General features: G+C 36.8%; 2 protein-coding genes across 2 annotated transcripts; one reads left to right on the forward strand and one right to left on the reverse strand.

Moving 5' to 3' along the window:
• Nucleotides 1-31,143: 31,143 nt before the first annotated feature.
• On the forward strand, nt 31,144-36,628 carry LOC141676937 (lysine-specific demethylase JMJ32). The gene is made up of 4 exons (XM_074482650.1): nt 31,144-31,862; nt 33,896-34,071; nt 35,588-35,658; nt 35,734-36,628. The coding sequence occupies exons 1-4, from the start codon at nt 31,194-31,196 to the stop codon at nt 35,955-35,957; spliced, it is 1,140 nt and encodes a 379-aa protein (XP_074338751.1). The 5' UTR covers nt 31,144-31,193; the 3' UTR covers nt 35,958-36,628.
• A 64-nt stretch (nt 36,629-36,692) lies between these two features.
• LOC141676936 (protein root UVB sensitive 1, chloroplastic) lies at nt 36,693-42,865 on the reverse strand. Its single transcript, XM_074482649.1, has 7 exons — nt 42,090-42,865; nt 41,720-41,995; nt 40,814-40,870; nt 40,550-40,748; nt 39,138-39,253; nt 38,141-38,317; nt 36,693-37,566 (listed from the first exon to the last, which is right to left on the reverse strand). The coding sequence occupies exons 1-7, from the start codon at nt 42,663-42,665 to the stop codon at nt 37,282-37,284; spliced, it is 1,686 nt and encodes a 561-aa protein (XP_074338750.1). The 5' UTR covers nt 42,666-42,865; the 3' UTR covers nt 36,693-37,281.
• Between the last annotated feature and the right edge of the window lie 29,224 nt (nt 42,866-72,089).

The raw sequence follows: 72,089 nt of genomic DNA on the forward strand, positions 1-72,089 counted from the left end.
CAAGTCAAAAAACGTAGTTCTGATTGGTGGGGGTGAGACCCCTTATATAGGTGTTGGGAGTCCTTGAATTGGACTTGGTATAGGAGACTTGGTGGGCAAGTCTCATAATTAGAATGGACTTTGGAGTCCTAGGTAGTAGGAAACTGATTCCTTATCCTTTTAGGTCCCCTTGAGGCTAATCTCCAAGGATTTATATCCTTATCGGGACTCTTTTCAACATCTGATTTGTCCCTTATTAATTAATTACGAATTTAATTAATAATCAGGGCTTTTGGGCCTTTTTTATTCCATCAGGCCGGATCTGGTCCATCAGGCTTTAACCTTTCTGGTCTGAGTATCATATATCTTTTTATTGGGCCTAGCAGCCCACAGTTTGTACAATTAATGCAGTATTTAATTATACAATCATAATTTATCTATCCCTATCACTAATTTTGCTGACTGGCTTCGAAACTTGAGAATTGTTCTCAGGGTGGAGAAGCTGGAATATGTGCTTGACTCACCTAAGCCTACTGAACCTGCTAACGATGCACATAATGATGAACATGTTCTGTATCGTAAGTGGATAGATGATGCAAATGTTGCTCAATGTATTATGCTAGCTTCCATGAACATTGAGCTACAGAAGCAGCATGAGCATATGGATGCTCACACTATCCTTATGCATCTACAAGAGTTGTATGATGTGGCAGGGAGGACAGCTCGATATGAGATATCGAAGGAGCTGTTCGGTTGTAGGATGTCTGAGGGATCATCCGTGAATGACCATGTACTTAAGATGATCAATTTGATTGAACGTCTTGGACAACTTGGTTTTTCCATGGATGGGGAGCTGAGCCAAGACTTGGTCTTGCAATCACTTCCGGGTTCGTTTTCGCAGTTTGTTATGAACTTTCACATGAATAAGCTGGATGTCAGCCTGGCTGAACTCCACAACATGTTGAAGACTGCGGAATCGAATTTTTTTCCCTAAAAAGAGTTTTGTTCTTCTAATTGGTGAAGGTTCCAATCCTAAGAAAAGGAAGAGGAACCCTTCCAAGAAGAAGAAAGTATGTGAAAAAAAGCCGGTTCCACCAAAAGCTGAAGACCCCAAGAGCAAAGTTGTTTGCTTTCACTGTAATAAGGTGGGGCACTGGAAGAGGAACTGCAAGGTTTACCTTGTAGAGTTGAAGAAGAAGAAGGGAAGTGAGACTACCGCTTCTGATTCAGGTATGTAAGCGGACTTAAGTGAATAAATTTCTGACTCTTTAAACCTCCAGTATAACTTATCAACTTGCTCTTATGTAGATAATGGAATAGCTAAAATTCCTTCCTGATCCCTTTCATTAAAAACATCATAAACTACTTCCATATCCCATTCCATCTTATCCATACACATCTACGAATTAACAGTATTACCTGTAGAGCAACAGTGTCAGACGTGATGTAAGGGTTTTCCGCTGTTAATAACCAAGGCTGGTCTAGAATTTGAATACTTTTCCCGTTACCCACTGAAAGAGATATGTCCTAAGTCCAATCATGTATGAGGATTTAGGAATAACATTTATGTAATCTGTTTTGATTTCATTGATATTAATAAAAGACTTGTTTTGTTTTTATTACGGGCTCTATCTATTTAAGTGTTTAAATAAGATATACCATAGTTTAAAGTAAAGCTTTTTATGGATTATGATGAGATCATAATAGTGAGACCTAAAAGATGATAACTCTAAACTTAAATAGTTCCTGGTCATAGGATTACTAACTGGTAATTAATAATCCATAAAGATCGGTACATACTATGCTTGCTTCATTTTGAAGGATGTCTGTTCTCATAGATATTTGTGTGGTGACACTATAGCTAGTATGTAGGTGCTTATTATAGAATAAGTTCACTGAACATGACTCGCACAGCTGAACAACTGATGGAGTTCACTCACGTGTCAGCAGTTGTTCACATAGTGATAGTTGTACAAGTATCCTTAGACTTGAGGTCATCATAGTCATCTTGTGTACACTGAACTATGCTTTGGTTTAGTTCTTAGTCTCCAGGGACAATTATTAGGGCTCTACTGGGTATAGGAATTTGTACACGAAGATAGTGTATGATCAATAAAGGATCTACCCCTTCCAGTGAAGGAAGAGAATGTTCAAAGCTGATCCACTTATGCTAGTTCAGGAATCTCTGGCCAGAGTGAATGAAATTAGAAAGGAGTTTCTAATTTACATAGAACTGAGCATAGTGAATGGGAAAGCAAATGATTAAATTAGATAGTCTTGACACAAGATCCATGCCTTGTATTTAATTAGGACATTGGAGGGTAGAAGGTATTGATTGTACGGTAACTATTCACTGACAGGTTCTTGGTATTCTAAGCAGTGAATTCATATTATCCGGATAGTCGCGATATGTTGAGAAGCATCATTCACGATGTAGAATAAATATAATTAATCAGTTAATTATATTTAGTGAATTTTAATATTCATATAAATAATTAATAAAAGTTTATTATTATTTATTTCTACTACCGGCATAATATTGAACCTACAGGGTCACACCATAAAAGAATATTTTCTTTGATGAAATAATGAGAGAGAGAATTATTTTCTAAATAGTTAAGAAAAGAAATAATGATTAAAATAGTTTTAATTATTATTAAAGCATTTTATGAAGATAAAATATGGGGGTTAATATATATAAAGATATATTATAAAACCTTAAGAGAGCCCTATAAATAGAATGAGATGGATGGCTCATTCATATAAAAAAAACACACAATTTTGGTTTTGTGAAAATCCTAGCCTCCATCTTCTTCTTCTTCTCTCTCTCTCCCAAAAACTCCATTTTTATAAAAGCTTAGTTTTATAAAAAGGTTCATCGAAGAGGATCGTTCTTGGTGGATACCGGTAGAGTGCTTCATACACTGAGGAGCAACTGCTAGCACTCCAATTTTATAAAGATTCGATTCACAAGGTATGGTTTCGATTCCTCAGTTTTTCCCTTTTATACGTTTTCTATATGTGCGGTACATGGTTTTTACGGAATAAATTGTTATTTCATGCTTCCGTTCATCCGTAAATTCCATCACCCACCCTCCACCAAACACCATCTCTAAGCAACTGTTGGGCCTCCATTAGACTTCGCCAAATAAAACTAGGATTATGACCTAGTACAGCGTGAAGTACATCAGTCTTGTCAAAATACCTAGCTTTGTATAGTCTTGATACTAAGCTCTGGGTATTCGTAGCCAACCTCCGCAATTGTTTACCCACCATAGCAATATTAAAGTCCCTAAAATTTCTATGGTGGGTAAACAATTGCGGAGGTTGAAAAGTGTGGTGTCCGATACGCAAAGTGCTTTTATTCTGGATCGGCTTATTTCCGATAATGTTATGGTTGCGTGTGAAGTAAACCTTTCATTATCAGAAATAAGCCGATCCAGAATAAAAGCACTTTGCGTATCGGACACCACACTGTTAAGTAAACCTTTCATTTTATTGGCCATTACCTAAGTAACAATCTTCATCAAGACATTGCATAGAGCTATTGGTATAAGCTCCCCTAACATTGTAGGGTTTGTCTTTTTTGGAATTAGAATGATATTGGTGTCATTTAATCCCAACGGCATCTCCCCTGTATCAAAGATGTTTTTAACTAACTTACAGATGTCCTCCCAAACAATATGCCAGTGTTTTTGAAAGAACGCCTGTGTCATTCCATCTGGCCCTGGTGCTTTATTCTGGGTGCATTTGAAACAAGGCCAGTTTTACTTCATCTCGGGTCAATTCTAAATTCAAAAATCTATTTTGTTCTTTAGAAACTGATTGAAGGACACACTCTATCACATCCTCGAGCTCCACCTATCCTGCTGTAAATAGGTCACTGTAAAACGACTCAATGAGAGCCTGTAAACCACTTTGCCAATCAAACCATTTCCCAGAATCATCTTTGAGCTTAATAATGTGATTCGTTCTTCTTCTTTTGTTGCAGGCTGCATGAAAGTATTTCGTGTTTTTATCCCCGGCACTCAGCCACAGTTGCTTTGAATGTTAGTGCCAAAATATCTCCTTCTGATCCAGAATTAGAAACAATTGATGCTTAGTATCCTTATATTCCTTTACTGACTGATCATCTCTTTTCCTTCTAAGATCCTTTAGCTTTTGGTGAAAATCTCGGATTCTTCTGTTAAAACAACTCGTAATTTCCTTACCCCAGACACTTAGCGAGTCCGCACAGAGTTGAATCTTTTGCTGAACATCTGCAAAAGCACTAGACTCTCAGTTATCTCGAATAATGGTACTGCATAAAGGCTCTGTCAACCATGCGCTTTCAAAATAGAACCGAAACTTCCTCGTACCTGAATCCCTATTGGTAGTATCGAGAAAAAATAGCACTATGGTCAGACGGCGATCCCTCCAAATTATACAGCTTTTCATAAGAAAATAACTTCAACCAGCTGCTAGACGCCAGTGCTCGATCCAACAGAATCTCCACCCAATTATCTATACCCCTGCTTCTTTCCCACGTAAACTGGTGACCACGAAGCTCTATATCTTGTAACCCAGCTTCCTCCAGAGTGTCATTGAACCCATCTAATAGCCATTAAGGGTATAACATTCCTCCTTTCTTATCCTCCTGCACCGAAATGTTCTTCATGTCTCCAATAATATACCATGACAAGTTAGCATCTCTAGAAAAATTCCTCAACAGCTCCCACGTTCTTCTCCGCTGACTTCTATTAGGCTCTCCATAGAAGCCCGTAAGCCGCCATGTCTGCATATCCGACATTGAAATGACTACATCAATGTGATTGTTCGACATACTCAACAAACTAACTTGATTTTGATCTTTCCAGAGTAAGGTTAATCCACCACTACGCCCCTGGGCTTCCACCGCTAGCATGCCTTAAAAACCAATACGAATTCTCACAGGATCCATCTTCTTCGCATTCCTTAACGTCTCACACATAAACACTAAACTAGGCCGTTGTTGACATATAACGTATTGAAGGAACTGAAGTTTCCAAGGCGGCCCCATGCCTTGCAGTTCCAGCTTAAAATTTTCACGGCATCCGGCTAGCTTGCTTAGCAAACTTAGCTAGTTGAGAGTTGTTTGACATTGTACAATCCATTTCAGAAAGCCCAACATCCTTCGGTTTATTTCTTAAAGTTAAGTCCGACATATTTCCAAGAACCTTGGTGTATCCATTATATCATAATTATCCGGTCCACCTCGCATCCTCTTCCTATCAGTAAATAAAAGCCCAGTCATTTCATCATTATCCGGCCCATCTTTGATATTTAAAATCGCATCTCCCCCCTTATCCTCTAAATTTGAATCTTCCCTCCTACCTTCCATATTTCTTGTTACTAAAATTAAGGGATTTGTGCTATCCCCGTGATTTCGCATTACTTGCCTTACTATATTTCCTAAAATTATGCAGTTATCCCCATTCACGCAACGACCTCCCCTTGATTTCAGGCATGGGTTATACCATCCCTTACGCGCCTCCCACTCTGTGTCATCTTCTTCCCGTAGGTAACGGCTTCTCACCGGACCACCAGCCTTCCTAAGCGTAGCTCGAAAACAACCGCCCCACTCCCTACTACCCTCCTCGCTCGTTCTATAGAGGAATTTTCTGCAATATCTCTCTGTGTGAGTTAGCATTCCACAAGTAAAACAAAACTCACCTAGTCGTTCGTACTTACATGACACCATCACCTCCACTCCATTCTTCTTTGTTATTTTCTTTTTACGCTTGAGAGGCTTTCTGATATCCAATCTAACTCTGTGCATAAATTCTATCCACAGACTTCAGTTGTTCTTACTATCATATTCAAGGAATTCACCAAAAAAGTCTCCCAAAAGCTTTCCCACAGTATCTGACATGAACCCAGATTGTGACGCCCTCAATCTCGGGGTTAGGAAATGAGGACTCACACCCCTCTAGTCTAATAATTAAATATGCATAAAACCCGATTAACTACTAACAGGATCAACAGGATAAAGTATGAGACAAGATTACAACTACCAATCATAAAATATAACTTACAAACCCAAAATATTATTAAATAAACAATATCGATTCCGGCTGGGAACCGATAGATAACCCATTGTATCTTTAAACTTTTCCTTCTAGGCGCGTGCTCACTCAAAAATACCACTACCTTCTCTGGCAACCGGAAGCCCTCAACACGGTAGGGACCACCAGGTACGCTCTTACGAGCAGTGCGCCTAAGCCTGGCCATCTTCTTGCTTAACTGCCATGGTTAGACTAAAACAAAACATATGAGTATAAAACTCAGCAAGCAACTATATAGCAGTTCTACAATATCAATTCTCAATATGTTTTACCAAACTCAGGGCATTCTACTTTATTTGATCAAGGTGGCAGATTTCCAGCTTTGGGTTAAGGAAAGGTTTTTGAAGGAACAATATGGAGCTTTTAAGGAACAAGACTCAATGTAAGTCGAAAGCCGACATTCATCACAAATCAATAAAGGATCAGAATAGATCTTTCAATAGAGGAAAGCAACAGTATTTCAATATATGGAATCAATCATATGATCAACAGATTTAAGAATCAGGGTTCTCGAGCTTTAAGCTTCACATTAACATAATCAACTCTTTTCAAAGCAATATAAACCCTTTTCATTTTCAAAAATCAATTTACTGAACAGAAAGTTTCGGTTCCCCTTTCTAAATAATCATTTAGAACCCTTGATCGGATCACTTTATCTTTCCATTTCATATTAATACGGGTGATCAACCCGTACCGACCTCCATCTGGTCTTTAAGGTACCAATCGGCATAATTTCAGCCTTAAGTTGAACTAGCCCCTCTAGCCTCTTACCATGACTGGACTAGTCCCACTAGCCTCTTACGTTCCAATCCAATCCATCAGGAATTCATTTGGAAAACCTTGCATTGGAAAAACAAATAGGTTTTCTAAAATTCATTTTATCATTACCAAGCATTTGAAATCATTCGGACTCTTTCAAGTCAAAACTCATTCTTAATTCGGATTTTAAGGAAACAAAGTTCAGGGAGTGATTCAAAGATAAACAAGGAACAATTCATAAGGATTTTGTATCAAGGATAACAAGGCACTTAAATTATAGGGATCAACATCTGTTTAGGGATCAATAGGGTGATCAGGAGAACAGGGTATCATTAAACAGGGTTAACAAGGATAATCAGAGGGTTCAATATAATCCATGGCTTAATAAATAATTTGATCAGAAAGAACAGATTATCAAAGAGTTGAATCATTAAGCTTATCAATAACTGTTTATCAAGAACAAAGGCAGGGTATCTCAAATCAATATCAAGGTTTCATAATTAAACAGTTCAATACTCTACATGGTATGAACAACATTCTCTTTATAACCATTTACACAAGTAATCAGAGTTACTTGCCTGAATTTACTTTCCTGAAGGTTGAACTACTGCCACCTAGTATATCCTTTCCTTTCCTAGCCTGAATGCCCTCACGCTCCGAATCAAGAGAAAAAAAGAAGAACCGAGGGATAGAGTAGCCGAGAGAGAGAAAGAGAGAGTGAGAAAGAAAGAGAGAGGAGAGATTGATGTGCTCGGGAAAAAGAAAGAAAAAGGAGGGAGAGAATGAGTTTTATACTCAATCAAAATCAAGGGAATTTTAGTACATTACTAATTCCCCTCTTATTCTTATTTGTTTCTTCCTTTTTACTCAAATATAACAAGAATTAAATATAAAATATATCTCTCTCGGGAAGTCGAGAATTATTGAAAATGACAATTTTAATACGTAGGCCTCGAAATTAGCTTTCCAACCATTACTCATAATAAGATTTTGAGCGTACGGTTGATTTTATATGAATTTCGCAATCTCGCCTTAATAATAACATTTTCCACATTAAATCAATTTAAAAATGCAAAGACCACCAAATAGATCCACTCATCATTTTTAAATAGTCTCTAGGACCTCTATGAAGATAACAAAACAAATTCCATGTTTTTATCTTACTCGGATGATCTTATAAAAATGCGCGAAGGTTAATTAAACCTTTATTTAAATAACATAATCCCTTCTAAATTCATAAAATTGTCACAGAACACATAGTCATGCATACAGACAACAATCTCACATATATAATCACATAACGACTCAGGTCTGATCATAGAATTTATCCTTCTTTAATCTTTATCCTTTTCTACGCGTACCGGGTTACGCTCAGCCTGACGGCCCGACGCTCAGCGTTTCGATTACGCTTCTCATTATCTTTTCCAATCAACACGTCACTTAGGACGAAATACTTTATTTACTCATTCAATCACATATAATTCACATTTTATATTCTTTAATTCCTTATTAGGACGGGTTCCGTTCTACCTGACGGCCCGACACCACAGCTTAACTTCTAAGCTGACTCTTTAAATTGGAACGTTTTTAGTTACGCTCCTATACTCTAAGATACAGTAATGACAATTAATCAACACTTAATCACATAATTATAATCACATCACATAACACACTTTATTGACTTGATTACGTCGCAAAATTCTCAGTCGTCACAATCTACCCTCCTTAAAAGGATTCTGTCCCCAGAATCTAATCTAAGCAAATAGATGGGGATACTTTTCTTTCATTTCGCTTTCTAATTCCCAAGTTGATTCTTCGACTAATCGATTTCTCCATAACACTCTAACTAGAGGTACAACTTTATTTCTAAGCGTCCTTTCTTTTCAATCCAAAATTCGAACTGGTTGTTCCACATAGGGCAAATCTGGTTGGATTTCCACTGGTTCCAACTCGATCACATGGCTCGCATCAGCATTATACTTCTTCAGAAGAGATACATGAAATACATTGTGCAGATGTTGCATTTGCGGAGGTAGCGCCAATTCATATGCCACTTTCCCAACTTGACGCAATACTTCAAATGGTCCAATGTACCTAGGACTCAACTTTCCTTTCTTTCCGAATCGGGTTAAACCTTTCCAAGGAGATATCTTTAATAAGACTTTGTCTCCAGTTTCAAATTACACATCCTTACGTTCTTGATTTGCGTACTTTGCCTGTCGATCTTAAGCTGTAATTAATCTCGTTTGAATCATTTTGACCTTTTCCTTCATTTGTTGAACTAGCTCTGGGCCAATTAATCTGCGCTCACCAACTTCGTCCCAATAAGTAGGGGACCTACACTTTCTTCCATACAACGCTTCATAAGGCGGCATGCTAATACTCGCATGATAACTGTTGTTGTAGGAAAACTCAATTAAGGGCAAATGATCGTCCCAATTTCCTTTGAAATCTATTGCACAGGTTCGCAACATATCTTCAATCGTCTGAATTGTTCTTTCACTTTGTCCGTCTATCTGCGGATGATATGCCGTACTCATTTTCAACTTCGTTCCCAAATGATCATGGAATTGTCGCCAAAATCTCGAATTAAACCTTGGATCTCTATCAGATACGATAGATACGGGAACTCCATGGCGCATCACAATCTCATCCAAATACAATTTGACAAACTTTTCCAATGAAAACCTTTCGTTCATCGGCAAGAAATGTGCTGACTTTGTCAACCGATCGATTACCACCCAAATCGCATCATGATTTGACTTGGTTTTAGGTAATCCTACCACGAAATCCATCACTATATGCTCCCATTTCCATTCGGGTATGTCCAGTGGCTGAAGCAATCCGCTTGGCCTTTGATGTTCCGCTTTGACTCTTTGGCACGTGTAACATTTACTTATCCATTCCGCAATTTCCTTTTTCATGTTTGGCCACCAATAACTTTCTTTTAAATCCTGGTACATCTTCGTACTTTCAGGGTGAATTGAAAATCTCGAGTTATGCGCTTCTTGCAAAATCTCGTGCTTTAGTTCCACGACATTAGGTATCCAAATACGTGAGTTAACACGGTATATCCCTTTTCCATCCTTTTGAGCTTTAATTTCTTCTCCCGTCAACTTATCATTTTCATGATTCATCACTTGCTCTTGACAGCATCGAATCTTTTCCAAAATCTCGGGTTGAAACAATATTGCATATATAGCTTCACCTCCACATTCTGAAGTCTGCACCTCTATTTCCATCTTTTCAAAGTCCTTGATCAATACTTCTGATGACGTTAACATATTCAACCTTTCTTTTCGACTTCAAGCATCAGCTACCACGTTTGCCTTTCCAGGATGATAGTTTATCGCACAATCATAATCTTTGATCAATTCCAACCACCTTCTTTGTCGCATATTCAATTCTTTCTGAGTAAAGATATACTTTAAACTTTTATGATCTGTATAAATCTCGCACTTTCCCCGTACAAATAATGCCTCCAAATCTTAAGGGCAAACACAATTGCTGCCAATTCCAAATCGTGCGTTGGATACTTTTGCTCGTGCGGCTTGAGTTGCCTTGACGCGTATACTATTACCTTCCCGTGTTGCATTAACACACATCCAAGTCCTTTATATGAAGCATCACTGAATATCACAAATTCCCCTTTTTCATCTGGTAATACCAACACTGGGGCGGTTACCAACCTCTTCTTTAACTCTTGAAAACTTTCCTCGCACTTTTCTGTCCAAACAAACTTCTCGTTGTTTCTCGTCAACTTTGTCAACGGAACGGCAATCTTAGAGAAATCTTGCACAAATCTCCTGTAATATCCGGCTAATCCCAGAAAACTTCTAACTTCCGTAGGAGTCTTGGGTCTTTCCCAATTCATTACAGCTTCTATCTTGGCTGGGTCCACTTTGATTCCTTCTTTATTAACTACATGACCAAGAAATTGCACTTCATTTAGCCAAAATTCACACTTTGAAAACTTAGCATACAGCTTCTCTTTTCGCAGAATTTCCAAGGAAATCCTCAAATGCTCCTTATGATCTTCTTCCGTCTTGGAGTAAATCAGTATATCGTCGATAAATACAATAACGAACTTATCCAAATACTGCTTGAACACTCTGTTCATAAGATTCATAAATGCGGCTGGCGCATTCGTCAAGCCAAACACCATTACCAAAAACTCATAGTGTCCATATCTTATTCGGAACGCTATCTTGGGTATATCTTCCGCTTTAATCTTTAATTGATGATACCCAGATCTTAAATCAATCTTTGAGAAACACGAAGCTCCTTTTAACTGGTTAAACAAGTCATCGATCCGCGGTAGAGGGTACTTATTCTTGATCGTCAACTTATTCAGTTCGCGGTAATCAATACACAACCTCATACTTCCATCCTTTTTCTTTACAAATAATACCGGTGCACCCCACGGGGATACACTCGGTCGGATCACTCCTTTGTCCAACAATTCTTGCAACTGAGCTGCCAATTCCTTCATCTCAACCAGCGCCATGCGATAGGGAGCTTTTGACACTGGTTCTGTTCCATGAGCCAAATCAATCGTAAACTCGATCTCTCTGTCTGGAGGTAGTCCAGGCAATTCATCGAGGAACACGTCCGGAAAATCTCTTACTACCGGAATATCCTCGATCTTCACAGATTCTTTCTCCACATCCACGACATGAGCCAAATAAACTTCGCATCCTTGACGTATTAACCTTCTTGCATCAATTGACGTTAGAAATTTCTTCTCTTGCCTCTTTCCTTTGAATATCACTTCTTCACCATCCTTGGTTCTTAATTTCACCTTCTTACTTTTACATTCTATTTGCGCTTCATGGTTTGACAACCAATCCATTCCTAGTATAACCTCAAATTCTCCTAACTTAAAGGGAATTAAGTCAGCAGAAAAGTGCCGACCTTCTATAGTCACATCACAATCAGGACAAATCTTGCTAGCAATAACTTTCTCTTGATTTGCTACCTCTATAATCAAATTAGGTTCTAGAGGGTACGCAACGCAATTTAACTTAGCAAGAACACTTTCAGAGATAAAAGATCTAGTTGCTCCAGAATCCATCAGAACTTTTACTTCTACTGAGTTAATAACAAGCATACCTGCTACCACGTCCACATCTTGCACCGCATCTTTCATCGACATGTTAAAGGTCCTAGCTCTGGGTTGAGCTGATGGTGCTGGCGGTCCAGCAATCCGGAGAATATTAGCCTTCTGAACAGGCTCCTTGCAATTTCTGGCTATGTGGCCCATCTTTCCACACTTGAAACAAGCTGAATCAGGCTTCCTTGCTCCACTTGGGCATTCTGAAGAGTAATGCCCCTTCTGGTTGTACTTGAAACACGTTATATCCAGCTTATTACACCTTCCCGGGTGTCTCTTTCCATAATTCCTGCATTCTTGCATCTGGGGTCTGTTGTCCTTCCCCAATTGACCAGCTTTTTGGAAATAGTTCTTCTGAGCTCCATTACCGGGTTTAAACTTCTGGAACTTTTGGTTCTAACCTCCACCATTCTTTCCAAACTTCCCTCTGAACTTTGAGCTTCCTTGCTCTTGCTCAAAGCTTTCAAACTTCCTCTTTCTTCCTTCATTTTCTCTTCTTGCAGCTTCCCGCTCACCTTCCACTATCATTGCTTTTTGAACCAAAGCAGCATAATTCTTGATTTCCAACATTGCTATTTGACTCCTAATCCACGGCTTAAGTCCCTGTTGGAACCTCTTAGCCTTCTTCGCCTCTGTATTCACGTACTCAGGTACGAATCTAGACAATTCTGAAAACTTCACCTCATATTCTGTTACTGACATATCCTCTTGTCTGAGGTCCAGAAATTTCATTTCCAACTGATCTTGCATATAGCTTGGCAAATACTTCTCCAGAAACATCTCGGTGAACTTCTCCCAAGATAATTCTTTACCTTCCAACAACGCCTTTGAAGACTCCCACCAAAAACTTGCTTCATCTTTCAGGTAATAACTTGCATACTGAGCTTTCTTATCGTCCTTAACTTCTGCTAACTCAAAAGCTTTTTCCATTTCTCTTAACCAAGACTGAGCTTTAATCGGGTCTGGAAAACCTAAGAACTCTGGGAAATGAATAGATTGAAAGTGCTTAAAGTTTCCACTTTAGGGGCCGCAGGTTGTTGCAAAAGCTGAGCAAGTCTGCTCATCATGGTGGTTTATGGGTTTACTTCTGGGTCTTGGGTGGGAATTTCTTCTTCTTGGTGATCCGGTGAGTTGGCCATTTCTTACAAACCTGATTGAGCAATTATTTAGAAATATGATAGCATGGCATAATAATAGTTTCTATAAAATCTCTTTTGTGGGTTTTAAGTTTTACCCAATTTGCACATGCAATCCTATTACTACATAATTCTCATATCAGTGTTGTTTTATCATGGCATAAAACAGGGTTTTATGATCTTTAAACATGGTTATACGAAAACATGGTTGTGTAGAAACATAATATTGAGAACGGTTTATGAGATATTTAAGGTGCACAAAGGAAAGCAAGACAATAGATTTATTTAAACAAGGGTACATAAAGACAATTCTAGATATCATAGGTTCTGAATCAAGGTACAATAAATAGCAGGGTTAAACAGAGGAAAAACTGGAAAACATCCCCCTATCTACCCCTAACTTCCAACTACTACTACTACACAGATCTGAAATACAACAAGATAAATGAAAAGGGATCCCGGCATCTGACCAAGTATCCCAAAGCCTACCGGCGCTGAAAAACAACAATCTACGGGCTCAACCAACAGTCCCGTCTAATCGTCTAGAATCTCTCTCAACACAACCAACATCCAGCGAATGATATTATGCAGTCTCTGGGCCTCAGCATCAGGGTCACTAGTGGATAGTCCCTCATCCAATCTTCTCCTGGCAACCTACTCCACCAACTGAATCCTAGCTATCTACTCCTCCATCACTACTGAAGTCCTCTTCCTAGAGTCTCGAATCAACCTATCCACCAAAGCTCTTAACTCAGGAATACGGGAGTACACAAAGTCTCGATCTTGGGCTAACTTTCCACCAACACTGACAGGTACAGTCTTAGGCATCTCAGACTCTGGCTCAGGGGCAGGGGTCTCTGAATCTGGCCTCAGGGGTGAAATCTGCATAGGGATCTCACTACTCTCAGAAGGGTCCTCCTCTGGGTCTGAACTAACATACACAGGCTCCTCTAGAGAGGGTGGAATGGGGTCCACAGGGGTACCAGTCAAACTAATCTCTGAGTCTGAGTCACTACCACTACTAGGATCCTGAGAGAAAACACAAAACAGCAACCAAGAAACAATGTTAGGGTTAAATAAAGCTTCCAGCTAACTCACACCCTAACTCTAGTTTCTACTTCACCAATAAACACTTTCCTTAGACTATACCTAATAGTCTAACTCAACTCTATATGAGTCAAACTCTCTCGCGATATAGATATATTCCCAAAATACTCCTTTTTTAATCCTAACTTGTCTCAGGGACTAGATCCTGTAGCTCTGATACCAACTTGTGACGCCCTCAATCTCGGGGTTAGAAAATGAGGACTCACACACCTCTAGTCTAATAATTAAATATGCATAAACCCCGATTAACTACTAACAGGATCAACAGGATAAAGTATGAGACAAGATTACAACTACCAATCATAAAATATAACTTACAAATCTAAAATATTATTAAATAAACAATATCGATTCCGGCTGGGAACCGACAAATAACCCATCGTATCTTTAAACTTTTCCTTCTAGGCGCGTGCTCACTCAAAAATACCACTACCTGCTCTGGCAACCGGAAGCCCTCAACACGGTAGGGGCCACCAGGTACGCTCTTACGAGCAGTGCGCCTAAGCCTGGCCATCTTCTTGCTTAACTGCCATGGTTAGATTAAAACAAAACATATGAGTATAAAACTCAGCAAGCAACTATATAGCAGTTCTACAATATCAATTCTCAATATGCTTTACCAAACTCAGGGCATTCTACTTTATTTGATCTAGGTGGCAGATTTCCAGCTTTTGGGTTAAGGAAAGGTTTTTGAAGGAACAATATGGAGCTTTTAAGGAACAAGACTCAATGTAAGTTGAAAGCCGACATTCATCACAAATCAACAAAGGATCAGAATAGATCTTTCAATAGAGGAAGGCAACAGTATTTCAATATATGGAATCAATCATATGATCAACAGATTTAAGAATCAGGGTTCTCGAGCTTTAACCTTCACATTAACATAATCAACTCTTTTCAAAGCAATATAAACCCTTTTCATTTTCAAAAATCAATTTACTGAACAGAAAGTTTAAGTTCCCCTTTTTAAATAATCATTTAGAACCCTTGATCGGATCACTTTATCTTTCCATTTCATATTAATACGGGTGATCAACCCGTATCGACCTCAATCCGGTCTTTAAGGTACCAATCGATATAATTTCAGCCTTAAGTTGGACTAGCCCCTCTAGCCTCTTACCATGACTGGACTAGTCCCACTAGCCTCTTACGTCCCAATCCAATCCATCAGGAATTCATTTGGAAAACCTTGCGTTGGAAAAACAAATAGGTTTTCTAAAATTCATTTTATCATTACCAAGCATTTGAAATTATTCGGACTCTTTCAAGTCGAAACTCATTCTTAATTCGGATTTTAAGGAAACAAAGTTCAGGGAGTGATTCAAAGATAAACAAGGAACAATTCACAAGGATTTTGTATCAAGGATAACAAGGCACTTAAGTTAGAGGGATCAACATCTGTTTAGGGATCAATAGGGTGATCAGGAGAACAGGGTATCATTAAACAGGGTTAACAAGGATAATCAGAGGGTTCAATATAATCCATGGCTTAATAAATAACTTGATCAGAAAGAACAGATTATCAAAGGGTTGAATCATTAAGCTTATCAATAACTGTTTATCAAGAACAAAGGCAAGGTATCTCAAATCAATATCAAGGTTTCATAATTAAACAGTTCAATACTCTACATGGTATGAACAACATTCTCTTTATAACCATTTACACAAGTAATCAGAGTTACTTGCCTGAATTTGCTTTCCTGAAGGTTGAACTACTGCCACCTAGTATATCCTTTCCTTTCCTAGCCTGAATGCCCTCACGCTCCGAATCAAGAGAAAAGAAGAAGAACCGAGAGAGAGAGAGTAGCCGAGAGAGAGAAAAAGAGAGTGAGAAAGAAAGAGAGAGGAGAGATTGATGTGCTCGGGAAAAAGAAAGAAAAAGGGGGGAGAGAATGAGTTTTATACTCAATCAAAATCAAGGGCATTTTAGTACATTACTAATTCCCCTTTTATTCTTATTTGTTCCTTCCTTTTTACTCAAATGTAACAAGAATTAAATATAAAATATATCTCTCTCGAGAAGTCGAGAATTATTGAAAATGATAATTTTAATACGTAGGCCTCGAAATTAGCCTTCCAACCATTACTCATAATAAGATTTTGAGCGTATGGTTAATTTTATATGAATTTCGCAATCTCGCCTTAATAATAACATTTTCCACATAAAATCAATTTAAAATGCAAAGACCACCAAATAGATCCACTCATCATTTTTAAAAAGTCTCTAGGACCTCTATGAAGATAATAAAATAAATCCCATGTTTTTATCTTACTCGGATGATTTTATAAAAATGCGCGAAGGTTAATTAAACCTTTATTTAAATCACATAATCCCTTCTAAATTCATAAAATTGTCACAGAACACAGTCATGCATACAGACAACAATCTCACATATATAATCACATAACGACTCAGGTCTGATCATATAATTTATCCTTCTTTAATCTTTATCCTTTTCTACGTGTACCGGGTCATGCTCAGCCTGACGGCCCGACGCTCAGCGTTTCGATTACGCTTCTCATTATCTTTTCCAATCAACACGTCACTTAGGACGAAATACTTTATTTACTCATTCAATCACACATAATTCACATTTTATATTCTTTAATTCCTTATTAGGACGGGTTCCGTTCTACTTGACGGCCCGACACCACAACTTAACTTCTAAGCTGACTCTTTAAATTGGATCATTTTTATTTACGCTCCTATACTCTAACATACAGTAACGAAAATTAATCAACACTTAATCACATAATTATAATCACATCACGTAACACACTTTATTGACTTGATTACGTCACAAAATTCTCAGTCCTCACACAGATGGAAGATCAAAAAGTTGCAGCTAAATATTCACATGCCACGGAGGGACATTCAGAGGTTCTTCACCATTTAGAATTTCCACCATCATAATCATTGCGTTGTCAAAAGACCACGGACCCCTTCAGGACCCAATTCTTATCTTCCTTATGATAGAATTAAAACAAAAAAAATCCCTATCTCCAACTCCTTAATGTTTACACTCGTCGCCGACTTCCAAACATCTACCATCTTTGTTTTCATGACATTGACGTTAATGTTTTTCCCCGTCAAAAATCTACCCACCACATATAATTCATATTTATTGCGCTCAACCTCGCCTTCCCCTTCAAGTACAAACGCCGAATTCTCCTTTTCTTCAATTTCTAACCCAGCAAACTGATCATTCAAATCAATATCACGAGCCATAAGAAAATTAAACTCTCACGACCATATACCTCTCACAAAGATTGGAGAAAAAAGAAGCTAACAAATTATTTATAATTGAATATAATTCTGAATAAAGTTCTAAATTTCTATAAACTCTTTAGAAAACCGATATTTGTTATTCCCAAGGAACTAACAATGAGATTTATAGAAAGGGGGTTGAATGTAAATCTCAAAACTTTTTCAAGTTTTGAGCAGTTTCAAAAGCTAAGTGTATGATGAACATATGTGTGTGAATTACTTTGAGCAGGTGCTGACAGATGTATATTCAAGACACAAATGTAAAGAACACAAAGGCTTTAAAAACTTTTCTGGTGGATTTGTTGTTCCACCAGAGATGTGTATTTCAGAAAATCTGTGATACAAAAAATTGTTCACAACAGCTTCCTAGTACAAACTAGATGATTTTCTCTCTATGTTTTTCTAAATAGCTCTGGAAAATTAACATCTAATTACTAGCTGCAACTTGGTTTATATATCACCAAGTTTACAAGTGAAGACAAAGATAAAATACAATTATAAAATAGTTCTTCACATGTTTCTTCTTCATTTCTCTATCCAATGCAATCTAAGATAATCTGTGAATCTTTGAAAATTTCCTTGTTTGCACCAGAATGGAAATGCTACTTTTTCTTGATTCCTTCAAGAGGCTACCACATTCCAATTGTCTCTGTCAACCCATGTGCCTCTGTCAGCTTATGAATTGTCACTATCAACTGCTATGGAACTGAGCATCCGTTGAAGCTTTCATCCGTTGATGGCTTTATCCGTTGATGCTTTAGTGACATCCGTTGATGCTTTAACAGTTAAAGCTTTATCCGTTGATGCACTCATCCGTTGATGGATGTTATCCGTTGAAGCTTTAGAGACATCCGTTGAAGCTTTGTTTCTCATCCGTTGAAGGCCTTTAATCTATCAGTTGATACTACTTCATTTATACAAAATTACAAGGCATGAAATATTTACAATTAGCCCTCCTATTTGCATATCCACTAGTAGTCAACATGACTTATAATTTCCCACAACTTCTAAAAATTATAACTCAAATACAGAGACTGAAATGTGCTACAATACTAAACTCATTTCTAAGTAAAGCTACTCCATCAACGGATAGCCAAGATGGTCTTATCCGTTGAGGCTACAAACACTAGATTTCTACTGAAGTGTTTTGTTTAACTTATCATCAAACTAATACATATATTCCTAACAATCTCCCCCTATTTATGTCTACTAGAATTATAGGCATAAATTCAGGGTTAACTTGATGATAACAAAACACTTAACAAATATATGAGTTGAAACCAAGTAGAAATTCAAAAGTGCTGCAAAAGTGTATGTACTCAGATAGAATTGAAGATTTGCAGTGTTTCCAAAGGTGCTCCTTTAATCTGAGCAAATCATATTCTTTCCTTTGTTCCCTTGTTTTCTTCCCTAGACTCCTATCATTTTCCTCTACTTGGAGTTGGAGTTGTCTGTAGAATCCAGCTTCATCTTCTTCACTGATATCCAACTTAGATTGCATGTCCTTGAGAGTTTCATTACTGGCAATTTTAAGCTGGTCTTCAAGTCTGAAAAATCTTCTGACTCCTTTATTGTCTCTGAACTCTATCAACCAATGAGGTGATTTTTGAATTGTAATTCCATGCTCAGGGATGAGTAATGTTCTAGGCAAGGAATTTGACTCCCACCAAGTTTTCCTTATGTTGGAAATCTTATTGAGAATCTCAGTTTTGGCAGTCCTGGTAAAGCCAGTATCCCTTTTGATAGCTGAGTAGACTCTAATTAAGGTAGAATAGCCCTCACTTAGAATTCTTTGAAGAGGCCAAGTCCTTTCCACACTTCCTTTATACTTGAACACTAGCCTTTCTGGAAGCTGTCTATAGGCATTTATTCCTCTTACTTCCTCCAGGTCATCCAGGAAGAGTTTAATATATGTATGTTCTTTTATGTCACAAATGTGAACATAATCATCCTTTGAGGCTTGTGGCTTAGGCTTAGGTTTATGTTTCTGAGTGAATTAACTTGAGGTTAGAGGAGGTGTTGATTTGGATTTTCTTTTCAGTTTCTTTGATGGTGGAGAGGTAGTTAAGAAGGTAGGCAATTTGATGGTGTCCCAATCAATAGGTTCCTCTTTAGGGATGATTGTTTCACCATGGATATTTATACAGGGATCAGCCACAACAGGTTCAGGAATAGAAGGTAGTGGTTTAGATTTTGATTGGGTTTCCTAAGTGTCATCTCCACTCATCCTTTTTGCATTGGCCTTCTTTCTGTTCCCTTTCTGCCATTCCTTTATTTCCTCACTTCTTTCCTCCATATTCTCACCAACCATATTCCCCATATCCACATTTATGCTTTCAGTCTTGTCTCCTTCACTCTTGTCTTCAATCTTCTTCTTTTCTTCAATTTGATTTGACTTTAGCTATTTTTCAAGCTTTGCTTGTGCTCTTTTGTCAGCCTTCAGCTTTTTAGCTTCTTCCTTTAGCCTCATGGTCTCTTCTCTCTTGGTTATTGAGAATTTGGGATGTCCTTACATCACACAGATGCTCTTTCCTTCTCTATAGATGATAGTCATATTCATTCTTTCCACTACATCCTTGGTTTCTTTGTGCTTTATGATGTTACCACCCAAAACTTTGTCTTCATCAGGCTTTGGAAGAGGAAAATCCACTTCTTTTAGTTGTGCAAAGCTTAGAGGGTTCTTTATAGAGTCCTTGTTGAATCTAGTGGTTGGCTTCAGTACCATGGGCTTCAGGTTCCTTAAAGAAGTTTCTCCAACCTTATTCCTCCTTACTGGCTTGTGCTTCATAATGATTGGCTCAACTTTTGTGCTATGTTTCACAGATAAGGATTTTGTAGTTGTAGAGCCAAACACTTGTTGCATCCTTTCATCAATTCTTCTCATTTGCTCTTTCACCTTCATCTCAGCTGCTGCTAGCTGGATTAGATCAATTCCATCAAGCTTTCCTTTAATTTGAAGTGTTGGAGAAGTAGTGATGGCTGGAACTAGCACTTTTGATATTTATATATGTGTAGATGGCTCCCCTCCCCTTCCCCTTTATTCTCCCCCTTTTTGTTATCATTAAGGAGAGGGGTCAAGCCCTGTGCTTTAGCCAGTTGCACTAGAAGACTAGTCTGAGACTGTTGATTATGAAGAATAGTGACCATAGAGTTTTCAATAACTTGAACTCTTTCCTCCAATTTGGCCATCCTCTTTTCTGCATCTGATTCTCTTCTCAGTCTCAGTAATAGTTCATGCATGGTACCAAAGGGCATGATTGAATCCAGCTTCTCAGTATTGTGGGACTTCAAGTTAGCTATATCCTTCTTGAGTTCATCCACACTTAGATTCTGTCTTAATTGTTGTAGCTTCATGAGATGTAGAGAATCTAAGTGGGCTTGAAGAATGGCCTTGGTACCAGCATTTGAAGTTTCCTGAATTACCTTTTGGATAGCCATGACTTGTTTGACTAAGGATACATTGAAATGCCCTGGTGTAGACTCCTTTGTCAATGCCCATTCAGGTAACTCTGGAATAGAACTTGGGCTTTCATCTCCCCCTAAGTTCATGCTTTCATCAAAAGAACCAGAGTCATCATCATTAGAATTTACTCCAAATTCCTCAGATGGCTCACCAGCTGTAGAAGGCATCACATTGACAGCAACTTTATCCCTTTGTAGAGATTCTGAAGTATGTACTAGGTTTAAAGTCTTTTCTGCCTCCTCATTGCCCTGAGTAGCCAACAGTTGATAGGCTGATACATGATGAGTAAAAGTGTCAGCATCCAAGGAAATGTTATCAATTACAGCTTTGTAATGTTGCTGAAATTGTCTTTCCTTTTCAGCATCATCCACAATCATTGACTCACTAGCAATGGATGGATCCACCCTTATACCTCCTGTACCTACTTTTCTCTCAATTTCTCTCTTTTCTTGCATCAGGGGCTCCCCCTGGCTCACACTCCTCACACCCTCACTTTCACCTACTAAGGTGGTACTCCTCTCACTTTCTTTTTCCATGCTGGAAGAAATAGCATGCATATTTAGACTCTCAAGCTCTCCTTTTTCCTGGGAGCAACCCAGCCTCTCACTCAAGTTTTCACTCCCTTCCCTCAACCCTAGAAGTGATTGTACAGTAACCATGTCTTCTATACTTGGAGTTAATTCAGTTGTTTGTGTAGAGACCATCAACGGATAAGGAATATCCGTTGAAGTTGAAACTGATGGTATCAACGGATAATTGCTGTTAAACTCATCCGTTGAAGAACAACCACTTGTCAACGGATGAGGGATATCCGTTGAAGAAGGAAAAGAAGTAGAAATTGAAAGTGACATAATTGTTGAATCTGTGTTGATTGATTTTAATTTAGGTGACACGGATTCTTCAACTAAGTCTGAAAGAATTGGCTGATGATCCAACAAATCATCTAAAAGATGATGATCACCAGTATTTGAGTGGGGCTCCTCCCTGAGTTGTAAAGAGGGAGAATCAGGAATTGATGTGAAAATCATGTCCACATCCAGAGATGGTGATGGAGAATTTGGTGATTGGTGTGTGTCAATTTTGGGAGAATGGGGTTGTGACTCCACATTTGTTGGAGTCACATCAAGCTGAATTTGAGAAGGCATAGATACATGTGGTTGTAGTTGTGCAGTGTGTGCACCCTGTGTTGAAACTAGGGTTTTGACCTTCTTTCTTCTTGTGAAGGCTTTTACAGGTGAGTGTGTGGCTTCAGTGTCCCTCCCTCTTTTGTTCTGTGTCCCTGGTTGGGGACTATTTTCAATAGTTGCACCCTTTTGGGAGGATGCAACTAGGGATGAGTTTGAATCCTTTTCAACCACCACAGTCTTTTGAGAAATTGTGGCTTGGCTAGCTTGGGTACCACTCACCTCTCCTACCTTATTCTGGGAGTTTTTTTTATGTTCACCCCTCCCCTCACCACTAACACCCTGTTCACTCCCCTCAAGGTTTATGGTAGGTGTTACAACTGTTGTCTTTTGAGAGACAACAGAGGTGGCTTTCTTTGACTTGGATTTTGAAACTTTATGTTTGGTGGCCTTGGTAGGAACCTGTTGGGGCATTAACACAGATTCCATGGCCACATTTGAAGGCAAAGAAATGATGGGGTTGGAAGTAGTAGGAGTTGAAGAAGCATTTACCTCACTTACCTGAGGTGCATCCATGATTGGTAAGTATACCAATGGCACCTTACTGTTGAGGTTTATCCTTAAAAGGTCTGCAAGGACCCTCTTCTCTTGTGTCCAGCATTTGAGTTTATTACTCTCATTATTTATGACCAAACCTTCAGCAACATGGTTAGCCAATAACATAAAGAATCTAGCATAGTAGATGTTATGAGGTCTATTAGCCTTGTTACCTAACCTAGTGCCCAATTCTAGCATAACATAGTTGCTAAAATTGTAGTACCTATCAGAAACCAGCATATAGAGCATATTAACAAGAGATGAAGTTATTGCATCAAAATTACTAATTTTCCTAGAGAAAACCTTGATAAAGGCATCACTGAGAAAACTCCATTCTTTCCTAAGGCCTTTTCTCTTAATACTGCCTAAACTAGTAGAATCAAGGGAATAGCCTATGGAATCTAACATGCTAGATACATCATTATCAGTGTGTGGTGTCATGGCATTATTTTTAGGTAATTTAAAACCGGACTGTATATCATCACAGTTAATACAGTAATCCTTACCTTTGAGAGAGAAAGAGATGGTCATATCAGTGGGGTTGAACTCAACAGTTATCCAAATTTCCTCAACTACCTCACAGTAAATCATTGGGGCTTCCAGCATTGCATATCTCAGTTTGCAGTTTTTGATGAAGTCCATCATCTTGTGATAATATGAGTGGGCTTCATTCTTTTCCACCAAAACTACGAAATTGTTTTTCTCATAGACAAACCCAGATTAGGACATTATCTTTACTACTGGTGCCATTGTTGTGGGTAGAAGTTACAGAGAAAAGATGAGAGTTTTGGGAGAGAAAGAGAGTAAAAGCTTTTGAAAATTGCAAGAAAGCGTAAAGTGAAAATAAGAATTCAAAGGGGCTTTTATACTTTCTCAAATTAAAATATAAAAAGGATGATTAAACAATATTTTTAAGTGAATTACAGCCGTTTAAGAATAAAAGAAAAACTGTATGTATTCTAAAAACTGCATGTAATACAAATACATACAACTATATATATATATATGTATCAACGGTTAAGAAAATAGAATCAATGGTTGTGATTCACTCAAAATGAGTGATTTGACACTTCAACGGATGAGGTAAACAGTTATCCGTTGAAGATTAACACAGTTTTATCCGTTGAAGGATAAAATTACCAGAAATGTATTTGTCTTTCAACGGATAATGGACATCCGTTGATAGAACAATTTTGACTTTCAAAGGATAGGGAATATCCATTGAGAGAATAAACTTTACTTAAAGCCAACTTTGTTCTTGCAACAAATTCATTTCAGGCTACAAAACAAATTACAAAAAGGACATGAATTTAGGAATAATTAAGCATACCTAGCTCACTTACCAATCTTGTGAATGTTGATTCATCAAGTGGCTTGGTAAATATGTCTGCAAAATTGTTTTTCACTTGAAACAAAATGAAGTTCCACTGTACCATTCATCACATGTTCCCTTATGAAGTGGTACTTGATGTCAATGTGCTTGGTTCTTGAATGCTGCACAGGATTTTCAGTAATGGCAATGACACTTGTGTTGTCACAGAATATTGGAATTTAGTCAACATTTAGCCCATAGTCAAATAGTTGATTCCTCATCCATAATATCTGTGCACAGCAACTACCAGCAGTAATGTACTCAGCCTCAGCTGTTGATGTAGAAATAGAATTTTGCTTCTTACTGAACCATGACACAAGCTTATTCCCTAGAAATTGACAGGTGCCAGTTGTACTTTTCCTATCTATTTTGCAACCTGCATAATCTGCATCTGAGTAGCCAATTAGATCAAAACCAGACTCTCTAGGGTACCAAATTCCTAGATTTGGAGTCCCTTTGAGATATCTGAAAATTCTTTTAATAGCAACTAAGTGAGATTCTCTAGGATCAGCTTGAAATCTAGCACAAAGACATGTAGAAAACATTATATCAGGTCTACTAGCAGTTAAATATAGAAGTGAACCAACCATGCCTCTATAACTTGTAATATCCACAGACTTTTCAGCCTTGTTTAATTCAAGCTTAGTGGCAGTGGCCATGGGAGTTTTTGCAGATGAACATTCCATTAAGTCAAACTTCTTTAAAAGATCATAAATATATTTAGTTTGACTAATGAAAATTCCACCACTAACTTGTTTAACTTGTAAACCAAGAAAATAAATTAGTTCTCCCATCATGCTAATTTCATATTTACTTTGCATTAACTTAGCAAACTTTTTACAAAGTTTATCATCTGTAGAACCAAATATAATATCATCTACATAAATTTGAACAAGTATTGTAGAGCCATTAACATTTCTAAAGAAAAGATTTTTGTCAACAGTACCTCTTGTGAAGTAATTATCTAGGAGAAATTTTGACAAAGTCTCATACCAGGCTCTAGGTGCTTGCTTTAGTCCATAGAGTGCTTTCAACAGATAATACACATGGTCTGGAAAATTTGGATCTTCAAACCCTGGAGGTTGGCTCACATAAACTTCTTCCTCCAATTCTTCATTCAGAATTGCACTCTTGACATCCATTTGATAGACTTTGAAATTGGCATGGGCTGCATAGGCTAGAAAAATTTTGATGGCTTCAAGTCTTGCAACAGGAGCAAATGTCTCATCAAAATCTATTCCCTCTTGTTGAGAGTAGCCCTTGGCAACCAATCTAGCTTTATTCCTTATGATAATGCCATTTTCATCCATCTTGTTTCTGAATACCCATTTCATGTCAATAGAACTCTTGTTCTTTGGCTTGGGTACCAGCTTCCATACTGTGTTCCTCTCAAATTGGTTTAGCTCTTCTTGCATTGCTAAAATCCAATCTGGATCCAATAGAGCTTCTTCCACTCTCTTAGGTTCCTCCTGTGATAGAAAACTACTGTATAGACATTCATCTTGAGTAGCCCTTCTAGTTTGCACCTTAGATGTTGCATCACCAATGATTAGTTCAAAGGGATGATTCTTGGTCCATTTCCTTTGAGGTGGTAGATTAGCTCTAGATGAGGTGGCATCAGTGTTGTCATGATGTGAGATAGAGTGTTGATTGGTTGAAACTCCCCCTGAGTTATTGGTCCTTTGCAAGGAACTGGGAGTTCTATCAACTGATGATGTAAATTGATTATCCGTTGATGAACTATGATCAACGGATGCACCATTATGTACTTCAACGGATGATGCACTTTGTCTTTCAACGGATGCTACATTACTTCTATCAACGGATGCTGAGTTATGACTTTCAACTGATACAGCATTTTGTTCATTATCCAAAGGCAAATTTTGAATCCTTTTTGAAGTGTCTTCTTCATCATTCTCATCTTCACTATCATCACAATATATCTCAATGTTGTCAAATTTGAGTCCTTCATGATGTCCCTCATATGTTAGTCCATCAATCTTTTTTATCATCAAACACAACATGCACAAATTCCATAATAATGTTGGTTCTTAGATGGTAGACCCTATATGATTTTCCAGCAGAATAACCAACAAATATCCCTTCATCAGCCTTTGCATCAAACTTGCCTTTTTGATCAGGTTGGTTCCTTAGAATGTAGCATTTGCAACCAAAGACATGAAGGAAGTTTAAGGTTGGTTTCTTCTCTTGAACAATTGATAGGGAGTCATGCCTTTTTCCTGATTGATTAGAGAAATATTATGAGTGTAACATGCACAGTTAACAGCCTCAGCCCAAAAATATGTTGGGAGTTTTGACTCTTCAAGCATTGTTCTTGCAGCTTCAATTAGTGATCTGTTCTTCCTTTCCACCACACCATTTTGTTGTGGAGTCCTTGGAGCTGAGAACTCATGCATGATCCCATTTTCTTCACAGAACAATCTCATGGTAGAATTCCTGAACTCAGTTCCATTGTTACTCATGATGTTCCTTACTTTTAAATCTGGATGGTTGTTGACTTGCTTGATATGATTGATAATGATTTCACTAGCTTCATCCTTTGATCCAAGAAAATAGGTCCATGAAAACTTTGAGAAATCATCTACAATCACTAGGCAATATCTTTTCCTTGAAATTGACAATACATTGACTGGTCCAAAAAGATCCATGTGTAGCAGTTGTAATGGTTCATCAATTGCTGATTCAAGCTTCTTACTGAATGATGCTTTCTTTTGCTTTCCTTTCTGACAAGCATCACACAGTCCATCCCTTGAGAATTCCACTAGAGGCATTCCTCTAACTAAGTCCTTTTTGACTAGATCATTCATTGTCTTGAAATTCAAATGGGACAGCTTCTTGTGCTATAGCCAACTTTCATCTTGACTTGCTTTGCTGAAAAGACAAGTAATTGATTTTGCATCTATAGAGTTGAAGTCAGCCATGTACACATTCCCTTTTCTAACTCCAGTTAGAACCACTTTGTTGTCCTTCTTACTGGTAACAACACAGGCTTCAGAATTGAAGGAAACAATATTCCCTCTGTCATATAGTTGACTGATGCTCAATAGATTGTGTTTGAGACCATCAACTAATGCAACTTCATCAATGATGACATATTCTTTGAAATCAAGCCAGATCCCATAGTGAACCCTTTGCTGTCATCTCCAAAGGTTATGCTAGGGCCAACTCTCTCCTTGAACTCTGTGAGCAGGGTGAAATCTCCTGTCATGTGCCTTGAACAACCACTGTCCAAGTACCATAGATTCCTTCTTTTTCCCTGCACACAATAAAATCAAATCAAGTTGATTTTGGTACCCAAGTTTCCTTGGGTCCAGCCTTGTTAGTATTTTTCCTAGACTTCATACTTCCTGCACCTTTTGAATTAGGTAACTTTGAGTCAACCTTGGTCTCAGATGTAGTTGGTTGAAGTGTAGGGTTAGTCACAGAATCATTTAGCATATTTGGTTGAATTTGATAAGGCATAGATTGTGCAAATATATTATTCCACATAGGCATGTTGTATGGCATTTGAGGCATACTAAATGCAGCAAAATAAGGATTATTAACATATGGCATGTTTGCAAAATGTGCATGTGGATTCTGTTGAGACATAACAGGCATAGCATGCAGTGGTGACATAGGCATGTTAGGCATGGAAGGAGTTAAAGGCATGGGAGCATTCTTAACAGATTTGCAATTAGCAGATAAATGATTAACACTACTACAATACACATAACTTTTTCTAGGAGCATACTTATCAGGTGTGTAGTTGTTGTGTTTGTTAATCCCTACCTTCCCATTTCTATTAGATTTTCTTTTAGTTTCCTTTTTATCCTCAACCAACTTAAGCCTATTTTTCAACTGATCTAAAGTCATGTGTCCTATATTCACCTTACTGGCATCTTTGGATGTGCTAGCTTCTTCTTTGACAAAGTTCTTGGAAGTTAAACCAAACTTCTTACTGAGATTTTTCAAATTATCCCTTTTAGAATCATTTGCCTATTTTAATTGATAAGCCTTCAACGGATGCTCCTTTTCTTCCTTCAACGGATGACTCTCATCATCCGTTGATTCCACATCCGTTGATAGTCCATCAATTAATTTCATTTCCTTTTTGTTTTTCTTCCAGGCATTCTCACAGAGTGATTCAATTTCTTGAACCTTGACAATTTGAGCACTAACATCCCTAGATGTTTTCCAGGCCTTGATTACCTCTTGCTCACGTTCTAGTTGTTTAGAAAGAACTTCTACTTTCTTAACAGACTCTTCTAGTTCATTCTCAACAGATAAGCATTTGATTTTAATCTTTTCAAGCTCAATTACCTTACCCTCTAACACATCATTCCTATCACTTAAAAACAGATTATTCTCTTTAATTCTCGTATTCTCTTTAGCCAGTGATTTAAGGGAAACACGTAAATGATATAATTCATTGGACATATCATTTATAACTTCATTGCATTCATTTTTGAAAAGCTGAGAGAGGTCAGTAGTGATTACCTGGTTGCTTGATGAACTAGTTTCATTTTCATCAGAATTAGCCATCAGGGCTAAGTTGACATACTCCATATCATCATCTTCATTGGCTCCATCAGCTGCCCAATCATTTTCCTGAGTCAGAAAAGCCCTTTCCTTTTGTTTGAGCAATTCAAAATATTTCTTTTTGTAATCCACTTGCTCAAATTTCTTCTTTTCAGAAGTTGGCTTTCTGCACTCACTTACAAAGTGTCCACTTGTGCCACAGTTATAACACTTGAACTTAGATTTGTCCACCATGTTCTTGTTTGGCTTAGTGGCTCTAGTATTTTTCTTGAATTTCATCTTTGCAAACCTTCTGGACAGAAAAGCCAGATGTTCATCAACATTATCAGAGTCATTTTGACTGGAATTGTCTTCAACCTCAGCTGCTTGCTCCTTTCCCTTGCTTGATTCTGATTTGCTTGTGCTAATTTTGAGACTTGACATTGTCTTTTCTTCATTTCTGGCTTCAGTTCTCTCATTTTCAGCTACAAGTGTAATTGATCCACCTTTTCTCTTTCCCTTCTCCAACAGCTCATCTTGCTCCATCTCAAGTTCATAGGTCTTCAAAATTCCATATAATCTTTCAAGTGTGAAGTCCTTATAATCTTGAGAATTCCTTAGTGAAACAGTCATAGGCTTCCATTCCTTTGTTAGAGACCTCAGAAATTTTAAGTTAGAATCCTTGACTTGGTACACTCTGTCATACAGCTTCAATCCATTCAATAATTTCTGAAATCTATTGAAGGTATCATTCAATAATTCTCCTTCTTTCGAATGAAAATATTCATATTGTTGAATGAGAAGCTGCATTTTGTTTTCTCTAACTTGTTCAGTACCTTCACAGATAAGTTGTATAGTATCCCAAATTTCCTTAACAGTTTGGCTGTTAATGACATTATCAAACATATCTTTGTCTAGGCCATTAAACAGAATGTCCATGGCCTTCTTGTCCTTGTGAACCTCTTCAATATCTTCATCAGTCCATTCTGCTTTTGGCTTGGGAATAGACTGTCTAACAGCAACTGTGGAAGTAGCAGCTGTGGCCACTTTGTGAGGGATGTGAGGACCATTCTCAATGTAGTTTATGTAGCTTTCATCTTGAGAGAGAAGATGTAGATGCATCTTCACTTTCCAGTGATGATAATTATCTCTTTCCAGGATTGGAATCTTCACTCCAATATCCTTCTTACTCATTATGTTAGTAGAATAGATCTTTAAACTCTTTGTATGTTAAGAGCTAGCTCTGATACCAATTGTTATTCCCAAGGAACTAATAATGAGATTTACAGAAGGGAGGTTGAATGTAAATCTTAAAACTTTTTCAAATTTTGAGCAGTTTCAAAAGATAAGTGTATGATGAACAGATATGTGTGAACACATTTCCTGCTGAAATCCCAAGTCTCCAAGTGTGCTTTGAGCATGTGCTGACAGATGTATATTCAAGGCACAAATGTAAAGAACACAAAGGCTTTAAAAAATTTTCTGGTGGATTTGTTGTTCCACCAGAGATGTGTATTTCAGAAAATCTGTGGTACAAAGAATTGTTCACAGCTGCTTCCTAGTACAAACTAGATGATTTTCTTTCTATATTTTCTAAACAGCTCTGGAAAATTCACATCTAATTACTAGCTGCAACTTGGTTTATATATCACCAAGTTTACAAGTGAAGACAAAGATAAAATACAATTATAAAATAGTTCTTCACATGTTTCTTCTTCATTTCTCTATCCAATGCAATCTAAGATAATCTGTGAATCTTTGAATACTCCCTTATTTGCACCAGAATGGAAATGGTGCTTTTTCTTGATTCCTCCAAGAGGCTACCACATTCCAATTGTCTCTGTCAACCCATGTGCCTATGTCAGCTTATGAATTGTCACTATCAACTGCTATGGAACTGAGCATCCGTTGAAGCTTTCATCCGTTGATGGCTTTATCCGTTGATGCTTTAGAGACATCCGTTGATGCTTTAACAGTTAAAACTTTATCCGTTGATGCACTCATCCGTTGATGGATGTTATCCGTTGAAGCTTTAGAGACATCCGTTGAAACTTCGTTTCTCATCCGTTGAAGGCCTTTAATCTATCAGTTGATACTACTTAATTTATACAAAATTACAAGGCATGAAATATTTACAATTAGCCCTCCTATTTGCATATCCACTAGTAGTCAACATGACTTATAATTCCCCACAACTTCTAAGAATTATAACTCAAATACAGAGACTGAAATGTGCTACAATACTAAACTTATTTCTAAGTAAAGTTACTCCATCAATGGATAGCCAAGATGGTCTTATCCGTTGAGACTACAAACACTAGATTTCTACTTAAGTGTTTTGTTTAATTTATCATCAAACTAATACATATATTCCTAACAATATTTATACATCTTTTATTTATACATGAACACTTTCGGTTGATATTAACATCGAATTTTTAAAATATAAGTTTTAAATTTTAATCTAATATATGATACAATATAAATAATATGTTCTAAAGTTTAGTCAAGAGTGTATAAATAAAAATCTAAACTAGCAAATACAATTAAAAAAATAAAAAATTTATATCATTGACAAAAAATTAAAATTATTTGAAAAAATTCGATACCCCAGCCTGGAATCGGAAAAGATTAGAAGAAGCGGCAGGGGTGGAGTAAGTAAAAGTGGAAAATGGAAGAAAAAATAAAGAAGCTATGGGATGAAACAAGAGAGTTAAGCTTAGGAACAAGTCCACAGATTCCCCGTCTAGAGACCCCGCCAAGGGCTCTTGAATTCCTCCGTGATTACGTTTCCCCAAACAAACCCTTGATCATCTCCTCTTCCGCAAAATGCCTCTTTCCAGCCACCACTCTCTGGTCTTCTCCCGATTACCTTGTTAATACCCTCTCTGCCTCCCCTGTTTCCCTCCACCTCACTCCTTCCGGCAATGCTGATTCCCTCACCCCCATTTCCCCTCATTCCCTCTGTTTCGCTTCCCCCCATGTCGAAAACCTCCCCTTTTCAGAGGCCCTTTCTAAAATTAAGAATTCGGCTTTGGGGGAAAATTCTGTGGTGGCTTATGCTCAGCAACAGAATGATTGCTTGAGGCTAGAGTATTCTGCTATTGCTGCTGATATTGAGGATCATATTGGATGGGCTACCGACGCGTTGGGTTGTAAACCTGAGGCCGTTAATTTGTGGATTGGGAATGAGTTTTCCCAGACTTGGTTTCATAAAGATCATTATGAGAATCTTTATGCTGTTGTTACTGGTGAGAAGCATTTTTTGCTTCTTCCTCCTACTGATGTTCATCGAATGTATATTCAGGATTATCCTGCTGCTCAGTATCACTACTCTAAGGTCAATTTCAACCCCCCCCCCCAGCCCAAATTATCATTTTTTTTATCGTTTGCAATGTGTATGATTTTTCCCTAACATAATATATCTACTGCTCCCCTTTACTTCTCACGAGCAGCTAGACATATTTGTATATACAGAATAATGTGCTTTGCGTTTCTTGTTAATCCTTGTTTTAGTGAACTTGAAGTGGACTTTAGAATTACTGAATTTAAATGAGGGATGATGGACCTTGTGCTGCTTGCCTGCTTAATAGTAAGCTGTAGGATTTTCTTTCTCAACAAAATGTCACAATTTCACTAAAAAATGTCCAAAACGTCACTTTTGAAAATTATGGCCCAAAATGTCACTTCATAACGGGCTATCGTGTAGCGTTTTGATAGGACAAACGCTTATCAAAACGCTACACGACACCACGCCACACTATGTAGCGTTAAGGTGTTGAACTCTTTTTTTATATTCTAAGCTTTTTATTATGTGTCGTTTTGGGGCCAAAAACATCACTTAATGTTATATTTTCAACAATCATTTTTAAATTAATATTTTTAGATTTAATAATGTACCCTAATTTAACAATTTTAAATTTTTTAGGGTTCAATAATCCTCTTTTAGGTTTTAGAAATATTAAAAAATTGAATAAAAGAGACATCTAATTTAATACTTTTTAACATTTTAGGGTTTATCAATCCCCTTTTGAGTTTTAGAAATATTAAAAAAAATAATAATAAAAGGTACACCGGCTTAGGGTTTAGGGTTTTAGGTCATAAACCCTTAGAGCCTAAATTCTAATTTAATCTAGGCACTTAAACCTAAGAATCAAAAATGTAAATTTTAAATTAAACAATTTTAAAATTTAAGGGTATAACTTAATTTAATAATAATTTTGGGTTTTAAATTTTATTATTATTATTATTTTAGGGTTTAACAATTTTAAAAATATTAAAATTTTGGGTTTTAAATTTTTATAAGTTAGGGTTTAACAATTTTTTATTTGGGTTTAAAAATATTTTTTAGAAAAAATAATGTGTGTAAAACGCTAGATGAAGTAGTGTTTTGGGTCAAAATGCTACATGATTTACAATTTTGGCTCTTAACACCACTTTGTCTAGCATTTCTTCCCTTTTAATTTTTTAAAAAAGCTAACCAAGATGAGTTTATAGTAGCGTTTTGTTAATTAAAAAATAAAAAATAAAAAATCGCCAAAACGTGGAACGAAGTCACGTTTTATCAAAACGCTGAGCAAAGTAACGTGGTGAAGTGACATTTTGGGCCATTATTTTCAGAAGTGATACTTTGGACCATTTTTCACCCTAAAGTGACATTTAGGGCCACCACCCGTAAATATTCAAGAATGTGCAAAATGATTTACAAGGCCTACCAACAACTTGTTTTGAGAGAGAGATGTCCATAGATTACTATTTATATTTATGCGATAAATTCGACATAAACAATTTTTTGTATGTTTTATTGGTAGAAGACACTAAGGTACTAATGTAAAATATATAATGAGTAGGCATAACTTCACTTATGTGAAGGTTTAATGCCGAAACTCCGCACCTATTTCGGATCCATATCCACGAATCCTAATTTTTTTAGAAACTAAGAGTCCGACACTTGGATCGATACCCATATCCGAGTCCGATATCTGATGCATATACAAGAACTTGATTTCCTAAAAGCACATAAAAACAGTAACTAGGATTTCCTCACAATTCATATATCTAATTTATGAGTTATCTGATTGTGAGTGGGGTGATTGTATTCACATCATTAGTGCATGCATACGGGCCCCCTTTTGAATTATCAAACATTAGGTTATTCATTGCACCAACTAGTAATCATACACATCACTCGCTTTATGTATTCAGCGTGTTTTACTCGGCATATGTAACATTACTACCTACTATTTTGGTTCTTCCTAACGTAGACTTGGAAACCACCTCTTTTGTTTAGGAGATCTTCAGTAGTTGAGTCTATACGGTTCATATGTTGTGTGTTTGTGTGTGTTTAAATTTGCATTTTGGTGTGATATATAGGATACGGGGGAGTTTAAGTTGGAACTTGAGGATCCGATAAGATACGTTCCATGGTGCAGTGTAAATCCATACCCTTCACCAGACACTAAAAAGAGAGACATGGCTAGATTCCCTCTGTATTTTAAAGGACCAAAGCCTTTCGAGTGTACAGTTAAGGCTGGCGAGATTCTTTATCTGTAAGCTCCTGTCACTATCACCTCTTTTCTTTGTTTCTATATGTACACTTGTGTGATTTTGTCCAACACAAAGTTGTTCTTTTAAACGAATTATAATTTGTTGTCACTTTCTGTTACATCAATCATTGGAGGCTTTCTTTAGGATGATTTGGCACAAGTATCTTTACAGTTCATTAAATGTCAGAGGGAATTGAAATAGGAACCTATGATGAGTGTTGGCACTGGCATAAGTGTGTATTTAAAGAGAACCCGGATAGTTTAGGAGTAAGTCTACTAGCTTGTTCCAATTTCCGATTGTTCTGCAACTGTGTACTTAAGATTATTATGTTGGGTTCCTTCGACAAACGAATATTCTCTGATTGATACATGCCTTTCCCTTGGTTATTCTAAAATAATCACAGTTTACAAATCCGAAAGAATGAAATCCAAGAATCAACTTAGGTTCCTAGGTATGGTATTTATGAGAGACTGAGTGATAACTAATAATCTACAGTGACATTTAGTACTAAATCTCAATCCAAGACAATGTGCAGCTTATACTTGAACAAGTTCTATGATTTTCATCTTTCTACACCTTTCTTTAAAGGGTTAAAAGAACCTTTCTACTGCATCATAAGTTTCCAGGTGAACTTATCTGTCTTCATTAAGAAATGCGGTTAAGGAAATTATATTCTGTTTCACTAAATTTAGTTTTGTAGATATGTAGTATATAAAAATACGACACCCACACAGACAAAGGGAGGCCAGTCTTGTCGCATCAGACTCTATCTTATGTTTGTCAAAGTTGCCACATCAAGACTCTTCTTGAAAAGGATAGGTGAGGGTGAGACCGAACTCGATGGCATCTTAAAGAAGTAAAGATTAAGATATTTTGTTGCCAACAAAGGGTTGATGCAGTGGTTGAGCTCTTGCCTCCTCTGGAGGTCAAGGGTTCGACCCCTGGCTGTGCCGCTGTGTGTGAGTTTACTTATCAAAAAAAGAAAAAAAGATTAAGATATTGTTCAGTCTTTTGGTGCTTGGCACTCTCTAGTCTCCAGTAGCCAGTAGGTACTACCGTACTAGCATACAAACGTATGTATTATGTGCATGATTTTGTTTCCAATTATGTATTGGTAGAATACATGCTATTAATGCCAATCGTTTGAGGTGACATTAGCAGCAAACCAAAGGTAATGAGCTCCACTTCCTCTGTTTAGAAGGGCTAACTAGATAGAATTCCCAAGCAATTCAATCATCATCATGGAATGGATGAGGTTTCCACTCACCAAAAGGTTCTAACATTCCAGTTCATGTGCTTATGTGTATGCCTTTCTTTTTTTGGAATAATTTGTCAGATACAATCTGAGCAAGCTTTACACAGAGAAATCCTGTGCGCTCTCGTCACTTACATTGAATAATTGTGGTGTTGTGGGAAAATACAAGTTACAGTATAAAGTTTCAATTATGTTACCCCATTATTTAGTTTTTCCCTTTCTTGGGATTAAGTGTATGATGGGACCTGTTCAATTTTTTGCAGGCCAAGTATGTGGTTTCATCATGTTAGACAGACTCCAGATAGCAGAGGCCTAACTGTTGCTGTAAATTATTGTAATACACCGAGATCTTGATTTGTTTTAACTTGTTGGAATTTATATGCAAGTTTAATATGATTTTCTCTTGCAGGGTATGATATGCGATTTGATTTGAAGTATGCATACTTCAACTTTTTGCAGTCACTTGCTTGCTCCAGGGTTGATGTGAAAGACAAAGAATATCAATGTTTGAAATCATGTGATGCTTCTGCAAGCAAAGTTGAAAATGGCTTAGACGTGGTGCATTTAGCAAGTGGATATGATTCAGATGTCAGTGACGATGTTGAAACACATGAACATTCTGTGTGCCCCTAGGTTTTAACTTTTGAGTTGGTTTCTCGGGGAAGCTCAAATTTCTTAATCATCCACACCGTTAGCGGGCTCTTTGTGTGCTGTACAAAGACAAAAATGAGTTTCCAGGTTGAAGGTATTTTTATACACACAAGCCACATGCAAGAATTAATACATTAAATATGTTTGAAATATGTGCTGTCTCTCTCAGTCTGAGGTAATATTGGTTTTTACATGGAAGTGGCTGCTGGTTAAAAAGTATTTGGTTACATTCTGCTGCTGTTAATGAGATCCATCCACCAGGATTATGTAGTCGGGGTAGACATTCACATTTGTCCCCCACATGGTCATGGATAAAGTTACCAAGATTTGATATAGTTTGACGATACTACACGTATTCCCTAAAGAATAAATAAAAATTGCATGATGTTTTACAACAGGATAAACCAGGGAAAGGTGGTGTGAGAAACGAAGACTTGTGCACTCAGGTGGTAAACAATGGAAATTGAGATTATTGCAAATTTTCAAGTTGCATTGTATGTCATTTAGACTTTGTCGTTCTTCATGTAATTTGTGCATGTACCATAGTGATACTAATGCAGGCTGAGTGATATTTTTCTCTCCTTGTCAAAATTATTTAGAATTTTACCCTGTAGTTTTCAAATTTCAGGTGTGTACAAATTTTATGACTAATAAAGGCTACCAGATAAATCTCAAACCTATTCTAATTCCAAATAAACCTTAGTTTTGGCATCTATGAACAAGGAACAAAAATCTATATTTTCCAATATTAGGTAGGATATACAGTTGAGATCATTCTCTGAATTTTTTATGCCATCTCCCCCAAAATTTAACCCTGCCACTGGACCTTAAACTAATAGAAAATTTACAATGAACAAAACTACATAGATAAAATAGTTCCCAGATATTCAAAATTGTGGTCCTATGCCTAAACCCCAACCCAAGTATATACGTGGAAATTTAACATCCTTTGCTGCAATAATCCATAATCTTAATGATCTCTAACGAAAATGCAAATATCAACGAATTCTTGCATTATGTAACAGCAGTCCACACCTCTGCATATCAATGCCCCAAAAGTCACGTCGTGTGTCTGAGATGGCTGAATTTGGTCAAGTTCATCAAATCCTTCTACTGGAACTTACATTTCTAATTCCATTTCTATCATTCTACTACTTGAGGGCCATGTATGTCGAACTTAGTTCTGTGTTATTGAGTTTATCAGCAACCACAGGGAAGATATGTAGGTTGTCAACTAATTATCTCCAAAATTCATTTTCAACTACTTGCTAAGATAGCTCACGACAGGAAATAATCCAATTCCATGTTAGCATTTAAAAGTAGAGGATAAATAGCCTGGTCGGATCCTATTAGGTGATGGTCGTGCTATCAGACCTTCTGTTACCCAACCAACTAGTTCTCCATCACATTTGACATGGTTGAATTCACGTTGCACATACTCCAGAGAAATCTGCAGCTTTCCCCCTGGTCTACAATCATCTGATGCACCAACTGATTTTATTCCAACATTCTTCTCCAACCAATAAAGATAATTGACATGAAATAATGACTTCAGCATATCATGTGAAGTGGAGGTCTCTTTTAGTACCACCTGAACACAAACGAGATGAATCATATACATTAGAATGGATCCAGCTAATTCACTTCAACATGTTTCAGTGTATTTGATTGTCCTCCTTTTCTTCATACATGCAAATAAAAATTTACTTATTTGCTAAGAAACCAAAGAAACCTGGTTTAAAATTTAATTGCAAAAGTAAATAGCAAATCAAGAAAGTTGTAATGGTTAAAAGTTCGAATCTTCTACATACACAGATATTTATTAATCCACAGCACATATCTGTGCATACACACAAAAAGGAAAAAACAGTCGATAATATTTTCCAATCAATTTTGAAATTTTTTTCCTATGAGCTACAAAATACTCTGTTAAACTTAAACCACGCATGATCTTCGAGTAACATTAAGCATGACGGAATATAACAGAGGGAAACCAAACAAAAAAGCAAAAATGTCAACTTAACGCTTTACTACTGTTGATATTCCCTGACACATGGATAGATAAAAGAAAATATTGAGACGTGGACGGCTAAGAAAAGATAAAACGTGAGGAAGCATAACAAAGAAAAAGTTCGCTTAAAAAATTGGGGCAGCTGTACACTTACACAAAATTTCCCCTCATGCTCAGTAAGAAGGTAGCCTTCTTCTTTGTAGAGGTCAAACAATGCAAGTGCATCCTCCTTGTCTCTTACCAAGTCAGATAACTTAGAACCCAGATGTAATCGGCGTTCAATATCAGCAGCTGCAAGCTTAGCTTCTGGTGAAAGTACTGTTGGTTGTGCCTACAAAATAATGAAAAGATGATACTTAATGATCGGACTGACGGTGCTAACTTTTGGACAGGAAAACTTATTCTCAAGCCAATCCTCGGTGCCATATATAATAAATAGTATGATATTAATTGTGTTTTTTATTGATTAAAATTAATTATGTTTAGCCTAGTGGCAAGGCACCCCTCCCCATGGCCAGGGTTATGGGATCAATTCCTCACTTCCCCCACTCCTACTCTAACAAAAATTACGTAACCTATCAAAAAAAAGATACAGACAGGTAACAAGGATTACACCCACATATAACACGTTAGACAGGAAAACAAACAAAAAAGAAGCTCTGCGGTCTTCCTTTACTTGGAAATAGAATAAACAGAATAAACAGCCTCTGCAGCATTTGAAATATCAAATTCCACAGTGCCTCAAATTAGAACCAAGGACTAACAAACTAAAAGGAGCAATACATGAAAAATACTTAATAAAGAGATATTGCATACTGAATTATTTTGTTACAATCATGCAAAAAAATGTGTATGGCCCGTCGTTTATAATTCAGAAATATAACTCCAAGTTGACAGTTAAGTTTAATACACTGTTGGAAGCATTTGAGAAAATGCAACCTCCTACCTCTAACATCATATTGGATGATGGTCAGAGCCTGCTAGTGTATTTAGATTTTAAACTCAGTAACAATTATAATATTTGCATTTACGGACACTCTCTCATATGCATAAAGTTTTTCACAAGTTCTCTGTCACAAAACAATGCAATATCAGGACATTAGACATAACACTGCAATATTGACTACATAGGTGAAATAAATTAAAGTTACCTTGTAGTCAGATTTGACATTAAGAACTGGCACTGCAGGAAAAAATGGTTCTTCGGCATTAACTTCTTTTACCGAGGGCACTAAACCACTAAGCAGATATTCACCAAAGACCAAGTCTGTAAGAAAACTGTTATTAAAACCAATATTGAACAGTATATAAAATACAAGGAAATTTATAAATGCCTAAGCAAAGCAATTCTGCAGTCAATGCTGCTAAATGAACAGAACTTGAACACAGTCTAATTGCCTCAAATGACACATATGATTAACTCTAAAATTTCTAAAAGATCATCATACCCCAGAAGATCACTTAGTCGACACATTCTCCTTGCATTCAAGGAAAATCTTTGCTTACATTAAAACTCATAGTACATCATTATGAATGTATATTTTTCTAGTAGACTTTGCACAATATATAATAATGTCTACAGTAATAGTGGATTCTACATTTTTCTTATCTCTTTATAACAATTCTCATTTTTCTATTAAACAAATTATAAAATAAAACTAGAAATGATACCAAAAATGAATCCCATTACTAAAGTTTTTGTTGTATTATCTGTCACGGAGTCTCCAAAAGTCCATGACGTGGCACATGCATAAAATAGTTGTCCTACTTATTTCACTAATACGTGGACTACGGACATTATAATATGGCATTATAATAATAATATGGTAGCTTTAAAAAAAATGGCATATTAATGTCCATATTATTTACTTCTTAAATTCATCCATAATTCATGCCCCTTCATCCTAAACTCTTCGACATTATAATATGGCATGTCAAGGAAATAAATATTGATTAATGGGATCCCAACAGAGATCTACATGTTTGGACTGTTTCTAATTTTGGCATGAGCTTTCAGGGAAACTTGGCAGTTACCAAAAGAAACATTAAAATCAACAAGCACTACCTTTTAACAAAAATCTAGAAAAAAAAATTACCGTCACTGCATTCAGGTATATAAATCCTGAATAGATGCATATGCTAGAGATATGTTGTATCACCAGAACTGATGGAATCAATCTTTAGTCTATATAAGTGTAGACGACATGCAAACAGATCAAAATGTTAGGAAAACTTCAATGATTAACTTAATTCTTACGACATTGTATATGTAATATTACACAATGCCATATTTGCACAGAACTTTTTAAAGCACATGGTTTTTGCAAAGTAAAAGTCAAGGGCGGTCATCTGGGATGAAAAAATGGTCAGCAGTCATCTGGGATGAAAAAAAGGTCAGTGGCAATCACCAACTAAGTATAAATTTTATAATTTGAGAGTCAACGTTCAGATAGTTGAGACCCTTAGTATAGTTAAATAGAAGATACTTGATACAAAGCTTATACAAAAAAAGTAACACGATATGATTATATTAACTATACACTGAGAGAAAGAAGAAAAGTACTTGCTCGATATGGATTCAAAGTCCTAAGTTGAATGGATTGATACGACTTTAGATTGCAGAACATGTGAATCCAGGTTATAGCACCAAAAGAAACAAGAGCAAGACTGGTAGAAGATTGTATGCAGTTAGCAATTGCTATGCCGAGCATGATGCCAACAAATTTGCTGACCATACCCTGAGCTTCACCCTTCGCTATTACCTGCCATTAATGGTGGCTTTAGTTTCATTCATTCATAACTGGAGACTTGAACAAACAGAAATTACCTCTGCAAAATTCCTCTGAGCAGCAAAGCCTGCATAGAAACAGCTTCTTGTAGCAGCCTATCATGAAAAGAATTCAGATTAATATTATTATTTGTGCATATATGACAGTGAGAAGGATAAAGTCCATAATGGTTAATGGTAACAGTTTTCAGAGGAAATATACATTTGCTTTCCGCTAGATATTTAATAACACAACACAGCAAGTCCTAATCCCTGATAAAATATACAAGGGATAAAGCTATCAATTTTTCTCTTTTTTTAATAAAAGGTAACACTATGAAGAGGGATCACACAAAAGGAGAAGTTGTAGATATTAAATATGCATGCCGAAGACAGAGGACAAACTGGGGAATCCTAGATGACTAGAGGCCTGAAGTCTCTATTTGGATTGGCACAAAGAATACTGTGACAGATATAGATAGTAGTAAACCCAAAATGAGGCATAAACTATCCCAATGAATATGATATGTAAACCGAGGCTATTAAAGATCCTATATCTCCTCAGCAGCCAGAAGATGTTGTCACCTTTATTCTTGCTCAAGGTACAGAATCCAGTAGAGGGCTTCCACCATAAAGCTTGTATAAGTCTCCTAGGAGACCAGAGGAAAGATTAAAATATAAACAGAATTGCAAAAAAGCACTGGACAGTGTGAAGAAAGGCACGCTATGAGTCTCCCGTCCCATAAATTCACTATAGGCATAAGAGATAGGAACTTCATGTGAGCTTTCAGCTTATATACCAAACATAGGTGATAAACAACTTCAATAATAGCATTGCTAATCAAGTGGATATTTGCAACCAATCTTCACACAATTTACTAAACTAAAACGATAATTTGAGCCCAAAACAAATAAAGTCCATAGAGGTATGCCGTGAACAATTTGGCAGGAAATTATCATCTTTACCTGGATTAGGGCAGCTGCAGATCGTCCAGCTCCAGCAGCAGCACCAATAGGAACAAACAGATGGGGAAAAGCTGGAGTCAGAATCTCTAATCCAAACGCAGCATTTTCTAAGAGGTCTGCAAACAGCCTCCAGCCCTTAGGATTGACATCAAAATGGCGGCCGAATTTTGACAAAAATATTTTACTAAGATACCCAATTCCATCCTTTAGCACCCAATTGACAGCAGCGGCAGTTGGAATAGCCCCTTTACCCAACCCAACAGCGTATAGCAAAGCCTATTTAATTAGAAAAGCTTTCAAAATCAAAAGTAAAGAAAACATATAGAAAATATGGGGTTTCGGGGTCATAATAATAATAATAAAAAAATACCTGAGTAGCAAGGACACCGCTAACTTGAGCAGCAACACCTTGAACACTTCTCCAAAGAGAATACTCGAGATAATCACTAGTAACACTAATTGGAAAACCTTCGGGAAGCATTAAGCGCATAAACAAACTTTGACATTGCAACCAAACATTCCCAATAGATAACGAAGTCGAGAATTTAGTATGGGAAATAACAAACACATCTTTTAAATAATCAGGAATTAGCTTAATTTTATTCCCTCCTTTAACTTGATACAACATAAATTCATCATCAATACTAGCAACAGCAGAAGCAGAAGCAGCTAACTGAATAGACGAACAAATGAGAAATAAAGACAGGTGGTGGTTATTAGGATTATTATCACCGTCGTTGTCGGAATTAGAATTTGAGTCACTGTTATCTCCGCCGCCGCCGCCGCCGTTGAAAGAGTAAGGATTTTTGGAGGTGGAGGATATTGATAAGTTGAGTGAGGAGGGGCGTGAGAGGAAGAGGATTCTGGCGGCGCTGATTGGTGGTGGTTTCAATAGAGTAGTCGGAAATGCAATTGCCGGCGATAATGGTCTAGAAATGCAGTCCATGAGTAATGTGTATTTGAGTGTAAAGATGCTTCCGAGTTGTTGATTGATTTTACGACTCGACTCGACTCGACTCAGTCAGTCCCGATGGTCGCGCGTTTTCTCTCTCATAAAAACAACGACGCCTCAAACACCCTCACTCTTTATGGTTTGAAAAAAGGCCCATAATCTCACATTTCAGGGTGTCAGCCCAAAAATCACAAGTCGGGCATATGACCCAAACTATCACAAAGAAACTAAATTAAAACATGCGTTTATACGAATTGTCAAAACTAACCCTACATACAATTATTGTGATGAATAACAAGTTCAATTGATTTGATTTCTAAAATGGGGGCCGACTTAAACTAAAAAAATTAGGGTTCAACATTCAATTTCAATCCATCTGTTCAACAAGCTACGGAGATTCTTATATGTTTTCTCGAATTTCTTACATATATATACATTCATATAACTGTTTGTTCATGTTTTATGTTTTTTAATGTTATTAATGTATTTTTGTTAGACATATTTTATGGATTGAAAGTTTGTATGTGTGTTAATGCTAATAATGATAGTTAGCATATATGTTCAGTGCTTGATTTGTGTGTATCAATTAGTAAATTGAGTGTTCGAAGTTCCCTGCATCAAACCCATACAATGTTCTTTAATCTTTGTATTGTAGTGTATTTCGAAATTATTTGATTGTATTGTAAACCAATTTGTTTACATTTCTACTAAGAGATGCATAGATTAATTTAGTTTAGTATTGACATATATTGATAGGGATGTCAGAGGAAACTAAGGGTATTTATGTTATCAATCGTTGGGTTATTTTTGCTAAAAAATTATGTGTTGAACATATATATCCCTGGGTTATTTGGTTTGAACATTTATGTGTTGTTTTACGTGCTTCGTCTAATTTTTATTTCTTTTAACTGTGTTTAGGATATGAATCTTGGACCTCGTTATCCTACTCTATTACATTTACAGTCCGAGCATCGATCTACAGAAATTTGGAGACTAGGCGGTGGAGATGCGTAAAGATGTCGTCGTCGTAATCCAAATCAGACTCGCCTCCCTAAGTTGCACCATAATATGCTTCCTCTGTTGTAATCTACCGGTTTATATGGTATTTCAAGGGTTTCTTCCTTGCAATTGGATTGGGGTCTCATTTCAGCCTTGGTAGAAAGATGGAGGCCCGAAACTCATAGTTTTCATCTACCTTTAGGAGAGTGTTCTATCACACTTTAAGATGTTGGTGTTCTTACTAGCTTACCTGTTAACGGTGATCCTGTTATTGGTGTCACTCCGACTGTTAATGAGGAATGGTCTGCTATTGTGGGATCAGTCTTTGGTCACCATCCTCCACGAGATCGATTTAATGGTTCTAAGCTGCAATTAAGTTGGTTTGATTCTTTCATTCCAAAGGAGTTGGGTGACAATGCATCTGATGAGGATTTGAGGCAGTACACTAGATCGTATATACTACAGCTGATTGTGGGAACGATGTTTACAGATTATTCAAGTAGTTTAGTGCATTGTATGTGGATACCATATGTTCGAGATCTTGATGTGTTCGGTAAGTATGCTTGGGGCGCTACAGTGCTTGCCTTCTTATATAGAGAGTTGTGCAATTGTTGCAAGGTTGATAGAGACGAGATTGCTGGTTGTTTAATTCTTTTGCAGTTGTGGGCGTGGGAGAGGTTACCTACGATAGCACCAATACGTACTAATAATTCGTTAATTGATGAGCAGTTTTGGGCCAATCAGCTTTCAGGCCCATATGGAGTGAGGTAATCCTCAAGTTCTAAACCGGTTGTCTTATGTTATTTGTTCATGTAAATACCTTCTTATTTTGCTTGTTAAAATTCTACGCATTTCTGTCTTCGAGTTCAGGCTTGTTTAAGTTATGAGCAGTACTATATCATAGCATATCGTGTTAAAAATTTATATGTTGCATGTTCTAGTTACGTAATAGTTTTAAAAAGTGCTATTAAGCGCCAGGAGAAGCATAATAGTCGAGGGTTGATACACAGGGTTGCAAATAAGGTATATCCTGAATTGTTGTAAGCTAACATGTCTATCCGAATTAGATAACTAAAGGATTAGATCGTTAGAACAAAATAAAGATGGCAAATCTGCAACAGAGGTTTAAAAAAAACGTCGAACTGTCACCATTCTTGTTAGAAAATGGACCTATTTGATAGCATATACATACTTTTGATGTTAAAATGGGATCATCAATAAAAGGATTAAAGGAATAATAATCATCTGACCAGCCTTTTACCAGTATAAAGATAAAATAGTGTTTCTGAAGAGCGGCATTTTAAAGTGGTCTAATAACAGTATCTTTAACACATTTTTATTAATCACCTTCTTAAGGCCTTGGAAGTTTGTTGCGGCTTAATCGCTTTAAGAGATAAAATGATACAATAAATATATATAAAATCTCATTAGTCTGGTAGATTCACAAAGTAATGTAAAAGTTAATATATGATGAATTATTTAAGAACTTTAAAATTTAAAAAACTTACTAAATGTCCCAAGATAAAGGTCCTTGTTTCCTGCTATTCGACCGATCCGAGCGTGCCATCGACCATGTTGATGGTGTCTGCTAAAGTGAAAAACAGAAAATCAAGATTCAAAACAACAGTTATTTCAATATTCACATGTTTAAATTAGGAATAAGCAGAAACATTCAGTAATCTAGGCTGATGTACATGTGGTTCATCAGGATTCAGTTCTATCATCTTGTTAAGTGCACGATATACAAGTGATAGTACTTTATAACATTCTGTACTTTATTAGCAAATGCTTAGATTTGATTTGATTACTTGTATAGGCCACTATAGTTACTTGATTTTTTATTGCGTAGGTGGCTTGTTAATCATTCATTTTCTGAGAAAAATGGATGTATTATTTATGTGTACCGAGTTATTTTAGATGACCTCGGCCCCTCCCATTTTATATGGGATCCTTACCCTGCATCTGTCTTGGATTCTCTACCGGCATACTGTTTGAGTGGATGAGATATTTGGCGTTACAAGGGTCCACTGATCTGTATTTTCATTGTTCAGCATCATCTTCCTGATAGAGTTTTGAGGCAGTTTGGGATGATTCAAAATATTCCCGCTGATCCTGAATATTCAAGTGATCTCCACAGATTGACATTGCAAGGAAATGTTTTTGTTGATTGGGTACAAAAACATCAGCCATCTATCATCGTTTGGAATTCTCGATTGAACTTCATTGTTGAGTCAAATTTGATTGTTGGTGATAGTGTAGTTGCCGAGTATTATGATTGGTATCTTACAAGGACACGGTGATTTCATTCTCGGATGGGTGCGCTTCATGTCTATCTTGTAATTTTATAAATTTCATTCAAATTTCAAATGCTCAGACTATTTCTTTTTATCCTGCTAGTGATGAAAAAAGATTTTATACTCTGTTATTTCATAAAAAATAGAGAGAGCTTATTATTGGACCATATTTGTCACATATGTTTAAAGAGGGTAAAGCTATAACATTTAGAAATAGACAAAGGAAATTGTACACTAATAGTGGACCCTCTTGGAGTCATGTTATGTTTCAGCATCCTGCTACTTTTCAAACCCTAGCTATAACGATGGAATTATGCACTTCTAATTACATAATTTCTGTTTTCTTTCAGGGAGAGGTATTGAAGTCTATTGCGAGGCGTACTGAATCTGTACTACCAGATGTTAGTGAATAAGCGAATCTCGGATGGAATGTTGTTCAACAGCGTTCGGTTCATGGTTTTTTTTAAAGAGTTACCACTGCAAGAACGTCGTGATAAAAAGAAAGTTGCAAGAAAAGCTGCCGGTCGACGTCCTAAGTGTGGTGGGCATAGAGGAGGTCGTAGAGGTGTGCGTTCTGTACGGTGTCGAGTAGATGATGATGTATGTGTACCAACAGCCCTTGGAGAAGATGATTATGATCGCGTCGATCCTGTGTTTGAGGATTTAAATCTTGCTGACAATTTAGGCGATTCTGAGACTGCTGCCCATCCAAGTCAGACTGCTGTTGACGCTGAGGCTGATGCACAACCAAATGATGCAGCTGTACATCACTTTTTTCCCCATCCATTAGATGAATGTCCGCCATTCAATCTTGGTTTAACTCTTGGTGGGTCATTATTTCCAACATAGGAGGATGTTGACCAGGCTCTTGAGAATCCTAAACAAAGCTCACAGCCAAATGATGCAGCCATCCTTCGTTCTTGTCACCAGCCGCTGGATGAATATCCAATATTTAATTTTGGATTAACTCTAGGAGGATCATTACTTCCAACACAAGATGATGTTGAAGTTGCTGTTCCAGAAGTTGTAAAGGAAAATGTAGACCTTATACCTAGCCCCTATGATACGACACCCTCACAACCCTCACAGTCGACTAATTCACCAGAAGTTAATCATCCGATAGCTAGTCCTGTTCGAAGATATGGTCAATATTATGAGCCAATGCATTCTAAGAGGCTTAAAAAAGCCAAAATATGGTACCGATGGGCATAAATGCGTAAAGCATTAATAATATGTTAGTTAAAAAGACTGTTTCTTTTTATGTAATTGTGCTGGATGTTAACTTTGTTTGCATAATATTTGCAATATTTTGGATTTTGCTGAATCAGGCTACTGATATGTATTTGAATGTTTGACCGGGCATTGTTGTTTTAAAATTGTTCTTGAATTCTGTGTTTTTGTAATTGGTTTTCATATTTTTTATTTTCTTCTTTGTGTGGCAGTAGGGAAATAAATTATAGTTTGGTTTTAATTTTGAGTTCAGTAGAGTGATAGGCACTGTATTCATTTGAATAATCTGGCAAAAAATATAACAACAAATGCATTTTTAACATGCGTTTTACCTATAAACACATCTTTGCTTTTAGTTTCTGTTGCCAAAAACTAGTACTTTAAATGACGCAATTTTACAATGCGTTTTTCTTGTTCTGAACAAAATTTTTAGATGCGTAAATAACATAATAAAATGAATAAAGAAACAAACACAGTGTAAATAATTTTTGAAAGGATAAACACAAACTAATTTCCAAATTTCAAATATTCAACAATTCATAGTAATTTAAATTAAATTACATAGTATTACAAATTCTTAGTAACTTAAATCTTAATTTAATATTGAAGGAGCCGAGTTGCTTTTCTTCCCGGGGGTGCTTGAAAATCCATTTCATTTCTAAATCTTGTTGTTTTCCTTCTCCCCTTCTTCTTTTGAATATCCTAATCATGAACAATTTTTGGAAAATTAATTGCAATTGGCCAACGTGGATCACCTTTGTTCAGAATTGGTTCGAACACACCGCTATAAATCTTTGAGACATTTTCCAACTTATAAAAATTGTCAACAAGATTAGCATATCTCATTTTCACATAAGCGCAACAAGCTATGACATGAGAGCAAGGGATATGATAATTTTACCACTTTCAACATGTACAAGTGGACTCACGTAGCCGAATAGTATGATTGTTTCCTCCTTTTAGGCCATCTTTTCTTGCAGTTACTTCAAATAGCCACGTGTCTCTATCAAATAATTTGACTTGATGTCCACTTGCACGTGCTATAGCCCTATATAATTTCATAGTGCCATACTTGGTAAAAATACCTCCATTGAGAGATTGTGTTGCTATCTCCACACGCCTTGCATCAAAATAATCAATGACATTTTCAAATAATAATCTAACCAAAGAAGTGATAGGAAGATTTCTTGCATCAATTATAGCATTGTTCTAACTATCGGCGTGGTTTGTGGTCATGATCCCATACCTTCCCCCAGCATACGCTAAAGTCCACTTCTCCAAAGCTTTATCTTCAAACCATTCTGTTGTCCTTGACTCTATTGCCACTAATTGGTTCCACAATAATTCAAATTTTTTAGGTTGCACTTGAGAAGCCAATTTAACCAAATCTTTCTTCAAGCCCTTTTTTCTATGTGCAGTATCAAAGTTTGCAGCGAGGTGCCTAATGCAGAACCGATGGTGATCATGTGGCTCACACCATCCCATCCGTTGCATAGCAGCCATTATACCGGCATATCTGTCAGAAATGATACAAATGTCATGCCTCTTACCAGCTACAAATTTCCTCACTCGGTCCATGAATCACCCCCAACTAGACACATTCTCAGCTTCAACGATAGCAAATGCAAATGGAAGAATGTGATTAAATCCATCGAGTGCTGTGGCACTCAATAGTACCCTAGGATATGGTCCATAAAGATGAGTCCAATCTATTAGAATAACTGGCCTACAATGCGCAAATCCATCAATACATGGTTTGAAAGCCCAAAACACTCTCTTGAATGTCATTACCTGTTGAAAAAATGTAAATAAAATTAATTAGTTAGTAGTTACTTTTTTATTTTAAGGTTTACTGTTTAAACCTTAGGGTTCAATACATCCAATCTGGGTTTTAGAAGATAGGTATAATAATTAACAATTAAACTTTAGGGTTCAATATTTCCAGTTTGGGTTTTAGAAGATATGTACACTTGTTTAGGGTTTAGGGTTTAGGATTTAGGGCCTACCCTAAATGGCCCTAAATCCTAAACCCTAATTGAATCTAGGATTTAGGGCCTTTAGGCCCTAAATCCTAGGAACCAAACTCTTCGACCGTCATTTATTGATGGTTAGGGTTCAATATATCCCATTTGGGTTTTAGAAGGTATGAAATCCACTTATATATCAACACTAATGCACTAAATACTAGTAAAAAAAAGTACCTCTCACATCTCATCCTCTTTGAAGTACCAATCAACTTTTGTACCAACATTGAATGATTGGAGTGCTTCCATCAAATGTGGAAGGTCACTATATGCACCTTCCAAAGTTCCATGAACATCTTCAATCACTATCTTCTTTCAATTTCTAATCTTCTTCCTATTTGGATGGTATCCAAATAAATTTTTGGCCGTGGCTAATAGTACTTTCTCTTTCACTTTTGGATCCGTAACTATTTGTGCTCTAATTGCTTCGGCAATATCCAAAGATTTCAAATTATAATGATCTTGTGTGATGCTTGGGTTCATATATGTGTGTGCACCCGAAGTCTCCATTATCTCAAAATGGTTATGCATACTACGTTTTCTAGCTTTCAACATCCAATTACAACCACTTTCATTCAATTTACAACAAACATGCCAATTTACGGGGTCCGATCTTGTGATTTTTATTTCTTGATGGTTCCGAATATGAACTTGTCTTACCACACGCGCCAATTCCTTATTTGATTTAAATACTATTCCTTTCCTCAACTCCATTGGCGTCATCACATCATCTCCAACTTTTAAAATAGAATCATCAAAAGAATCTATCATTTTTGAGCTACTAGAAGTTTGGAAAGATGATTTTTCACTTGAAGTCCCACCCTCAACAATTGCATCAACTTCCAAACGTCTACTAAAACTCAATTCGCCTACTCGCTCAACTAAATCATTTTCAAAAGCAACCCCAACATGAAGATTTTCAATCCAATTTTTTCCCGAACCAATTGCAAGCTTTTCCACATAAAGTTCTACAAACAATGGATTTCCCTTTGAAACCACTACTCCAAACATCAATTCTACATCATCATCATCATCATCATCAATCGGTATAATACCAAACTTCAAATCATCCGGATTTTTACATCTATATTTTAATTTCAAATCATATCTACCTCTATCGATTTTAAGTTTTGAGAACAAAACATCACATAAATCATCATATTTCATATCAACATTAAGTTTAATATGCTTCGCAACCGGTTTATCATAAATAATACCATCTAATTGTGGTTTTTGAATATTACCATCAATGTATATCCATCCAAGTACGGAATTTGTTGAATCCGACGCCATCCGTAAATCCTAGTTTTGAGATGGAAGATAAAATCAATTTAATTAAGAGGAGATTTGTACATTATGAAGTTGTGAAGTAGAAAAAACTTTCAATACTAGCAAAGAAACAGAAGAGCAGAGTGTGCATTTGATTTTTATTACAGAAGAGCAGAGTATGGAGACTGTTTTAAATCGGGCCACTGTAAGCCAGAAACGCAAATAAAAACAGCATTAACCAAAGAAACGTGACATACAGTTGTGTTTTGACACTCCTGAAATTTAAATACTGTACCAACGCTTTACAAACATGCGTTTGAGTGTCAAAAACATAATATTTTGTTGCGTTTTCCCTATTTCTAAACTAGTAGCGTGTTCACTGTAAACTACATACCAACATTTTAAAAACATGCATTGGCGACGCAGAAACATATTATTCCGTTGCGTTTTCAATATTTCTTTTCATATTTCCTGATGAAAATAAATATTTATTTTCCGTGGGGAAATGCAAATTAAAAATGCGGTTAACCTCATGCGCAAAGAAAACATGCGTTTATGTTTCTTCCACAGTTACTTTGCTGGCTCCGCACACAGGTCAACGCAAATAAAACTTGCGTTTTCGTGAAGAATAGCCAACACAAAAAATAGTTGAGTTTCTGTGTGATATAAAGGGCCATTTCCCGCACGAATGACAGTAAGGGCCTTTTTGTTCAGAATTGTGATAGTAAGGGCCAGTGCCCTTATGGTTTCGTATTTAGCTGGACATCCCTTGTACAGAGTTAAAATAATACACTAAAATATTTTTGGAATTGAGGAAAAATATTATTATATTGAGATTATTCTAAATAAAAATTTATATATACATTTTAAATTTAAATTTATTTAAAAAATTTCATTACACTAATCAAATGAATAACAATAAGTTTTTCGAACATCTCGATAAGTAATAAGTGGTTTATAAAACCGGTGCATGAATCAATGAAGAAATCCAAGGTGATGATAATCAAGATGATAGAGTATAAATCAAAAAGGTTTCGGATCAAGAAATTTTAAAAATGCTCAAAAAATAAAATTATTTGGGATAAAATAAGATGCTGATTGTGGTGATGAATCATCATGAATATTCAAGGTAAGGAATGCAATGACCCTAATGAACACAAACAGCTTTGGAAAAATATTTTAAGCTATCTTAAATATTTTTGTAACAAGATTATATTTATTGGATATATATAAATATATTTAATTAATTTTAAACAATTTTATTCTTATGCATAGGAATATTAATAAGGATAAACTTTTAAAAAAGTATAAAATATTAAAATATAGAGTTTATTTTTAATGATACTAATATTAGACTCGGTCCCGATCCCCGAAATTTTTATAAAACTTTCCTTGTTCCCCATGCCCTAAGAATTCCTTTAATTCTCGATCTGAACTGGATGGGGATTGTATCGGGTCAGGCGGGGTGAGATTAATGCACATCCCTATTTGTTTGGTTGAGACTAAAAAATGAAGAGTGAAAAAAAGAGTATATTCATTACTAATTCGTCTCCCTCATACTCCTAAGACCCTGTTGATCATGGGGCCTCCACCACCTAGCTCTTCAAAGGTCCTACGGGACTTAAAAGGTCAAATAGGTGAAGGAACGCCCCTCCACTACACCATATATGACCTGTTGTAATGGTTTTTTTCAGTATAACCAGCTAAAGTGTGACCATAGGTGCGTTAAAATTATTTTTGCCTATCTATGCCTACACTTTTTTATTGTAATCATTGATGTAATTTAGTATAACCATAGACAAAATGAGACATCTATGGTTACACCATAACTGATGTTACCATTGGTCTTAAAAAATATGTAACCAAAAACTGAAATTTTAGGCGGGTCACTCAATACGTGAGGGGGGAAATGAAAAATTAAAACTAAAACCCCCACAACAAAAAAAACTTCGCCTCTCTTCATTTATTCTTAACTTTCTACCTCTCTCTCTCTCATTGGAACCAATATCTTCACTACAATCGGGTGTCCGAGTTCTTTGATATCTGGTGGTCTAACCTCAGGTGCCTTTGTTCAATCGATTCACACCAACGGAATTGAAGCTTCACCGCAAAAGGATTCAATTGGGCCTTCTTCTTTTTACATTCGTGGTTCTCAGTTAATCCACACACATTGATTTGGGACTTCACCGGGTCTTCTTGTTCTACAATCAGGTATTCTTCTTCTGCAATCAAGTTTCTCAATTAGGGTTTTAGCTAAAGGTGTTTTTCAGTTAGATTTTTTCAATTGGGGCTTTTATGGATTTAATTTTTTTTTATGTTTTCATATGTTTATATGCATTATAGGTAAATGTTGGATTTATACATAAATAAAGGTGTACTAGCAGCTAGAAGGGAGCAAGTTCATGTACCTTGAAATTAACCAAAATGACTGATGATTATGTTGCTATTAAGGTACCTTTTTTCTTTCAAGAAGTTGATTGTTTATTTTGGAAGTGATTGTATTTTATTTAGGTATCCGTCTTATTGGATAAAATTGTCATCCATGCTCAAGTCTAGACTTTCCGTTCTTGGTGGTTTATTTCCTGAAGGAATTAAAATTTCCCAGATCTGGTAAGTTCCATATGGGACTAATTTCCATGCAATCACAGATGAACTTCAAATTGTGCTATTTTTCTGTTCAGTAAATGTTTTTTGTAGTTCATGGTTTATTTATTGAATGGACTGGATTAGTAGTCTTGGTGGATTATTTTTCTAAAGAGCTAGAATATGATACTTCTGTTTTCCATTTTTATCTTAGAAGTCTGACATATTATCAGTCCTTTGTTAGTGAAGCTTGCACTTATTAAAATATAACAACCGTACAAGTCATGGAGCATTTTTTTAAAGGGATGCATTACACTTACTAGCTCATTTGTAATCTTGTTCCTCATTTTCTATATTCCATTTTCTCAAACAGAAGGACACAGTGCATTTGTTTGTGTATATCAATATAACTATTAGTCATAGGATTAGTGTCAAGATGTGTCAATTGATGCTCGTTTTGTTGTCCCTTCTATTGTCGAGTGTCGAGTGTGTCTAAGATGTGACAGGTGCTATTTCAATGTATGTGTGGTGAATATGCAATTATGCATACTTCTCCACTTTAATTCTTAAATTGAAATGATTAGTTGGGGTGGGGGAGAGGGGCTGGTGTAGAACTTCTATCATTATATTATTTAAAGCTTTTACACATGCTAAAATATTTTTTATTTATAGAAAGTTCTAATAAATTATGAATCATAGCCCCTAGGGGTGTCGGTACTTATGGTCTTGTAGTTTTAATTCTGATACTCGATACTCACTAAATGAAATCTATTGTTAGAGCAAGTTTAGTTTAGGCATTATTGGTCGAGAGAGGGCAGTGACCTGGGAGGTCCTTTAAACTATGGAGACCACATTTTTGTTAAATATTTTCTGATCCTTAAGTTTTTCCATATTTGACCAGATATGTGAATATTTAACTTCAGGCCCTTGCCATGCTATTGACATAACAAGAAAGGTGAGTTTGTCACCCTTTCTAGTCTTAATATTTGGCCTGCAGATGATTTGAGATAATTAGAAGTTTTAATCTTAGTTGTCCTGACAGACTATACGAGAAGGAGTTGATGTAGTCATCGCAGTTAGAGGTGATGCAACTCTTCAAAAGGTCTGCTTTGCTTATATTGTGAACAAAAAGTTCCTTCTTTACCTTTTAAAATGATCTTGTATAGATTCTATTGACAACCAAATAAGGTAGCACTGTAACACCCCCAGATCCGGGGTCGGGGATCCGCGTCGTCACGGTCTTTCTTTCCACACTATCACTTCACTTAATTAATAATAATAACCTTATGTTGTGACCCCACACTAACACACACCACAACCCGTTATAGTCTCAGAGATGAAATTGAAATAAGTACAAGTCTTTAAATCCACAATTTAAAAGTTATTACAACCCAAAATGATTACTTGATAAATTTACAATTAATTGCCATTATCTGCCACAAGTTATAATTATACATAATTGATTCTCAAAAGTAGATGGTCTGATCTACAATAGATCTACCTCTGCAGCTATAGCAGCTACAACATCATCGGGAAGACGCGGGACGCTTCCCACGCGCTTGCGCTGGGTCTGCTGGAGTCTGGCCATCTTTCCTAATTGTTGTTGTGTGATGAAGAAATAAAGCAAGAGTGAGCCTTACAGCTCGCAAGATAATATGTAGTCATAACAATAATATAAGTATCGAAATGGATACTTACTAGAATCTTTTATCCTGTGTAAGATAATTACTTACTAGATATAAGTAAAAACAAGGGATGAAGTTACCAAATACTTCACTACACTTATATCATTTATAAAGCTACTTGAACTTCCACTGTCCAAAGTATAATGAGCTTTTACCAGTTCATCACATAGATGAGACTACAAGACAAGATTTGAATAGATTAAACCTTTGAAATATTATTAAAGGAAATTAAGTTATGATATACTTCATTAAGTTCTGATATATATATATATATCCACATATACATCTTCTTTATACGTTTCCTGAAAACCTCTGTCATGTAAAGTATGAACAGAGTTTGAAACATCCAATAAATTTTGGGAAAGGAAAAGAATTTTGGCATAAACCAGGTATCTCGCTGATCAGGCAAAGATACCAATAAGTAACCTTTTCTACTAGTAGATGGACGAATTCCCCACTGGTCATCACCCTGGTCGTAATAGGACCTTATGCTGGACTGCCACTCAGCCACTTATGCATTTGATGGACTCCCACTGAGCCACTTACAATATCATGGACGCCCACTGAGCCCATGTTGCTTATGCCGACTCGATAGATGGACTTACTTCCCGAACGTTGGGTAAGTAATCAATTCATTTACCAAAACTGCAACCTTGTTGCGAATATAAAATACACCACAGAGCCGGATCCCTCAGATTTTGAGCGAGTATTTAAATCCCCTTAAAAAGGAAGATCTTAAATATAAAAAATGAGTTTTGGGATCCGCTCTAACTTTTAAAAATCATTTTGAAGACTCGAAAACACTTTAAAGGGTGTTTGGAGTAAAGCTGATTTAATGAAGTAAATCAGTCCCCAGTATATTTAGAAAATGTCTGAATATTATTATTTAAATAATATTCCCATAAAGAATAATCTTTATAAAAATAATTGAAGTAGAAGTATTAAAACTTATACTTGAAACGACTATTAAATAACCAAAGATATACTTATACGAAAGTACTATCTTTATTTGGATAATCAAAAATAAGTTTGATTATTGACACCTTATTCTTTAATAAAATAAAGAATATATTACAGTAATAAGCGGAGTCATAATACCTCGAATGAATATTATAAATAATATTCATAAAATAAAGGAGTCATACATCCTCAAATGAATATCCAAGTAATAATCAATAATGACATAAAAGAGTCATAAGCCCTCGAATAATATTCGAAATAATATTCGAAATAATATTCAATAAATAATATAAAGAGTCATAAGCCCTCGAATGAATATTCAAAATAATATTCATTAAATAAAATAAAGTTATCGAATAAACCTTATTCGATTAATAGTTTTGAAAACTATAACCATATATATATATATAAATATATATATATATACATATATACAAAATCTACTCGGGATCCTCGACTCCCGGTTTAGAAAATATTTCCACCTTTTTGGGTCCCTATACTAAGGGTATATGCAAGTTACCGCTATCCTCTAGCATAGGTATTATCAACTGAATAAGCATTTGAACCAACAGATATATAAATCAAGAATACGAAACAGGCATGCATATATACCATATCACATGCTACAATATATCGCAAGAATCTGCTATAACAAATATGCATTTAACGCAAGATCATGCATATGCACAAATACATCACAACAACAGTATAACGGGTAGAAAACTTGCCTGAGCGACTTGGGGTGATAAAAGGCTCGGTACGAGTCTGGTAACCTATAAACAACAAGTAAGTTGGAATTAAACCAAAGTCACTTGTAATTCTATACTTTAACTATCTTAGACTCTAACGCTTGTTTTGCGCTTACTGATTCGCTTAAGTCACTCGGGTACCCTCAGCTCCACCATTTTTAATAATTTAACCTTTACGAGTTTTAAGGCGATTCCTTCGCGAGTGTCTTACCAACTGCCTAACACACTTACCATAAATGTTTCATACATTAATTAACCCTTTTTGGTCTTTAACCTATGTTTCAAAGTAAGGCGAGGGGAAAAGTTTCGTTCGCGAAACGCCGTTACATGAAACGGTCGTTTCTCCTAAACCGTGCATCGGAATCGAACGAACTACATATCAAAACGAAGCTCGTAACATGAGCTATCTAAAAATGGAAATGGTCATAATCTAGCAGGGGGTTCTCGGGTCCTAATGTTATGCACAAAAACAGTCTAAGGAAAATCGGACGTTACGACGGCTATGTTTACACGATTTCCCAATTTAAAACCATTCAAAACCAACCCAATTCAACCTCAAATCCAACATATAACCAACATCCATCCTTATCACATCATAACAACCCCAACCAATTCAATTTTAATATTCATACTTATGCCTAAGCTTAACTTTAACCATACTTAAGTTCTTTTAATCAAAACAACAACATCTACCATTCCATTTCACTACCATTTCAAATCCCAAAGTCTAAATCATAACATCAAGCTACAATATCACCCTACTAATCAAAATCATCTTATAATACATAGGAATCTAGGGTTTAGAGATGATATACCTTCCTTGAAGTGGTGGGAGGAGCTAGGAAGCCTTAAGAAGCTTTGAGAAGCCTTAGGAATGCTTGGATCTTCAAGGAAAACAAGAAAAAATTCAAGTTAAAAACTTGAAAACACTATTCATAGTCTTCTTCTTTGATTAAATGAAGAAGATTGAGAAGGAATTGATGGCTTAAACTCATGATATAGCCCTAACTAAGCATGAAGATGATTAGGGAATTAACTCACCAATTTAGGAAGCTTGGATCTTTGATTTTGAATTTTCTTGCCTTTTGCAATAGTAAAAAGCCGAGAGCTCTTCAAGAACAATGCCTTGGTTTCTTTTTGATTTTTGATGAAGAATGAATTTGCTTGGCTTGGTTGATTTGTTTTTGTGTTTGATTTAGTCAATTACCTATTTGCCCTTGATTTTGTGTGGTTAAAAAGCCACCACATCTCCTTCCCATGTCATGCCCATGTCATGTGGTGATGTCATCCTTCCCTCCTTGTCCTCTTCTCATTGGTTGGGTGACATCACTCTCTCTAATCCCTTTGATTAACTCCCTAATTGTTTGCCTAATGACCGCTGATCTGTTATACGGTTCGCTTAACTTTCGTTCTCGTTTATCGTTTGAAGGATCATACCCGGAATCTTATTACTTAGGTTCCCTTAACCTTTCTCAATACATTATATTCCTTTTTATGATCCTCTATTATAATCCTTTAATTTAAATCCTTTTTATCCTGTTACCTTATACTCAATCCTTTCCGTATCTAGTGGATTTCCGGGAAAAACCAAAGTGTTCGGAATTGGATTCTGGCGATCTTTACATACACTCATATACCACATAGAGTACTAATAAAATCTCAGAATATCCATAATAGAACCCCTACATAGTGTGGCATGAAAAGTTTTCTCATTCAGCAAAAACACTATTCACCAGGGTTACAAAAAGTTGAAAATTTTGGGGGTTATTACAGTCTCCCCTCCTTAAAAGGATTCCGTCCCGGAATCAAACAGAAAACAAATGGGGGTACTTTTCTAGCATTGTGCTCTCTAGTTCCCAAGTTGATTCTTCCACATTATGATTCTGCCATAGTACTCTGACTAGCTTGATCACTTTGTTCCGAAGCACCTGCTCCTTCTTATCTATAATTCTTACTGGCTTCTCCACGTAAGTTAGATCTGGCTGCATATCCACCTGCTCGTACTCCACTATGTGTCTGGCATCCCGATGATACTTCCTTAGCATTGACACATGGAACACATTATGAACTTGTTGCAAATTAGGGGGTAAGGCTAGCTCGTAAGCTAACTTTCCAATCCGTCTTAATATCTCAAAAGGTCCAATGTATCTTGGGCTTAGTTTTCCTTTCCTTCCGAACCTCATTAATCCCTTCCAAGGGGATACCTTTAGCAGTACTAAGTCCCCTACTTTATATTCCTTGTCCTTTCGGGCTAGGTCTGCATATTTCTTCTGTCTGTCTTGGGCTGCTACAAGTCGCCCTCTGATAAGATCCACTATATCTTTGGTCCTTTGGACCATTTCGGGTCCGAGCATCTTCCGCTCTCCTACTTCATCCCAGTATAAGGGAGATCGACACCTTCTTCCGTACAGGGCCTCATAAGGCGGCATTCCGATGCTAGCATGAAAGCTATTGTTATAAGAAAACTCGATCAACGGCAAGTGATCATCCCAACTCCCTTTAAAGTCTATTGCACAGACTCTCAACATATTCTCTAGTGTCTGGATGGTCCTTTCACTCTGCCCATCCGTCTGGGGGTGGTACGCGGTACTCATATTTAACTTGGTCCCTGCACATTCCTCAAAGCTCCTCCAAAATCTGGAGTTGAACCTGGGGTCTCGGTCTGAGACAATGGACGCTGGAACTCCATGTCGCGTTACTATTTCCTTAAGGTAAATGTCCACCAGTCTATCGACTGTGTATCTCTCATTGATAGGAATGAAATGAGCTGACTTTGTCAGTCGGTCTATAATTACCCAAATGGCGTCGTGATTGGCTTTCGTCCTTGGCAATCCTACAACAAAATCCATCGCTATCTGTTCCCATTTCCATTCGGGAATCTCCAGGGGTCGTAAGAGTCCACTGGGTCTCTGGTGCTCTGCCTTTACCCTTTGGCAAGTCAAACATTTGCTTACCCATTCTGCTATGTCACTCTTCATGTTGGGCCACTAGTAATATTCCTTCAAATCCCTATACATCTTGGTACTTCTTGGGTGAATGGAACACCTTGAACTATGGCTTTCATCCAATATCTCATCTTTAAGCTCTTGAACATTCGGAACCCAAATCCGGTAGGAGTACCTCATTATCCCTTTATCATCTTTCTCAGTATGGATCTCCTCTCCAGTCATTGACTCTCTACCTTCATTCATTATTTTCTCCTGGCACAATCTAATCTTTTCCAATAACTCTGGCTGCATTGAGATCTCAAAAAGCTTTTCAGTTCCGGTTCCGGTTACCTTTACTTCTATTTCCATTTTCTCAAAATCCCTTATCAATTCTTCCGAAGTCGTTATCATTCTGAGTTTTTCCTTTCTACTAAGGGCATCAGCCACCACATTGGCTTTCCCTGGATGATAGAGAATCTCACAATCATAGTCCTTGATTAGTTCTAACCATCTCCTCTGGCGCATGTTGAGCTCTTTCTGCGTAAATATGTACTTGAGGCTCTTATGGTCTGTGAAAATCTCACACTTCTCTCCATACAAGTAGTGCCTCCAAATTTTTAAGGCAAATACTATTGCCGCGAGCTCAAGGTCATGAGTAGGATATCTACCCTCGTATTCCTTCAATTGTCTCGACGCATACGCAATCACTTTACCGTGCTGCATAAACACACATCCTAATCCTTTGTGCGACGCGTCACTATATATCACAAAATCTCCTTTTCCGTCCGGCAATACCAATACCGGAGCCGTTATCAACCTTTTCTTTAATTCCTGAAAACTGTTCTCGCATTTCTCCGTCCATTCAAACTTCTCTATCTTACGAGTAAGTCGTGTCAAAGGGGCCGCGATCTTCGCAAAGTCCTGTACAAATCTACGATAGTAGCCGGCCAGTCCTATGAAACTCCTTACCTCTGTGGGTGTGGTTGGCCTTTCCCAATTTGAGACCGCCTCTATCTTGGAGGGGTCGACCAATACTCCTTCTTTATTGATCACATGTCCTAAAAACTGTACTTCATTCCGCTAGAATTCACACTTCGAGAATTTGGCATATAACTGTTCCTCTCTGAGTATTCCTAGAGCTATCCTCAAATGCTCTTCATATTCTGTCTCAGTCCTTGAGTAGATCAAAATATCATCGATAAAAACTATCACACATTTATCCAAGTACTTCTTAAATACTCTATTCATTAAATCCATGAAAGCCGCCGGGGCGTTGGTTAATCCAAAGGACATTACCAAGAACTCATAATGCACATACCTGGTACGGAACGCTGTCTTGGAAATATCTTCGGGTTTAATCTTTAATTGGTGGTATCCAGTTCTCAGGTCGATCTTGGAAAAATAAACAGCATCCTTTAGCTGGTCGAACAGATCGTCTATTCTAGGTAATGGGTACCTGTTCTTTATGGTTAGCTTATTCAACTCTCGATAGTCTATGCACAGCCTCATGCTCCCATCTTTCTTCTTAACAAATAAAACTGGTGCTCCCCATGGAGACACACTGGATCTTATCATACCCTTATCCAAGAGTTCATGCAATTGGATAGCTAATTCCTTCATTTCTAACGGGGCTAACTGGTAAGGTGCTTTTGAAACTGGCGCCGTCCCTGGGGCCAACTCAATAGCAAATTCAATCACTCTATCGGGTGGTAATCCCGGAAGGTCTTGTGGGAATACATCTTCAAATTCGTTGACTACTGGAATATCTTGTAAGTTAGGCACCTCCTTCTGCGTGTCCACCACATAGGCTAGGTAGGCCTCATTTCCTTTTCGTAGCATCCTTTTGGCCTGGGCCATAGTCAAAAATTTCTGCGTCTGCCTGTTTCCTCTAAATATAACTTCTTTCTTCCCTGGGACATTTAGCTTAACTTTCTTCCCTTTACAGTCTATCTGAGCATCATTGCTAGATAGCCAGTCCATTCCCAAAATTACATCAAACTCCCCTAATTTAAAAGGAATCAGATCAACACTAAAGGATTGCTCCCTTATGCCTATCTCACAGGCGGGGTGAATCTGGTTAACAGGAATAATTTCATGATTGGCTATTTCTACTTGCAAGGGTTCTATCAAGGGTTCAGCCTTAAGTCTTAACCTACGCGCAAAGTCCTTTGATATAAAAGATTTAGTTGCTCCCGAATCAAATAAAACATTTGCACTGACTGAATTTAGAGAAAGGGTACCTGCTATCACATCTGAATCTTTCATAGCATCCTGGACTGTCATGTTGAAAGTCCTCGCAGTAGGTGGCTTATTAGAAGCAGCCCTACTTGCTCCCGAAGCTGCTGGTTTGTTCATTGGGCATTCCCTCTTCCAATGACCTGGGCGTCCACACTGATGACAAGTGGTGGTTGGAATGACGGCAGGGGTTGATGATGGGCACTTAGTTGAATAGTGGCCTTCCCGACCGCACTTAAAGTAGGTTACTGGCTTTCCTTTACACTCCCCAGTGTGATTCCTTCCACATATGTTACAGGCTGGCAATGGGGGTCGAGACTGGTTGGAATAGGACATTCTTGATTTCTGGCCGCCCTGGCTCACACTCACACTCATTGGCCGCTTAAACCCAGTGTTCCTTCCTGGTAGGGACACTGCTCCTCGATTAAATCTAGTTGGGAAGCTCCTTCCTGCGGAACCTCCACCCATGCTCATACTTTTCCTCTTTATTCCTTTCTTCTCTCTTTCCTTATGCATCTGTTCACTTCCAACTTCTACAATCGTTGCCTTTTGTACCAGAGTGGCATAGTCCGTAAGCTCAAGGATTGCCACCCTATTCTGAATCCACGGTTTCAGTCCCTGCTGAAACCTCCTAGCTTTCTTTTCCTCGGTGCTCACAAACTCCAGCACAAACCTTGATAACTCAGTAAATTTCGCTTCGTACTCTGCTACAGACAAGTTATTCTGCTTTAGCTCCAAGAACTTGAGCTCCATCTGGTTTTCCATAAACCTCGGGAAATACTTTCCCAGAAACAACTGACTAAATCTCTCCCAGGTTATAATAGCATATGTCTCCATGTTTTTCTTGGCCTCCCACCAGTAGTTAGCTTCTCCTTTCAGAAGGTAGGTAGCAAATACAGTCTTCTGTGCCTCATCGGTACTCAAAATCTCAAAGGATTTCTCCATTTCCTTTAACCATGCCCTTGCCTCAACTGGGTCGGCTGATCCGTGGAACTCAGGGGGCTTAAGGGACTTAAAAGCCCTGAAAGAGTTTGCCACAGTATTGTTATTTCCTTGAGGGGGTGGGTTGGGTTGACGTTCCAAATTCTGCCTTAGGAGTTGCATGAACTGGCCCATGGGATCCATGCCTGGGTTTGGTACTGGTTGCTCAACCTCGATTTCTCCTTCTTCGGCCTCTATCTCAAATCCCTCAACATCATATGTTTCCTCTTCCTCTTCATACAGGGAGTCATCCTGTTCCACATAATCCTCATCTTCCTCTTCACTGTGTTCCTGGTTCCTATCATCCTGGTTATGGCTTCCCTGGTCCTCAGATCCAGGGTTCGCCCTAGTTCCAATCTTTCTTGGCGGCATGATTCTGATAATAAAAAAAAAATTATTGGGAAAATTCAACGTTAGGTCACAATCATATACAATATTGTGCCTTGCACAGCTCTTATAATGGGGAGAACGTATATCGCAATTCTATTATTTTAAGAAAGTTTTAATACGAAGTGCAGTAATAATAATGATAAAAACAGTGATCCCGTCACTAATGAACTGAACCAAAGGAAACAAATATATACATAATGCGAGAAATACATAGTTTGATCTGGTCAAAAGTACAACAGTGCTACAGTCATCTGTCCCAAAAGTGATACACAAGAGTCTATCTGTCTAGTCAGAAAAAGGGATGCTATATACAAGTCAACTATCCCGGAAAATTGGCTCTTACTAAGGCCTCGGCTAACTAGACAACTAGACTATTCCATCATCAATCCTGAATCACACACCGGAGCGGGTCAGCTCCCATACCCTTTCCATCACACGACGGAAGATATAGTCGGCCTGCCGCCTGGAGATCCTACCATGCCTGTCCCCCTGGAGCGATCTGAGCCTCGCTCGGGATGTGAGCTCTATCCCCGTAAGCTCCCTCCTCAAGGATCGGGGTATAGAAGCCCTAGTCTCATAAGCTCGGGTACGCCTACCCTCCCTCTCTGCATCCAACTCCCTCCTGGCCTCATCCAGTCGGCCCTCGGCAACAGCCACTCGGGTCCTCAGAACATCGTGAACATATCCATGAGCTAACGAAGACTGCCTGTGGGCAGGGTCAAGAGGTGGTGAATCCGGAGCCGCTGAGGGTGCCTCCTCGGTCTGCTTAGGCTCGGAAGTATGGGTCTCTGAGCTGTCATCATCGGGAATCCAAGATAGTGGTGGAGGGGCAGGGGCTCTGACCACCGGAAGTGTGGGTAATGGGGTACCAGCATACACTACCATAGGTCCAACACGCTCCTCAGCTACTAAGACCTCATCCGGGTCCTCCTCATCTGGAATAGAAATAACCTCTGTCTCTGACTCCTCTGAGGGGTCCTCCTCATCTGAAATAGCAATGACCTCCGTCTCTGACTCCTCTGAGGGGTCCTCCTCATCCTCCTCCATCTCAGGCTCCTCCTGGTCCTCAACATCTAGCAGTGCCTCATCATGCTCACGCTCGAACATCTCAGGGTCCTCTATCTCAGGCGCCTACACATTAAATGAGCTAAGTTACTATCATGATACTTATAAGGGTTCCCGTAAGGGTTTTAACTGTCAGCACTACTTTAAGTAGTCCGACCATGAACTTGGCAAGAGTTCTTATTATCTTTGTGAGTTTATTATTATATCGTCGCATCATCTCTGAGGTTTATAACGCTTAACTCTAATACCATTTCTGTAACACCCCCAGATCCGGGGTCGGGGATCCGGGTCGTCACGGTCTTTCTTTCCACACTATCACTTCACTTAATTAATAATAATAACCTTATGTTGTGACCCCACACTAACACACACCACAACCCGTTATAGTCTCAGAGATGAAATTGAAATAAGTAAAGTCTTTAAATCCACAATTTAAAAGTTATTACAACCCAAAATGATTACTTGATAAATTTACAGTTAATTGCCATTATCTGCCACAAGTTATAATTATACATAATTGATTCTCAAAAGTAGATGGTCTGATCTACAATAGATCTACCTCTGCAGCTCTAGCAGCTACAACATCATCGGGAAGACGCGGGACGCTTCCCACGTGCTTGCGCTGGGTCTGCTGGAGTCTGGCCATCTTTCCTAACTGTTGTTGTGTGATGAAGGAATAAAGCAAGAGTGAGCCTTACAGCTCGCAAGATAATATGTAGTCATAACAATAATATAAGTATCGAAATGGATACTTACTAGAATCTTTTATCCTGTGTAAGATAATTACTTACTAGATATAAGTAAAAACAAGGGATGAAGTTACCAAATACTTCACTACACTTATATCATTTATAAAGCTACTTGAACTTCCACTGTCCAAAGTATAATGAGCTTTTACCAGTTCATCACATAGATGAGACTACAAGACAATATTTGAATAGATTAAACCTTTGAAATATTATTAAAGGAAATGAAGTTAAGATATACTTCATTAAGTTCTGATATATATATATATATATATATATCCACATATACATCTTCTTTATACGTTTCCTGAAAACCTCTGTCATGTAAAGTATGAACAGAGTTTGAAACATCCAATAAATTTTGGGAAAGGAAAAGAATTTTGGCATAAACCAGGTATCTCGCTGATCAGGCAAAGATACCAATAAGAAACCTTTTCTACTAGTAGATGGACGAATTCCCCACTGGTCATCACCCTGGTCGTAATAGGACCTTATGCTGGACTGCCACTCAGCCACTTATGCATTTGATGGACTCCCACTGAGCCACTTAGAATATAATGGATGTCCACTGAGCCCATGTTGCTTATGCCGACTCGATAGATGGACTTACTTCCCGAATGTTGGGTAAGTAATCAATTCATTTACCAAAACTGCAACCTTGTTGCGAATATAAAATACACCACAGAGCCGGATCCCTCAGGTTTTGAGCGAGTATTTAAATCCCCTTAAAAAGGAAGATCTTAAATATAAAAAATGAGTTTTGGGATCCGCTCTAACTTTTAAAAATCATTTTGAAGACTCGAAAACACTTTAAGTAAATCAGTCCCAGTATATTTAGAAAATGTCTGAATATTATTATTTAAATAATATTCCCATAAAGAATAATCTTTATAAAAATAATTGAAGTAGAAGTATTAAAACTTATACTTGAAACGAGTATTAAATAACCAAAGATATACTTATACGAAAGTACTATCTTTATTTGGATAATCGAAAATAAGTTTGATTATTGACACCTTATTCTTTAATAAAATAAAGAATATATTGCAGTAATAAGCGAGGTCATAATACCTCGAATGAATATTATAAATAATATTCATAAAATAAAGGAGTCATACATCCTCAAATGAATATCCAAGTAATATTCAATAATGACATAAAAGAGTCATAAGCCCTCGAATAATATTCGAAATAATATTCAATAAATAATATAAAGAGTCATAAGCCCTCGAATGAATATTCAAAATAATATTCATTAAATAAAATAAAGTTATCGAATAAACCTTATTCGATTAATAGTTTTGAAAACTATAACCATATATATATATAAATATATATGTATATATATACATATATACAAAATCTACTCGGGATCCTCGACTCCCGGTTTAGAAAATATTTCCACCTTTTTGGGTCCCTATACTAAGGGTATATGCAAGTTACCGCTATCCTCTAGCATAGGTATTATCAACTGAATAAGCATTTGAACCAACAGATATATAAATCAAGAATACGAAACATGTATGCATATATACCATATCACATGCTACAATATATCGCAAGAATCTGCTATAACAAATATGCATTTAACGCAAGATCATGCATATGCACAAATACATCACAACAACAGTATAACGGCTAGAAAACTTGCCTGAGCGACTTGGGGTGATAAAAGGCTCGGGACGAGTCTGGTAACCTATAAACAACAAGTAAGTTGGAATTAAACCAAAGTCACTTGTAATTCTATACTTTAACTATCTTAGACTCTAACGCTTGTTTTGCGCTTACTGATTCGCTTAAGTCACTCGGGTACCCTCGCCTCCACCATTTTTAATAATTTAACCTTTACGAGTTTTAAGGCGATTCCTTCGCGAGTGTCTTACCAACTGCCTAACACACTTACCATAAATGTTTCATACATTAATTAACCCTTTTTGGTCTTTAACCTATGTTTCAAAGTAAGGCGAGGGGAAAAGTTTCGTTCGCGAAACGCCATTACATGAAACGGTCGTTTCTCCTAAACCGTGCATCGGAATCGAACGAACTACATATCAAAACGAAGCTCGTAACATGAGCTATCTAAACATGGCAATGGTCATAATCTAGAAGGGGGTTCTCGGGTCCTAATGTTATGCACAAAAACAGTCTAAGGAAAATCGGACGTTACGACGGCTATGTTTACGCGATTTCCCAATTTAAAACCATTCAAAACCAACCCAATTCAACCTCAAATCCAACATACAACCAACATCCATCCTTATCACATCATAACAACCCCAACCAATTCAATTTTAACATTCATACTTATGCCTAAGCTTAACTTTAACCATACTTAAGTTCTTTTAATCAAAACAACAACATCTACCATTCCATTTCACTACCATTTCAAATCCCAAACTCTAAATCACAACATCAAGCTACAATATCACCCTACTAATCAAAATCATCTTATAATACATAGGAATCTAGGGTTTGGAGATGATATACCTTCCTTGAAGTGGTGGGAGGAGCTAGGAAGCCTTAAGAAGCTTTGAGAAGCCTTATGAATGCTTGGATCTTCAAGGAAAATAAGAAAAAATTCAAGTTAAAAACTTGAAAACACTATTCATAGTCTTCTTCTTTGATTAAATGAAGAAGATTGAGAAGGAATTGATGGCTTAAACTCATGATATAGCCCTAACTAAGCATGAAGATGATTAGGGAATTAACTCACCAATTTAGGAAGCTTGGATCTTTGATTTTGAATTTTCTTGCCTTTTGTAATAGTAAAAAGCCGAGAGCTCTTCAAGAACAATGCCTTGGTTTCTTTTTGATTTTTGATGAAGAATGAATTTTCTTGGCTTGGTTGATTTGTTTTTGTGTTTGATTTAGTCAATTACCTATTTGCCCTTGATTTTGTGTGGTTAAAAAGCCACCACATCTCCTTCCTTCCCATGTCATGCCCATGTCATGTGGTGATGTCATCCTTCCCTCCTTGTCCTCTTCTCATTGGTTGGGTGACATCACTCTCTCTAATCCCTTTGATTAACTCCCTAATTGTTTGCCTAATGACCGCTGATCTGTTATACGGTTCGCTTAACTTTCGTTCTCGTTTATCGTTTGAAGGATTACCCGGGATCTTATTACTTAGGTTCCCTTAACCTTACTCAATACACTATTCACCAGGGTTACAAAAAGTTGAAAATTTTGGGGGTTATTACAAGCACTGACAAAATAAGAATTAAAAAATGACATTACATATTTAGTTGTCGTTTCTGTCTTATCTCTGTGAGTTGCTTAAACGTATGCATGAACTTTTGTCCTCCATATACTTGATCTATTAAGTCTTTTTTGGCAGTAGTATAAACTTCTGCATTTGTAGCATACAAGTGGCAAGACTTTAAATTTGTAGCATACAACTAGTAAGCTACAGAAGGAAATGAAATATTTACATCAACTTCCAACTGTAAAAAAAAAATATTCTGCTATAATTTAGAAGGATTATCATGTCAAAGTGGTGAGAAAGATCGTATAACGTTCTTGTGTCTTTTAGTAGTAACCTGTATCCTTTCCCTAACGAATCTCAAAATGTATCATGTATGCATCTTATAATACAAGCAGTCAAACTGTTAGTAGTGTAAACTGTAAAGTTCCTAGATAGAGCATTTTAGGAACTTTTTTTTGGGATCATGCTGACATATCCTCTTTTGGAATTTTTGCGAGTAGTTGCGTCAAGTTTTATTTTTCATTATTATAAAAATAGTGTCTTAAATATTAAATTTCTATTATCCGGTTATTAATGGTTAAATATATAATTTTCTGTTGAATATTTCAGGACTGCGAAAGCAGGTTATTATGCATCCAAGTACAAATATTTGGGAACTTATTTTATGTCATTGGTGCTTTGCAAGCCTTTTTTGGGCATCATAACCAGGATCTTAAAATTAAGGTCATGTGTTTACAATATAATCCAGTTAGCATTACAGATGTTCCGTACTCATTCAAATTGAACTGAAATTAGCTTCTTTAGGTCAATGAAGGAGAGTGGGAAGTATATTCTCAAGTTACAGCTTTGTGTATTGGAAATGCTAAATTCTTTGGCGGTGGAATGAAGATCACTCCTAATGCTGACCCTAGAAGTGGAAATTTTGAGGTAAACTGTGTGTATTTATCATCTCGAATAGTTTTGTTCATATTCTTTATTATATGTATGACAAGTGTTGGCCCTATCAATTTATTTTTTAGCCACCTATTTTTGAAGGTTGTGACTCTTCAGGACTTCAAATGGTATCATATTCTTTAAGATTTAATATTTTTTTTAAATCACATAATAAAGCAGAAACATACAAGCTAACAAATAAACATCTTTACTGGTCTTTTTAGTATGTTTCTCAAGCTAGTCTCTGATAGATTAAGTAACTACGAGTAATACAAGAGTAGAAGGACCGAAAGAGATCCAGTTATATGTTTTTTCTGTGTGAACGATGACTTACTGACTATCTCTTCTTGTTTGTTTAGCTTTTACCCAAGATTTAGAAAATTATGGCTGAACTTTTAATTGTATGTACAACATCTCACTCGAAATTATATATGATATATTATCTCGAAAATTATATATAAATTTACTTGTGTATTTGGAGGTATAATAACCATTGTGTATTGATCTGTTAATTTTGACTTAGGCCAACATGGAAAGTGAAAGACGAGAAAAAATCTCACATTGCATCAGACGTAAGATGCCACATCATTCGAATAAAACTCCCTGTGATGTGAAATATCATTTTAATATAATTAAATAGGATCTTTTACATCACCAGGGTCTATAAGTTTTATCTGAATGAAGTAGCATTTTACATCTGATGTATTGTTAGATTTTTTCCCCAAATGCTCTTGGAAGATCAACCAAGGCAGTTTGACAAAAGGAGGTGCTGCTCTGACCACCTTCATGGGAGATGCCCTGGATGCAGTTGTGGAAACTTGTGGAGCTTCTGAGAGAAGCCGAAGACTACACAACTGGAATACTTTATGCAGGTTAACTCTATTTTGGTTTGATATTGTAAATCATGATCTTGATGTGGTCTATTAGTTTTAGTTTCCAGTACTTGTTTTGGTGTGGTTGGTAGGCTTAGAACTTGTTGGTGGTACTTGAATTGGTTGTTTTGGTTGTTGGATTATTTTTGTTGATGAATGTTTGGTAAACTTTGAAATAGGGAAGTTCTATTTTCAAACATTATATTGCATTTTTTTCTCATAATGTGTTGGCAAAGAGTCCTGTAAAATGTGGCTATTGATATAAATTGTTCATATTCTCTGTTGGTGAATACCAAAAAAAATGTAGGTATAGATTTAAAAGTGTAGGTAAAAGCTTAAAAGGTCCACATAAAAGTGTAACTATAGATAACAAGCTGTAGCTATTGATAACTTTGTTTTTCAAAATTTAGTGTTACAATAGCTAATATGGTGTTACCATAGCCTTATGGTTACACCAAATATGATGTAACAAATACCATAATTGTGTTACCATAGATCTATACTTACACTAAATTTAATGTTACCAAAACAATAGAAGTGTAGGCGTAAATGTCATATGGTTACACTTTTTCCGGTGTTACCAAAAATTGAAAAAGTGTTACCATAGACCCCTATGGTAGCACTGATATTAGTTACGATCCTATTTTTCAAAAAAGTGTTACCATAACCATTTTATTCACTTTTAGCAACGCTTTTTAGCCTTTATTCACACTTTTTTTGGTGTTACAATAGTTTGTTTATGGTGTAGTGCTCACTCCCCTCAACAGGGAAGGGAAAGGTCTTCAGCTACATGGAAAATATGGGGTGCATCTAAATAAAATGGGGAAGCAAATGGAGAAGGTGGAACAGGGACACAACGGCCTTGAGAAGAAAAAGAACAAGAAAGGAAAGAAGTTTGACAAATGCGCCAAGAGCGACGACATAAAGAAGCGGTTAATAGGGGATTTTGATAAGGAGTGTTAGGCCTTAAATCGACTGTAGATGGGGGTGAATACAGTTTAAATAATTAAATCGAAATATAGAACTCAAAAAAATAAATAGTTTTTATATTAATGAGTAAAAACTTATTACAATACTCTATCAAAGGATGAACTGATATCCTTGGGAGCTACTAGGTTATATGAATGATATATCAATCTCGAACACATATAGTGTTAACCTAACCTGTGCTTATATAATGCACATCTACACAATTAATCTAGAAGAAATGTTACAGTTGAATAAGAAATCCTAATACATATCCCACTATTGATTGCTATAATAAGTAAAGTCCTACACCGACATATCTCTACAAATGTATCCTCCTGTTATATCTCCTGATTTCCAGCTTGACAAATGATGATACCAACAAATACTGGTGACAAATAATGAGTAGCAAATACTAACGATAAATGTTGATGACATCATTTTTGTCAAACTCTGATATCAAATGCTGATGGCAAATTCTGATAGCTAAATACTGATATCATAAAATCATATCCAACAATCTGCCCCAACTTGTGCATTATTAAAATATGTACGCGTTCTTTATTTGATGATGTCAAAACTATCTGAATGTAGAAATACTAATAAATGTATAATCTTACAGTCAGTGTATTAGACTTTATCTTCAGTCTTGAATTCTAATAAATCCTGCAGCTTCATTAAAGAATTGTATGAGCATATTCTCTTCAGCTGTATTCAAATATATAGCCAATCTTTGCTTGACATCCTTGAGCTCAGTAGAAGATTCATCAATCTGGAAGATAACAGCTTTTAAATCAGAAATTTTACTCCTGCTCAGATTTTAGTCATCTTGTTGAATCAACCTATAGTATTTAGTATTAGGACTAAAAGAAATAAGCTTTGATACAAACCTTTCCACTAGTTATGCTCCTCCCTTAGGCATGTCGGAAACTGAATCATCCTTCAATATGTATTTGGGAATAATCTTAGATTTAGCCATACCCATATGCTTCCCATGAACTAGGCCTTCTAAAAATTTAGACCATCTTTCAGTAATTGCATTCTTTACAGTAATCAAGTAGACAAGGTATTCTAGTTCTTGCCAAGATTTGTTCAACATTTATTCCTGTGACATTATCAGCCTTTTTCCCAAATCAAGAAAGTAAACCATCTTCTCTTTAGGCTTTTCACCATCAAAATTATCAAGAACAATCTGAACACATATGATCTTCTGTAAATCCTGAAGCTTTACATCTTCACCAATGCTAGTTAGTGAATTTGGATATTTTATCTTCAAAGCATCTCCTTTGTAAACTCCAACCTTTT

This window comes from Apium graveolens, chromosome 8 (assembly GCF_009905375.1).
Source record: "Apium graveolens cultivar Ventura chromosome 8, ASM990537v1, whole genome shotgun sequence".
Taxonomy (NCBI): domain Eukaryota; kingdom Viridiplantae; phylum Streptophyta; class Magnoliopsida; order Apiales; family Apiaceae; genus Apium; species Apium graveolens.

Bases quoted from the DNA above. Each gene is read 5' to 3' on its own strand.
- LOC141676936 (XM_074482649.1), bottom strand. From the start codon at position 42,665: ATGGACTGCATTTCTAGACCATTATCGCCGGCAATTGCATTTCCGACT. The intron at 41,996-42,089 runs GTATTTTTTTAT...CTAATTAAATAG, and splicing joins GCGGTGTCCTTGCTACTCAG to GCTTTGCTATACGCTGTTGG. The intron at 40,871-41,719 runs GTAAAGATGATA...TTTTCATGATAG, and splicing joins CTGCAGCTGCCCTAATCCAG to GCTGCTACAAGAAGCTGTTT.
- LOC141676937 (XM_074482650.1), top strand. From the start codon at position 31,194: ATGGAAGAAAAAATAAAGAAGCTATGGGATGAAACAAGAGAGTTAAGC. The intron at 31,863-33,895 runs GTCAATTTCAAC...TGTGATATATAG, and splicing joins CTCAGTATCACTACTCTAAG to GATACGGGGGAGTTTAAGTT. The intron at 35,659-35,733 runs GTAATACACCGA...TTTCTCTTGCAG, and splicing joins AACTGTTGCTGTAAATTATT to GGTATGATATGCGATTTGAT.